This window comes from Mercurialis annua, linkage group LG3, assembly GCF_937616625.2.
Source record: "Mercurialis annua linkage group LG3, ddMerAnnu1.2, whole genome shotgun sequence".
In the NCBI taxonomy this organism is placed as follows: domain Eukaryota; kingdom Viridiplantae; phylum Streptophyta; class Magnoliopsida; order Malpighiales; family Euphorbiaceae; genus Mercurialis; species Mercurialis annua.
In genome coordinates this window covers 29828582-29900670 of record NC_065572.1, presented here as the reverse complement: position 1 = coordinate 29900670, position 72089 = coordinate 29828582, and the positions used below count along the sequence as shown (strand labels likewise).

The 72089-nt window shown below is 34.7% G+C and overlaps 6 protein-coding genes and 1 non-coding gene across 9 annotated transcripts; 4 read left to right on the top strand and 3 right to left on the bottom strand.

Annotated features, from left to right (window-relative positions):
- Positions 1–7860: 7860 nt before the first annotated feature.
- Positions 7861–8535, top strand: LOC126672480 (uncharacterized). The gene is made up of 2 exons (XM_050366430.1): positions 7861–8112; positions 8197–8535. The coding sequence occupies exons 1-2, from the start codon at positions 7861–7863 to the stop codon at positions 8533–8535; spliced, it is 591 nt and encodes a 196-aa protein (XP_050222387.1).
- Positions 8536–17688: 9153 nt separating this feature from the next.
- Positions 17689–18641, top strand: LOC126672479 (uncharacterized). Its single transcript, XM_050366429.1, has 2 exons — positions 17689–17743; positions 17791–18641. Exons 1-2 carry the CDS (start codon positions 17689–17691, stop codon positions 18639–18641), a joined length of 906 nt encoding a protein of 301 aa, XP_050222386.1.
- Positions 18642–26230: 7589 nt separating this feature from the next.
- LOC126672478 (zinc finger BED domain-containing protein RICESLEEPER 2-like) lies at positions 26231–29793 on the bottom strand. Its single transcript, XM_050366428.1, has 7 exons — positions 29636–29793; positions 29485–29524; positions 27724–28671; positions 26651–27665; positions 26554–26564; positions 26483–26490; positions 26231–26327 (listed from the first exon to the last, which is right to left on the bottom strand). Exons 1-7 carry the CDS (start codon positions 29791–29793, stop codon positions 26231–26233), a joined length of 2277 nt encoding a protein of 758 aa, XP_050222385.1.
- A 7090-nt stretch (positions 29794–36883) lies between these two features.
- LOC126672477 (uncharacterized) lies at positions 36884–37237 on the bottom strand. The gene has a single exon (XM_050366427.1). It carries the CDS (start codon positions 37235–37237, stop codon positions 36884–36886), a length of 354 nt encoding a protein of 117 aa, XP_050222384.1.
- A 3900-nt stretch (positions 37238–41137) lies between these two features.
- Positions 41138–47203, top strand: LOC126671177 (protein SIEVE ELEMENT OCCLUSION B-like). 3 transcript variants are annotated; one of them, XM_050364904.2, is made up of 6 exons: positions 41138–41502; positions 42671–43086; positions 43241–43347; positions 43434–43552; positions 45494–46000; positions 46431–47203. In XM_050364904.2, the coding sequence occupies exons 1-6, from the start codon at positions 41206–41208 to the stop codon at positions 47046–47048; spliced, it is 2064 nt and encodes a 687-aa protein (XP_050220861.1). In that variant the 5' UTR covers positions 41138–41205; the 3' UTR covers positions 47049–47203. The 3 variants fall into 3 exon arrangements, with proteins under 3 accessions (XP_050220861.1, XP_055961285.1, XP_050220863.1); XM_056105310.1 differs by having other exon boundaries at positions 41374–41497; XM_050364906.2 differs by having other exon boundaries at positions 41414–41502; positions 42699–43086.
- Positions 47204–55770: 8567 nt separating this feature from the next.
- LOC126676009 (small nucleolar RNA R71) lies at positions 55771–55877 on the top strand. Its single transcript, XR_007640187.1, has one exon. It is a non-coding gene; the product is annotated as a small nucleolar RNA R71 (small nucleolar RNA).
- A 2594-nt stretch (positions 55878–58471) lies between these two features.
- Positions 58472–65355, bottom strand: LOC126674503 (protein SIEVE ELEMENT OCCLUSION B-like). Its single transcript, XM_050368954.1, has 7 exons — positions 65193–65355; positions 64953–65102; positions 64138–64601; positions 63983–64074; positions 60853–60995; positions 59401–59892; positions 58472–59235 (listed from the first exon to the last, which is right to left on the bottom strand). Exons 1-7 carry the CDS (start codon positions 65343–65345, stop codon positions 58585–58587), a joined length of 2145 nt encoding a protein of 714 aa, XP_050224911.1. The 5' UTR covers positions 65346–65355; the 3' UTR covers positions 58472–58584.
- Between the last annotated feature and the right edge of the window lie 6734 nt (positions 65356–72089).

Genomic DNA, 72089 nt, shown 5'->3' with positions numbered 1-72089 from the left:
TTGTGGATCTCCTTTTTTGTCGTCTCTTTCATGTTGGTGCCCATTTTTACGTTTTTCCCGGTACAGAATTCCCATGGCTTTGTTTTTCCTACCGGCTTGGCTGTCGATTCTTCACATGGCGATTCCAATAACTCGTCTATATGGAGTAGCTCGGCCATGGTCGCCCAGCGGCTGGCTTCCACATCCTCTTGGCTTCCTTCGATAATCATTGTCTTTGAAGAGGTCTGAATCATTATCCTTTTGTTCCTTGTGTCAAGGATTCCTACCGATTCGTAGAGGAATGGCCGACCCAATGTAAGGTCATATGGGAGGCTTCTGCTCACAAGCTGAAAAGGGGAAGTCATTATCCTTTCCTGGCCTTTCCCGTCATCAAATTTTACTCGAATTTCTGCTGCTCTCGTCGTTTGGATTCTACCGCCTCTTATTCCATGCACGTAGCTTAGGTTTTCTCTTACGCGGATCTGACTCCCCCCGGTTACCAATAGGCATTCTCTATGATGACATTAACACATGATCCCGGGTCTACCGGCACTCTCCGAACCTCTCGTCCTCCTACTTTTGCCGCAACTACGACGGCGCCTTCTGGTTCTCTCGGCTCAAGATCCGGACTCACATTACATTCCACTACCGGTGTCGTAGTTCTCTTCCGCTTGTATCTTCTCAAAGAGTTTCCTTCAGTCTCATCTCTCTTTCTCTTGTTAACTGTGCTTCTTTCGTGTGTGTCCATCTTAACTTGCTTAAATTTATGGTTGTGGGTTTATGAGGTTCTAGTACTAGAATTTTATTTTCCTGAGAACAGTGTTCCCACAGACGGCGCCAAATGATAAATTTGGTGATATTTAGAGATTATATATGATAAGATCATTGCTACAATTTGGTATCTAGTCTATGTGAGATAGTAAAATGTCTCTGAATCCGCTCCTCTTAATGGATGGGGGACCAATCTATTTATAGTCGAGAATTCCTTGTTCATCTAAGTCGATGCGGGTTATGTGTTGGTAGGTGCTTTAGGGTTTCACTTGTGGGCTTGTTCAGTCAAGTATGATTGATATTCAATTAAATTTATTTGATTAGAATTTAATGAATACAATAAATATTCTAAATGATTAAGAGATTATATAATGATAAACAAATATAACCAATCTAAAATAGAATGAAAGTACGATGGTAAACTATGTTGATTTGACTGGTTTGAAATGAAATTAACTTTGAGGTTATTGAACATATAAAATGTTTCAAGGATTATATGAGAAATTAGTATTGATTAATGATTTCATAAAATCAATCTTATTATAGCATGATTAAGCCCTATCTAAATGATAAAAACCACCTCTTAACTATTTCTTCTCCATAAATCAAAAAGGGAAAGAGAGAAGGAAGGGAAAGAAATTATGAAAACCTAACCCTAGCTCCAGCTATAAGATTAATTACACTTTAACTAAAGTTTGGATCAAGAAAAGAAGATATTTGGTAAGGAATTTTAAGTGTTTTTGCTGATTAGGTTACGGTTCATCATCTATTTGCAAGAAATCTACATACATCCAAAAACTTTATCTCTGTTGTTTTTATCTATGTATACCCTAGCCAGTCTACTACAATTGTTATTCTTTGTGTTTCATCATTTGAAGTAGTTATGATAGCCTAAAATGCCGCACCATTTTGTTGCTCTATCTGCCTATACAACCTGGTAAGGTGTCACCAAACCATGAATATCTCATTGTATAGAGATCTAATTGAGTTGGTTCCTTTTGATATGTTTTATAGATGAATATAACTATAACTAAGCCGAAGAGCTTTGTAAATTTATGTTTATATTGATGGTGGATCACATTTAATATATGCTATATGTTTTGTCTACTTATAGAACTATAAATACACCTTAACTACTTGTAATATTGATAAAAAGAGTAATACATGTCCAAATGATGCCATGTTTGGTTCTGGGGATTCTGTAGAATGTTAAATAAATGTTTTTGGTTTGACAAAAGACCAATTCTGGCATTTGGAGGGTGAATAAGGAGAGAACATTTAGTTTTACACTCTGTTTAAACAGTTTAACCTACCAATTCTGGCATTTGGAGGGTGAATAAGGAGAGAACATTTAGTTTTACACTCTGTTTAAACAGTTTAACCTAGTTGTGCTTTAAATTACATAATTTTCATTATGCTAATCTAATTGATGTGGTTCTAATTGGAAATGGAACTAAAATCAAATGTACAGGACTCATATAATATTTTGCATAAATGATGTTTGTGTTAGGATTTGTACTTATTTAAAGTTGGTATATGAAGTCTGCCAAGTAAAGAGGATTGTTATTACTAGTTGCTTATTTATCTAGATTATCAAAATAGTTATACCTTGTCAATAAATTGAGATTTTAAATGTGAATTTGGACTTATCGACTAGAAGGTAGTACAATGGGAAGCCAGGAACTTCACAGCTTTAAGACTCGGTGAATTAAGTAACTGAATAAATAGTGTCATACTTGGTATATATGTTTGTTTGCAATTGCAAGTGTGTTTTGATTTAAGATGTAATTGCGCTTATGAATCATGGATGAAATGTTAATGTGAGTGTTTTTTTGGATATGAGAATCATGCCATGCTTATGTTTGGATATTTAATGAGAATTGAAAATAGCCGTCCGGTTGCGTAAAATGGTGATTCGGGCCAACAACGTGAGATTAAGTTATTGGTTACCTAAAGGGCGATTTGGGTATGTTGATTTTCTATATGGAAATTTGGGCCAACATGTGAATTATGCGCATGATTGAATATCCTTTTGTAAGCTTGATGTTGATTAGAATTGTGTGAATATGTTTGGTTTGAATTGACCATTGGAATATTCTGTTGGTAATGATTATTACTTATTTTGAATGAATTTTCACTTGAGTTATATTTAAGTTACTTGGAAATGCTTATGAGTGTGTATGTTTAGTATACCTGTATATATGTGCTTACTGAGTTTCAGGCTCACCCCTTTACGTTATATTTTTTAGGATACAAAGAGTTGCATTGAGTCGACATTTGCATCTGATGGATGTTTCAGGTGGGAATAATGGAGAGTTCATTGCACGTGCATATTTTGAAGTGTTTATGCATATAAGATAGATAAATGAAACATTTGTACTAAAAGTTAGTGTTTTATGTGAGATAGTATGAATGTACATGGATATGTTTTTAGCTAACACTTTTGTATCGTAACATGACATGCATAAATGGAATTTGTTGTGTTTATTATAACTTTATAAGTAAATAATGTTTTAATAAAGAGGGTGCCACATTTAGTGGATTCAGAGCGGGGATTAGATTCCCTACGGCGTATAGTTGTGCGGCATATTGGTATAATATGCATAACATGATATACATCTAATTGATGTAGTACATATTCTATAGGATGGATGAGCATGGAGATGATTCCATTGGCCCAGAATTGTCTGTAGAGTCTGTGCATGGTCCTGGAAATCCATCTTTTAATGATCATGAACAATATGAAGATAATGCTCCGCCGCAAGATGAAAATCCTTTGCTGTGACAGTTTCTGAAATTTTGTAAAGAATTGCACCACCTTAATAACATCGAGCACAAGAACCATAAATTGACAAAAACTATAAGAGAGTTAGGAAACAAGGGGCAAAGATATCTGGAGTTAATAAAGATCCTGCATAGGCTGAAGAATGATTAAAAAAAATGGAAGGGTTTATACAAAATTGAATGCACTCCTGAGAAAAAGCTAATATATACATTGCAATTGTTTTAGAAGGATGTTTTGAATTGGTGGGAAACAGTTCCAAGAAGCGGGAATAGGCCATTGATTTTAACTTGGGACGATTTCCTTAGAGAATTTGGTGAAAAATACAAGCCACCTGTGTAGCGTGATAAAAAGAAAATTTAATTCATAGAACTAATGCAGAATGAGTTATCAATGTCTGGATATGAACTTCAATTTATCAGATTATCAAAGTATGCACTTGAAGAGATTAACTACTGAGGAAAGGAAAAGAAGCAAATTTGAAAGGGATTTGAACCATGATATTCAGGAAAAAATTGTTGTTAAGACCCCTACTTATATTACATTGATTGAAGCCTCTTTGAGGGCTAAAGAATTACTAGTTGAAAGGAGTGAGATAGAGTCTAAAAAGAAGAAAATGATTATGACTTTTAATGCTCCCTCAAGACATGGTAGTTCCTTTTCTTTTAGAGGGCCGAGTTCACATACTAGTGGTTATAGAGGAAAGGGAAGAGGTCAATCGAGTAGCCCAACCTCAATGTTATTCGGCAGGGGTGGATATACATCTACTGGGTTTGATAATAGACAGCGTTCAACAAGGTCAGCTAGTGTGGGATCTACTCCTATGTGTGCTAACTATGGTAGAGTACATTCAGGAAAGTGTTGGGGACGAAACCCTATCGTGTGTTATAATTTTCATCAGCCTAGACATATTGTTAGAGATTGTCCACTCAAGAGAGGTTTTCTTGAAGAATTTCAAGATATGGGTCAGAGTAGTGTGGATGAGAATATACACCAAGTGGGTGTAGGACGGGGAAGAGGAACGCATAATAGAGGAGGAACAACTTCAGCTATACAATTTGGATATACATGCCATCCTCAGACCCAAGCCAAAGTATTTGTAGTGACGAGAGAAGATGCACCTACTACACTGGATATGATTACTGGTACAATTTCTATCTATAACTGTGTTGTGTGCTAATTGATCCTGGACCTACATGTTCATTCATATCACAGGAGTTTGTACTACTTGTGCATGGAATATTAGGACCATTGAGACATGATATATATGTTTCTATGCCTGCTGGGGGGGTGTTATTATTATACTTTTATAAACCCTTATCCTATGGTTATGGATGATATGACCTTACAAGCTGGTTTGGTTGTTATTCGCCTGAGAGAGTTTGATGTTATATTAAATATGGATTGGTTATCAAAACATCATGCCATTGTTGATTGTCGAATTAAAGATGTAGTTACGAAAATTCAAGGACAAGTGAAAATAATGATTTTTGGGGAAAGGAAAACATTGCCTAATTATTTAATCTCTGCTGTTACTGCATTTCATTTGATTAAAGATGGGTTTCAAACATATTTGGCTAGTATAATAGATATGACTAAAGTTAGTTCAGGGGTTTCAGAAATTCCAACAGTGCGAGACTTTTCGGATGTGTTTCTTGATGGTTTGCCTGGTTTTCTACCACACATGGAGGTTGATTTTGAAATTGAAACTATTTATAGGTCAACTCCTATTTCTGTTGCACCATATAGAATGGCTCCACTAGAACTGAAAGAACTCAAGAAACAGTTAGAAGAACTACTTGATAAAGGGTTCATCAGACCTAGCATTTCTCCCTTGTGTTATTTGTGAAGAAGAAAGATGATAGTATGAGATTATGCATTGATTATAGGCAACTAAATAGAATTGCTGTGAAGAATAAATATCCATTGCTAATAATCGATGCTTAACTTGATCAATTGAGAGGTGCCATTGTGTTTTCAAAAATTGATTTTTGATCCGGATATTGGCAACTTAGAGTTGATGAAGAGTCCATTCCTAAAACTATATTTAGAACTAGGTATGATCATTATGAGTTTATAGTGATGCCATTTAGAAAGACGAATGCTCAAACCGCTTTTATGTCATTAATGAAAAAAACGTTTCAGCAGTATTTAGATCAGTTTGTAATTCTATTTATTGATGATATTTTGATCTATTCGCGAAGCCATGAAAAACATGAAAAACATTTAAGAATGGCTCCACTACAACTTAAAGAACTTAAGAAACTGTTAGAATAACTACTTGATAAAGGGTTCATCAGACCTAGTGTTTCTCCCTAGGGCGCACCTGTGTTATTTGTGAAGAAGAAAGACGATAGTATGCGATTATGCATTGATTATAGGCAATTAAATAGAATTACTGTGAAGAATAAATATGCATTCCCAATGATCGACGATTTACTTGATCAATTGTGAGGTGCCATTGTATTTTCAAAAATTAATTTGCGATCCGGATATTGGCAACTTAGAGTTGATGAAAAGTCCATTCCTAGAACTACATTTAGAACTAGGTATGGTCATTATGAGTTATTAGTGATGCCATTTGGAATGACGAATGCTTCAACTGCTTTTATGTCATTAATGAACAAAACGTTTCAGCAATATTTGGATCAGTTTGTGATTCTATTTATTGATGATATTTTGATCTATTCGCGAAGCCATGCAGAACATGAACAACGTTTGAGAATTGTCTTATAAGTTTTAAAAGATAAGCAACTTTATGCCAAGTTTAGTAAATGTGAATTCTGGTTGGTAGAAATAGCCTTTTGGGACATTATAATTTCAAAACATGGTGTATAACCACATCCATCAAAGATTAAAGCTATTCTTGAATGAGTTATCAAAGAATGTTATATATGTTTGAATTTTTTTTGGGTTTAGCAGGGTATTACAGAAGATTTGTGAAAGATTTTTGTTATTGCAAAACCGTTGACAACTTTGCTGAAAAAGAATGCAACTTTCAAATGGATTGACACATGTAAGAAAAGCTTTGAGGAATTAAAGAAAAGGCTTACTTCAGTAATACTTTCCTTACCATATGAAAATGGAGGTTATGTGGTTTACACTAATGCATCAAAGCAAGGCTTTGGATGTGTATTAACGCAAGATGGAAAGGTTATTGCTTATGCCTCTACACAACTGCGACCTCATGAAATGAATTATCCAACACATGATCTAGAACTAGGTGACATTGTGCATGCATTGAAGACATGGAGACATTACTTATATGGTGCAACATTTCAAGCTTTTACAGATCACAAAAGCATGAAATACATTCCTACACAGAAAGAGTTGAATTTTAGTCAAAGAAGATTAATCGAGTTATTGAAAGATTATGACTGTACTATTGATTACCATCCTGGAAAAGCAAATGTTGTTGTTGATGCTTTGAGTCGAAAGGTTATGGATCATATGGCAGGTATGCTTTGTTATGATGTTGATTAATTAGTTGCACTTCGAGGAATGAACACTTGGTTGGACACACATGATGACATCTTATTAGCCACCTTTCAAGTAAAGCCTTCTATTGAAGATAAAATTAAGGAAACTCAGTTTGAATATCCTTATTTACAAAAGATGAGAAGAAAGGTTGAGAAAGGAAAACATGATCAATTTATTTTAAGAGATGATGGTCTTTTGTTAAATGATAGTCGTGTTTGTGTTCCAAATATGGAGAGCTTGAGGAAGAATATATTAGAAGAATCTCATAATGAACCCTATTGTATGCATCCTGGAAGTACTAAAATGTATAGAAATTTGAAGCCTTTTTATTGGTAGCCAACAATGAAGAAAGATGTGTCAGAATTTAAGGCTAAATGCTTAACATGTCAACAAGTGAAAGCAGAACATCAGGCACCTACAAGTAAACTTCAATCTTTAGCTATACCAAAGTGGAAATGGGAGAAAATCACTCTAGATTTTGTTGTTGGGTTGCCGCATACATTTAGGAAGCATGATTCTATGTGGGTTATTATGGAAAAACTCACTAATTCGGCTCATTCCTTACCAGTTCAAGAAATTGATTCCCTTGATAAATTGGCTACATTATATGTTTCAAAGATTATTAGATTGATGGTGTGCTTATTTCAATTGTATCTGATTGAGATCCACAGTTCACCTCACACTTTTGGTGTACTTTACAAAATGCTATGGGTGCTAAATTGTATTTCAGTGCAGCATTTCATCAGTAGACAGATGGCTAATCACAGAGAACCATTCAGACTTTGAAAGACATGATGAGAGCTTGTGCACTAGAGTTCAAAGGAAACTAGGATGATCATCTACCTTTCATGGAATTTTCCTACAATAATAGTTTTCATTCTAGTATCGGTATGGCTCCATATGAAGAATTTTATGGAAGAAATTGTCAAAGACCAGTGTGTTGGAGTGAAGGAATGAGACAACTTCAAGGTCCTCAAAAAGTTCAAGAAACTGTGGATAAGATATATATAGTCAAACAATGTTTGAAGGCATCACAAGATCGGCAAAAAAGATACACTGATAGAAATCGTAGGGAAATGGAATATGAAGTGGGTGAGAAAGTATTCTTGAAAGTATCTCAATCGAAAGGAATTTTGAAATTTGGAAATCAGGGAAAGCTTAGTCCAAGATAGATTGGACCATAGGAAATCATTGAGAGAATTGGACCATTGGCTTATCGACTAGTATTACTGGGAGAGTTATCACAGATTCATGATGTGTTCCATGTTTCTATGTTACAAAAATGTAGATTTGATCCTAGTCATGTAATACAAGAATCGGAACAAGAACTCGCAGAGAAGCTGGTATACACTAAGGAACCTATAGAAATACTAGGAACAAAGGTAAAGAAATTAAGGAATAAAGAGATACTGATGCTTAATGTAAGATGGATTCATTGTTCTTTAAACAAAGCTACATGGGAGGTGGAAGAACATATGAGAAGGAAATACCTTATTCTTTTTCATGATGGTGGTAAGTTCTAATTTTTTGAGACGAAATTTTCTAAGGTGGGGAGAGTTGTAACACCCACATTTGGAATTGCATTTAGTTATGTTCATGCAATTCATTCATTTTAATGGTCAATAGTTAGCGCCATTCATTAGCATTTAAGTGAAAATTTAAGGTATGATTGATGTTCAAAATTGATTTGAATGAAATTTAATATACAATAACTATTCTAAATGATCAAGAGACTATATATTGATAAACAAATATAATCAAGCTAAATTGGAATGGAAGTACGTCGGTAAACTATGTTAGTTTGAGTGGTTCGAAATGAAATTAACTTTGAGGTTAAAATTGAACATATAAATATTTCAAGGATTATATGAGATATTAATATTAATTAATGATTTCATAAAATCAATCTTATTATATCATGATTAAGCCGTAGCTAAATTATAAAAACCACCTCTTAACTATTTCTACTCCATAAATCAAAAAGGAAAGAGGGAAGGAAGGGTCAAAAACTATGAAAACCTAACCCTAGTTACAGCCATATGATCAATTTCACCTCAATAAAAGTTTGGATCAAGAAAAAAAGATATTTGGTATGTAATTTAAGTGTTTTGGTTGATTAGGTTAGGGTTTATCATCTTTTTGTAAGTTGATTTTTGGTAACAAATTGGTGTCACGACCCAAATTTATGGATCGCGACCGGCGCTAGGGAATGGGAGTGGTTGCTCCGAAACCCGTAGCAAGCCTAAAAACCTTTATAAATTTTTCGCAAAACAAGACCATACATCATGCATGATCAATTTTCAGAAAACATCGTTATAACATTTCTCTTGATTAATGAAAACACATTTCTGAAAACGGGTTCTTAAAGCCCTGATTGTATTTTAAGTAATCAGAGCACAAACATCAATCTCAGTTGACGCACCTGCTCTGTTTTCAATACAATCCTAAAATGCTAAAATCATGAAACAAGTGTATCTCTCAAACAACTGGTCCAAGCATTTTAGAAAACACGCAGCTTTTTAAAACTTATATCTTATACAGTAGTTCAAATCAGAGTATATCAAAATAGGATGAACTACTGAAAACATAAAGACAGACTTCCTCGTACCCAACTACTTGCAGCTCTAAAGGTATGGCTGACAAGGACTTCCAGAATTATTTAGAAGTCAGACCTCGTACTTGATAACCTGAAAAGTAAACATTAGGGGGGTCAGAAATATAAATATTTCTGAGTGAGTCTACAATTTTACGCTGAATATACAAATTGCAAATACATAAAACACTTTTTATATGTAAAATATAACCAATTAATCAATCTAGATGAAACCCTAAAATGAATCCCCATATGGTTAACTATGGATATCGTCATAGTTCATGCTCACTTGTTTAACACACGATGAACTGTGAACTCTCAATGTCACAGTCATCTTAACATTGTGTAAGGTTTGATGGGCCGTAAATTGAATTACTGGCTCCCTAGTACAACCTATAGGGTCTAGGCCGCTTTGCAAGCATCTAGCTAAAGAACCCAATCAATATGCAATGCAATGATTTATTAACACCGGTGATCACACAGTTCTATTGTTGCCCATTAGATAGCATGTTTCAATGGATCTATAATAGCTTAGTTATAATAGTGCAATTTGTTATTTAAAACAGTTTAAAATATAAATATTCAAACGTAAAAACCACAAAGTAAACTCACAAAACAAGTGTCTCCCAAAAGCATATGCTCCTGCTAGCCCACTAGTCAAACAACCTAGTGTTCTGACTCGGCGGATCGACACTCGTCGTATCTAGTTAGAATTCAAATGTCAAACAATATTAGACATCGAATTCCTAACTTTAGTCCTATCGTATAAGCGATAGACTTTAACAAACTCTTTTTATAGACAACTCTATAGACAATGCATATTCACTATTCTCAATATTGATGTAATACCCCCAAAATATTTAATTGGCTAATTGGACCACCAGTCCAGTTTTGACTCGCCAGAGTGGCGATATCATAAGGATTTTTGAAAAGATTAAATAAATACCAACCCAAGTAGGTCGGTTTTGAAAGGTCTACAATGAAGCATGTAATATTATTTTCCAACTGGAAAGTTGGAATTGCAATTAAAAAGGGGAATGTCAAGGAAAGCCCCAAAATAAAGTACATGGACTAAAGTGGTAATTTAGCCACTAAGTTTTGAAAAGGGAAATTTTTGGATTTTGACGGGAAAGTATTAATATCGGAATTCGTATTATTTATCGGATATAAATAATACGTATAAGGCATAATTAAAGTGTTAATTGATTGAGTTATGGACTAAAGTGAACAAAAGAAAAGTTTAAAGAATAAGTTGCAACAAATAAACAAAACAAGGGTTAAAGAAGCACTTTATCCTTAATATATAAGGTTATGTTTATGAATAATGAAATCAGAAGAAGAAGAGAGAAAGGATCCAGAAGCTTCAAACACCGTCGATTCGCCGCCGTTTCTCCGTTCGACGTCCGATTCGAGCGATTTTCGCGAAAATCTCTTCAGAATCTCGTACTCTATCAATCTCAAGCTTCATTTTAAGGTAATCCTTCGAGATTGGATGTCGAAATTGAGTTATAGGGTGCTGTTTTGAGCTATATATTAAGGCTTTGAATTTTTATCGATATAAGCTTGATTTTAGCGTTTTGGTGAAAACGGAGTTATGGGTTTTGAGCATAAGTGTGTGTAGTACGTCGGGATGGTGACGAAACCCTGGAAATCGACTTCTAGGGGAGACTGTGCACGTGGTGCACGACCGTGCACCCTACAAGGGGCACGAACGTGCACCCTTCATGGTGCACGAATGTGCACTTGGTTGCACGGTCGTGCACCCACCAAAATGCACGCCCGTGCACCCCGACTCGCCCCCACGTGTATGCAAATTGTATTTGACCTAGGTATTTGACGTTTTTGAGTGTTTGACTCTAAAATATGAATTTTGGATCCGAGAATCATGAGTTTCGAGATTAGCTCGATGTTTTGAATAGCCAACGATAACAGAAAATGCTAAGAATGTTATACGATTCTCGAGTATGAGAAGCGGTATTCGTTAAGTCATTTATACGACAAAGAGTTATCGAATACAAGAATAGTATCAATAAATAAAACTAAAACCTAGAAATTGAAAGTATTATACGTGTAATAATACGAGGTTAACGTCTAACAATTAAACATTTTATCAGACGTGCCAGCGAGCAGAGAGGTCAGTAGTCGTGGGATAGCGAGAGCATATCATTCCATCGACCACATCATTGATTGGATTGCAGTTTCTGTGAGTTGCACTTTACTTTCGTGTATTATATATATATATATATATATATATATATATATATTAAAGTTATTTTATATAGATACGTATATTGTTTATACGCATCGCATGATATACAATTTGATTAAATGTTATATGTTTCTATCGAATTTATATACAAAAGACTAGTATGTGATCCGAAGAAACTAGCTACCTATTGGGTGTCAATAGGCTATGTGATCACCAGTATCGAGTCAGTCTAGTGTGTTTGCATATGATTAATGTTTTGATATACATTTACGATATGATATGAATGTGAATATGAATTTTGAAGTTGGATAATGAATTTGATACGAGTGAGCACTCGGCTACAGTGTAGTCTGGAGTCCCCGTATCTAGTGAGTTGGACTCACACTTTGGGATTAAGAATTGGGTCGCGATCGACGAGGCAGAGTGTGAACACTCCCGGGTGGAACCAATTCGATTAGTATGATATGATTATTCGAAAGTTGTGTCGCATGTTAGGATATTAGTTTCAAACGAATCAAATACATGTTTATATGTATTACTTTTATATTATTGTTTTATTGAAATATGATGCTATGTTTTATAATAATGCCGTTAGTAAATTGCAAACTCACTCAGTATTTTCCCATATACTGACCCCTCACCTTTGATGTCTTTCAGGTGCTTAGTGTGTGGACTTAGCTAGAAGCCAGTTTTGAAGTCGAGAAGTCAGTTGTGTATGTATAGTTTCCTGACTTCTGTGAGAGCTGCAGTAGTGGTCCAGTGTTGACAGAGTCTTAGCCTAGACAGCAGTACATTTTGAGTGTCCATATTACTTGTTGTCTTGTTTATATGTTTTTTGTAGGCTACAGGTATTATGTTTTGTTCACGGCCCCAGATGTCGGTGATGTGTTTTGATACACTAACTGATGTGTATAGTACCGCGAGGCCAATTCGTACAGGGTACGGTAACTAGAGCCCGCGAGGTTTCCGAACAGTTAGTGTAAATATTTATATATGTATATTTGCTTCCGTTGTTCAATGTTATCTGTATATTATTTGCGAAAAATTAATAATGGTTTGAGGCTTGCTACGGGTTCCGGAGCTACCACTCCCGTTCCCTAGCGCCGGTTACGGCTCAATTATTTTGGATCGTGACAATGTTGGTATCAGAGCAGTTGGTCCAGTTACCACTGCAAGTTTATTTCAGTGTTTGTTTGAGAGAAGTTGGTCCAGTTAATTAGTTAATAACTGAAAACTAACAAATAATACTTAAATAGTTAATAATATTTAATTTGGACTAACGAATAATACTTAATTAGTTAATAACTGAAAACTAATTGAAGTAAAAGTTCAGAAATTAAAATGAATATTTTTCATTTCTTTCACATCACTCATCACCGCCTCACATTTTCTTTCTTCTTATCCTTTTTATTATTATTTACTTAATATATATGTGTATATATATATATATATCGTTAACTCATTTTCTTTAATTACTCGTCGAGACTTCCGAGTTTTGACATTTTTAATTTCGAGGTTCTATCCGAAATAATAGACCCTCCAATAAGAATAGTATATTGATATATTAATTATCAATATATTTTCATCTACGCCTTCTAGTCGTATTCTCCGTTCTTTTAGTCCCGTTCTTATCCCTTCATTAAAATTTAAATTCTCGATTTAAATTTTAAACCCTTATTATTACGATATATCATAAGAAATACTTATAAATTAAATTTACGTTTAAATTTAATTTACATAATTCCGGCTAGTAAAATCCTAACACGTGGCTTATAAAAATACGGGGTATTACAGGTTGGCATGTTGATGTGAGTGTTGTTTATGTTTGGATATTCAATGAGAATTGAGAATATCCGTTGGTTGCCTAAAATGGTGATTCGGGCCAATAACGTTATATTAAGTTATTGGTTGCCTAAAGGGCAATTCGGGCCAATAACGTTTGCAGCAAGATGCTGCACAAACGTGCAACATAGTTGCTGCACGAACATGCAGCTACCTGCTGTGCCACGCACAACATGTCAAACCCCAAGGAGGACGAGGATTTTGGGGGGTTTTGGCCCTATTGGTTCGACGTAGTTTCGTTGACCCAAAACTGTTTAAAATCAATATTTTTAAATTTAAACAAAAGAGGTTTGAATCCAAACCTAAAAAGTTTTAAAATGAAGTCTTAAAACGTAAAATCAAATGTTTAAAAACAACGTTAAAGGAGTTAAAGTCAACGTTTAAACTGTTTAAAAGATTTAGAAATCCGTTATGCTAAATGATTATATACGACTGTGTATTGTTTTGACAATTAAGTCTATACTATTAAATGATTTTATTTAGGTATTGTTATACCTAAAAGAAACTTTAAAGTGAGGTCTGAACGTTTTCTCGAGGTTAGAACAGTTCAAATAATTTTTAAAAGAACGAGACCATAAGTGTTATATGATTGTATGCTTTGTTTGAACCTAGGTTCCCGAACATAGATGTTTAAACTAGAAATGGGTATTGATGTGTTTGTCTTGTGTGTTTTGTGTGTTTGATCCAATTAGTTGTCAAGCAGTTAGACCAGGGTGTCTGTCGCACATAGGATAGGAGCAAAATACTCCTATAATTAGAGTGCTATTCCGCATGCTTTTGTATGTTTTCACCTCGCTTTTCAATGATAATGTATACCTTATATCGTGTGTGCATGTTTCAGGGAATCAAGAGAATTGCAGAGTGTTTTGAGGCCAAAAGAGTGAAGAATCGTCAAAAGGATCGAAAGTCGGAAGCAAGCAAAGAATGCTCTTTCATGCCAAAGGGTGTCTCGAATCGAGAAACCCCCACTTATTTGAGCATCTCGATTCAAGATGCATAGAAGGCCAAGGCAGTAGCTACCTCAAGGATTGTCTCGAATCGAGAAAACCTTATAACTCATGTGTCTAGATTCGAGACATGAAGGAAGGAGATCTCAGCTCTTTCATTTGCACTTACACATGGTTTCTTTTTTAGCCAAGCACCCTTTTATGAGTTGTCTCCTATTTCCTCTTTTGTAAACACTATATAAACCCTTTTATCTCTTTTCTAGGTTAAGTGTGATTTGATAGAGAATATTAGTCACTCTTCATTACTATAGAAAACAACTTTTCTCTCTAGTTTTTAGTATTGTTCTTATTGTTCTTACGTAAAATAGCAATAGATCATCTTTGATATTAGTGTTTTTCAAGTTTATTTCCAGATTTTGCTACTTTGGGAAAGTTATTCAATATAAGTATTTGTTTTTTATTGAAGTTTCATTATCTTGTTCATGCTTTTAAGGTTCATTTATTATTTTAAGGTATTTCTTCCTCACACTATGCTTAATCTTTGTTATTGTTTAATTAGTTGTGTTATGATGATGGTTAGTGGCTAGACCCTTTGTTTAGGGGTTATTATGATTTCCATGTTTGTTAGATAGGTGATTAGGGTTAGGGTTCTTGGGTTATGTTGGTTGTTGTGCTTCTTGAGCTTAATGCCTAGATTAGGTTGGCCTCTTAATCTTTGTTGTGTGATTTATTTAGGAGAGTGAGAGCTGACTAATTTGATTATACCTAGTGGAGTACATGGTTTAGACCTAGATGCACTAGCGTGATTTAGGACTATCTCGGTTGTGAAGTTTGCTTTATTAGTTGACTTGATTAGTTTTATCGAAATCTATGAGCACGAGAGTGGATTAGATTTGAGTGTTGTTTAATAAGATTCGACTCGTTCACTTCCGGCTCGAGAGAACAGAAATGATTCCGTAGAATAGCTTGACCCAACCTAAGATCCCATTACCTTGACCCAAACTACCTAGATATCGTTTTGGCATGACTAACAACCCATAAGCGTTTTATCTTTATTGATTAACTATTGTGTTAATTAGTTGATTATTTATTTAATTATTAAAATTGAGTATCGTGTTTCATTAGTAGTTTGATTATTTGTTCTTTTACTTGATACCAAATTCTTGTTTTGATTTTCTAAACGAACTGAATAGCAATTAAAGTTCATTCTCGCCAATCGCTCTAAATTCACTCCTCGTGGGATCGATATCCGACTTCCAGATTTACTACAAGTTGGTAATTATGTCAACAAGTTTTTGGCGCCGTTGCCGGGGGGTGACGAGTGTTTATTGATTGATTGAAATTAGTTGTAGTTCGGACGAGTTAGTTTTATTTTCTGTTTTTGTTACTATTATTATTTTTGCTTTTTTCCTGGTTTACGCGCGGTTTGCTTATTTTCGTTTGTGTAGGAGATCCACTATAGCGTATGCACAATACACGAAGGGCTAATCTTCCGCTAGAACTGTTGCAAGACAACCTCGGGGGCTTTGAAAGAAGTGTGAGGCGGGAAAATCATAGACCCGCTATCATGGAACATGGGAAAGAGGATTATAAGGAAAAGTAATATCATCCTCAAGTCGATGGAGTGAGGAAACATTCGCCTCCTCCACTTAATGAGGGAGTTTGGCAAGAGCGTCAAGGGCAAGACCGCCCTCAAGCACAAGGCCATCAACCGCAAAGGCAAACCTTAAGAGAGTTCTTTCTCCCGGATGTGGATAATGCCACCTATGGATGTTATGCTCAACCGGTCCAAGCGGCCACCTTTGAAATCAAGCCTAGCACGATTTAACTCCTAGAGAATCAGTGCACCTTCTATAGGTTACCAAGTGAGGATCCGAATGAACATATAGCCTAGTTCTTGGGGGTGTTGAATACGTTCAAGCTTCATAATATCACCGCCGATCAAATTAAGCTTCGAATGTTTCCGTTTTCACTAAGGGAAAAGGAAACTTTGTGGCTTCATTCGCTACCTAATGCATCGATCCATAATTGGAGGGATCTCGCTCAAGCCTTTCTCAATAACTATTTTCCGATAGGGAGAACCGTAAAGTTGACCAAAGATATCATTGACTTTTATCAATATGAGGGGGAATCACTTTATGAAGCTTGGGAGATGTTCAAAGACCTCCAAAGACATGTCCCTCATCATCGGGAGCATGTGATCTAAATATTCTATGATGGATTGAGTGAGACTACACGGGCTACTATCGACTCGACATCGGGAGGTTCTTTGATGCAAAAGACATATGAGGAGGCAAATGAATTGATTGAGAAATTAGCTATGGTTAGTAGCAATTGGTCTTCGGAAAGAAAAAGGCCTCCGACTCACAAAGCGTTGATGACACTTGATCAATCTCAAGAGTTTGAAGCTAAGGCTAAGAATGCCTCCTTGCAAAGCCAACTAGACGCCTTGAAGAAGCAAGTGACCCCTCGGAATGCTCCATTGGCGTATGTCCAAGTAAGGTGTGAACATTGTGGGAATTTGAATCATAGTAGTGGTGAGTGTTATTCCACGGGGCAAGCTCTGAGTGAGCAAGTGAATTACGTGGGAGGTCAAAGACAAGGAAATGATCCTTATTCGAATACTTACAACCCCGGGTGGAGAAATCATCCCAATTTTGGGTGGAGAAACAATGAAGGCCAAGGTAGTACTCAATCTCGTCAACAAGCGGGACCAAGTTTCCAGGGTGGAAATAGACCTCCACAACAACAAGGGCATTACCATCACAATCAAGGCCATGGTAACAATTCGGGTGGTAGAACTCAACATCCTCCCGGTTTTCAACCCCAAAGAAATGTGGATAAGGGGAATATGCTTGCTAAATTGATGGAAGAGCTTAAACAGATCAAGCTTGAAAATAGACAACTTCAAAAGAACCAAGCCACCACAAAACCAAATTCTTGAGACTCAAATCTCCCAACTTGGCCTAGCACTTCAAGGAAGACCGCAAGGTGGACTACCCTCTACTACGGAAAACAATCCAAGAGAGCAACATAAAGCGGTTGAGCTTAAGAGTGGTAAGAACCTTAAAAAAGCGAATGGAAGATGCCAAGGATAGAGGAGGATGAGCCTCAAGTGGTGATTGATATTGCAAGCTCAAGTCAAGGGCTACCTAAGACTTGTGAGGAGGTGGCTTTGATATTGAAGAGCCATATGTGAGGCCTCCACCACCTCCACCTTTTGTACCTAAGATACCGTTCCCAAGCTGGTTGAGGAAGGTTCCGGACAATGCAAAGTTCCATAAGTTTCTTGAAATATTCAAGAAACTTCAAATTAACCTAAGCCTAGTGGATGCTTTGCGGGAGATTCCCCAATATGCTAAGTTTTTAAAGGACATCATAACCAAAAAGAGGAGTTGGGATAATGGTGCAACAATCTTCGTCCTAGAAGTTTGTAGCCCAATAATCTTGAGCGATCTACCGGCTAAGTTAAAGGGCCCAGGGAGTTTCTCTATACCTTGCACTATAGGAAATATGAGTTCTATAAATTGCTTATGTGGTCTAGGTGCTAGTATTAATATCGTCCCTCTAACTCTTTTCAGGACGCTATGTGGGGAGAAAACCGTGAAGAACACCTTGATGGTACTCCAACTAGCGGATCACTCGTTGAAGAGGCCTTATGGGATTGTTGAGGATGTGCTTGTCATGGTGGATAAGTTCATCTTTCCGGTTGATTTTGTTATTTTGGATTATGCAGTGGACAAGGAATGCCCAATGATCTTAGGGCGCCACTTTATGAATACCGGAAGAGCTTTGATTGATGTGCATGGGGGAAAGTTGACCATGCGAATTGATGAAGAGACGGTTAAGTTTGATATGAAGAAATTCATAAGGGGTACCATCGAGGAGGAAGATTGCATGAGGGTTGATTTTGTGGATGAACTTGTGAGGGATCAACTTGAAGCAAATATGGAAGTGTTTAATCAAGGCGGAAGGAAGAAAATTCAGATTTCGGACTCCTCAGATGACTTTCTCGAATCGAGACATCCTACTTATTAGAGTGTCTCAATTACACTAAAATGAAGCAAACAGTAGCTTCTGAGGAGTTTATCTCGAATCGACACAGTCCAATAAGCATATTATCTCAATTCGAGACAACGCAAGAAGGAGGGGAAACATATTTTTCTCAAATCTCTAAGGTCACGTTTCAATCCGACGATACAAGCGATGATGACACCGGAAAAAATGAGCCTCAACCGGAGGAATTGGACAAGAATAGGGGTGTGACACCGCCATCTTCCGAGGTACCTACAATTGTTGAATTGAAACCGCTTCCACCTCATCTCCGCTACACGTTTGTTGGAGAAAATGAAACTCTACCTATCATTATCTCCAATAAACTTTCAAATGATCAAGAAAGGAGGGTTGTGCAAGTAGTGAAGGGTCATGTTTTTGTCATGGGTTGGCGAATTTCCGATATCCGAGGGATAAGCCCTTAAGTTGTGATGCACAAGATTCATCTCGAAGACAAGTAGAAGAAGTCAACTCAAAGGCGAAGGAGATTGAATCCGAACATGAAGGAAGTAGTGCATAAAGAGATAGTAAAGCTCTTGGATGTCGGGATCATCTATCCGATTTCGGATAGTGGATGGGTTAGCCCGATTTAATGCGTGCCCAAGAAGGGAGGAATGACAGTTGTAGAAAACGACAAGGGGGAGAAAAATCTCTATAAGAACGGTAACCGGTTGGCGAGTATGTATCGACTATCGTAAGCTCAACGCGGAAACTAGAAAAAATCACTTTCCACTACTGTTCATCGTTCAAATGCTCGAAAGAGTGGCACGTCACAAATACTATTGCTTCCTTGACGGTTACTACGCATACAATCAAATACTCATCTTTCCGGATGACCAAGAAAATACCACATTCACTTTCCCCTATGGAACTTTTGCATACCGGCGGATGCCTTTCAGGCTTTGCAATGCCCCAGACACCTTTCAACGTTGTATGACGTCTATCTTGACCGATATGATAGAGGATAGCATGGAAGTGTTTATGGACGACTTTTCAGTGTTTGAGGACTCTTTCGCGGCATGTTTGAAGAACTTAGATCGTGTGCTAGCAAGATGCGTGGAGACGAACCTTGTCTTGAATTGGGAGAAATGCCATTTCATGGTGGAAGAAGGAGTTGTCCTTGGGCACAAAATCTCCCAATCCGGCATTGAAGTTGATAGAGCAAAAACGGAAGTTATTGAGAAACTTCCGCCACCTACCACCGTAAAGGGAGTCCGTGCCTTTCTAGGGCACGCCGGTTTTTATAGACGCTTTATTAAAGATTTTTCTTCAATTGCTAGACCTCTAACAACTTTGCTCATTAAAGACTCTTCTTTTGACGTCACTAATGAATGTGTGTTGGCTTTTGATAGGTTGAAGGAAGCTCTTGTCACCGCACCAATCATATTTTCCCCGGATCAGAATCTTCCTTTTGAGCTCATGTGTGACACAAGAGATTAAGCCTTGGGATGTGTATTAGGGCAACGGAAGGACAAGCGGGTGCATGTGATCTATTATGCAAGCCGAAAAATGGCTGGAGCGCAACTCAATTACACTACCACCGAGAAAGAGATGTTGGCGGTGGTCTTTGCCGTAGATAAATTTCGGCAATATCTGGTTGGCTCCAAGTGTATCATTTACACCGACCATGCCGCTTTGAAGTATCACTTCACCAAGCAAGATGCCAAGCGAAGACTCATCTGATGGATCCTTTTAGTGCAAGAGTTCGACATAGAAATCCGGTATAAAAAGGGCACGGAGAATGTGGTAGCAGACCACTTGTCAAGATTTTAGAAACCGGAGCCAATTCCTATTGGTATGGAGATTAACGAGTGGTTTCCGGATGAAACCCTTATGATGATTAGGGAAATGGAAATGCCATGGTATGACGCACCATCAAAGGAAGAAGTTTCTTTTTGATGCTAAGAGCTTTCTTTGGGATGAGCCGTACTTGTTTAAGGAATGTGGAGACAGGATGTTGAGACGATATGTTGTTTTGAAGGAAATGATGCCCATCTTGAGTGCTTTTCATACATCCGACTATGCCGGCAACTATGGAGTGGCAAGAACCGCCGCTAAGATGCTAGAGAGTGGATTCTTTTGGCCTACCTTGTTCCGTGATGCTAAGGACTTCGTAAACCATTGTGATAGATGCCTAAGGGTTGGCAACATCTCTAAACTGGATGAGATGCCCTTGACTTCCGTGCAAGAGGTAGAGATCTTCGATGTTTGGGGGACTGACTTCATGGGACCGTTTCCGATATCGCATGGGAACCTATTTATGCTAGTCGGCGTGTGCTATGTTTCGAAATGGGTAGAGGGGGCCTTACCTACTAATGATGCCAAAGTGATTTTGATGTTTCTTAAGAGGTTGATGAATAGGTTCGGTACCCCGAGGGTTATTATTAGTGACGGTGGTTCACATTTTTGCAATCGACAATTCGATGCTTTGATGAAAAAGTATAATGTGTATCACCGGGTTGCTACCCCCTACCACCCGCAAACAAGTGGGCAAGTTGAGGTTTCCAACTGAGAGTTGAAGCGGATATTAGAAATGACGGTGAGTGGCACTCACAAGGATTGGAGTTTGAAGCTTGATGATGCGTTATGGGCATATCGCACGGCATTTAAAACGTCATTTGGTATGACCCCTTACCGCATTGTATATGGGAAAGCATGCCATTTACCTTTCGAATTGGAGCACTGGGCTTATTAGGCGATTTAAAAATTGAACTTTGATCTTAATGTGGCGGGGGAAAAACGCTTGTTGCAATTGAATGAATTGGAGGAATTCCGGTTCTCAGCCTATGAAAATGTGAAGCTCTATAAGGAGAAGACCAAGCGTTGACATGATGCCCACATTTCCCCCAAAACATTCGAAGTCGGAGCTTATGTTTTGGTGTACAATTCGCGGTTGAGACTATTTCCTGGCAAGCTCAAGTCTCGATGGAGTGGGCAATATAAGATTCGGAGTGTGGCGAATCATAGTGCCATTGAGTTGGCGAATCAAGGAGGGGAAACGTTTAAGGTCAACGGACACCATTGCAAGACTTACTTGGGGCCTTTGACGGATCAAATTGGGAAGCAATGTTATCTCGACCCCGCTACTTGAGTTCACCATGTGACGGTCAAGCTTCCGACCTAAAACAAGCGCACTTGGGAGGCATTCCCAAGAGGTTTGATTTTATTGATTTTCTTTGCTTTTCGTTTAGCGTTTCATTATTTGCTTTTCATCTAGTTTTTTTTGGTATTTGATGTTTGCTATTTTTACGTTTATGTTCAAGATAACACGTGGTGTGTTCGGTTTTTGGATGTGTAGGAGTTCGGCGAACCGATTCTTCGGAAAAATCACGGTTCCCCAAGAAAGGAAAAACAGAATAACCTGTTTTCCCTTGTCTCGAATTGAGACAAAAGAAGCAGCCTATCCTGCCTCTCTTTTTTTGATGTCTCGAATCGAGACGCCTCATTAACAAGGGTGTCTCGATTCGAGACAAGCTCTTTAAAAGGGGAATTTTGTTTTTTCTCATTGGGCCTTATTTGTTTCACATGGATTGATGATGTGGCTCGATCCTAGCCTTTAAAGATTCAAATTTTTGACATGGATCACCAACTATTGACAAATCCTAGCCCTCTAATCCTTTGCTTTGAATTTTTTCATAAAAGGGCTCCATCACTTATTCTTCTCCACCATTCTATTCCAAAAATAGAAAACCTCCATACCCAAAAGCTTATTTCTCTTCCATCTAGCCAAAAGTTCCACCACCTCTAGCCACCACATATTCCGGCCAAACTCAAAACTAAATCCATTTTTCGGATACCCTTTTGCCCGTTCTCACCATGTCACGAATCGTAAGAACGTCGAAGACCGCCGGACAAACTTCGAATCCACCACCGCCGGAAATTGAGCCATCAATTCAATCTTTTCGTTCCAATCGCAAGAAGAGTGCTTCCGGGTCCAACGTTTTTGGGGTTAGCACTCTGGGGGCTCTCACCCACCGTTTTGATGCACCTTTTGAAATCTGTACCGTGCGGAAGGAGATAAGTTCAAGAGCCTAAGTAATAAAGGTATTGTCGTTACATACAAGATTTGTTGGGAAAGCATGAGGAAGTTTGGCATCCATGAAGTCTTAGAGGCATATCTCGCTTGGTTGGACTTTACCAAGATGGCGGCTTCTTCGCATGAGTATTGTGAGCCACTTACATTTGAGTTCTTCACAACGATCAAACCGTCACCAACAAGTGAGACTACCATCTCTTTCTGGCTATGAGGGAAAGAACGGGAGTATACTTTGGCGAATTTAATAGAGGATTTTTCATTGTGGGATATGGGTTTGAAGTTCATGCCGGAAGACTTTGATGACAACTAGGCATGGAATGGGGCATCGGGAAAGGTGGTGTTTGATAGCCATAATGCCAAGGTTAATGAGGTACAGGACATCGCTTCGATTGTCTTGCTCAAGTGGTATGCTCACTCATATGCCAGACGCCATGAGTACAACAAAGTGATTAGATCGGACTTGCTAATTCTTTGGGTACTCAAGGATCAAACCAACCCGGATGTGCAAGTCAATGTAGGCTACCGGTTCATGAAAATGTTGCTAGAAGCTCCGGACAAGAAGAAGAAAATCGGTCATGGTTGGTTTGTGATGCATTTGGCAAGGAAAGACCCCGAGTTTGATGAGAGCAAGTTTAAATTGTTGCCTTCAAAAGTTGATTGATGTAGACCACCTCTCGCTTGGGGGATATGAAAGGAAATAAAGGATTCTCAGCAAGCACATGCGAGATAATTGGGAGGAGGGCCACCCTAGAGCCCCTTGCCCAAGAGCGGGAGAGTTTGAGCCAAGAGAGGAGCCACTTCCGAGAAGGCAAAAGGAGCAACCTCGAAGGAAAGAGAAGAATGTAGCCGACACTAGTACCGAGGGAGGAGAAGAACAAACGGGTGTTCCGGAAGGTGTCCAATGGGAGCAACCGGCCCCCTATGATTTTGAAGCGGCCCACAAGGCGTTTTCGGAGGAACACAGAAGAATGTGGAAGAGTATGGAGTACAAACAAGATCAGACGCATGCTAGACTAAGGAGACACGAGCAAAAAGTGCAAGAGTTTTACAATGCTCAAGGCGGTCCACGTTTCCCGTCTCCAGCTCCTTCACCTGAGCCACCTGAATTCGATGAACTCTAAGATTTGCTTTCTTCAACTTTAACTCATGCAATTTTCTGTTTTTATTTCATTGCAATGTGGGCATGGCATTGAAATAGTGTGAGGAGGGTTGAAAAGTGAATGTGTTAGAGATTTATTTGTGTTATCTTTATTGCTTTCTTGTGTTAGGATTGTTTAGTTTATTTTCTTGCAAGTTTTGTTATTGTGATAGTGTGTAGGTTGTAGTGTTGCCTAACACTAATCTCTTGTCTTGAAATCATGGTTATGGAAATGAGAATTTATGCAATTTTCAAAAATTTGTCAACAATTAGTATCTCCCAGTTTATGAATATCTAAATGCCTTTGTCTAGTCTAAGGAATTTTTTAGTTGATACTTGTTTAATGAAATGCAATGGAATTAGACATGTGTAGTTGGCATTAAAGCGAATCTTGAAATGGTGTGATTTTGGGCATGATCGAGGTACTTGATTCAGATTCATGATATGTGCCTTAAATTGAATTTTTTTGTGTCACTTTGAATTTGAGCATATTTTGGCATGAATTCATAGTACATAAGCACATGAACATGACACCAATTTTATTTGAGCATTTTGAGCCTAATTGATTATTGTGAGTGTCATTTTGTTACAGAATTCCTAGAATTTGCTCGGTGTCCATTCGAGATTGCATTGTTGAGTGATTGATGATTAGATGAGTATGGCATTAGGTGTAACCATTTCTAAAGACCACTTTAAAGCTTACCCTTTTACCTCTAGAAAACACAAGTTTGAGCCTAGATCTTTGTTGATATTACCGTATTCACTCATTAATCCCGTTCTTCCATTTCCACTCTAAACACCCGAACTTGACTTGAGAACTAGTGTGAGGAGGTTGAGGTAGTAGCTTGAGGAAAATACAAAAAAATAAAAATAAATAAGAAAGAAAAGAAAGAAAAATACAAAAAAAATAAGAAAGAAAAAGAAAAGTATAAAAATAGAAAGCAAGAAGAAAAAGAAATAAAGGCATTAGAATGTAATAAGAGTTCAAAAGAAGTTCAATTATGCTAAAATTTCAAACTAGGCCAAGTTGTTGATGTTAATGTATCATCTAGTTTCAAGTCAAGTTTTAGCCTAAATATCAAGTTCGACCTACCCGGACCTTTGGCCAAGTTACAACCCGTAAAGATCCATATGATAATTGTCGATCACCGAGCTAAGTAGTGGAGTTTAGGACTATGAGCAAACTTATGGGAATTCCGTGTTTTGTGTGCTTCATTTCCTTACCCTATACAATTGTGTGTGAGAGAAAAATCTTGTGAGAAATAATTACTTGTGTTTAATACTTTTGAGTGATTGCCATTGTGTTCATATTCTAAGATTGACCAAATGCTCGCATGTCCCTTAAGTGATAGTACTCTAGTGATTGTCGTTTGAAAAGTTTATTAATGTGCAATTTGTCTTGATGCCGGTTAAATATGTTTTATTTATTGCATTCCTCATTTGTTTGCATGAATCATGAGTTGTTGACACTAGACATTTGCATTTGCACCATGATCGGTTGGGAGTACTTTTGTTGACAAGTAGTCGGTTTTTGCTAAGTTCTTAATTCCTAGTTGTTAAGTGAGCTTTGTTCTTACTTGATGACAAGCAAGAGTTTAGTGTGAGGAGGTTAGTAGTCGGTTTTTGCTAAGTTCTTGATTCCTAGTTGCTAAGTGAGCTTTGTTCTTACTTGAGGACAAGCAAGAGTTTAGTGTGAGGAGGTTTGATAGGAGTATAATACTCCTAAAATTAGAGTGCTATTCTACATGCTTTCGTATGTTTTCACCTCGCTTTTCTATGATAATGTATACCTTATAGCGTGTGTGTATGTTTCAGGGAATCAAGAGCATTGCAGAGTGTTTTGAGGCCAAAAGAGTGAAGAATCGTCAAAAGGAACGAAAGTCGGAAGCAAGCGAAGAATGTTCTCTCATGCCAAAGGGTGTCTCGAATCGAGACACCCCACTTATTTGAGAATCTCGATTCGAGATGCATAGAAGGCCAAGACAGTTAAGGGTGTGCATCGGTCGGTTCGGTTTGGTTCGGTTTGAAATATGCTAAAACCGAAATAATTTTATAATTTTATAAAAATAACCGAACCGAACCGAATTTTACTAATAACCAAACTGAACCGAATAGTTCGGTTTGGTTATTAAAATTATGTTCTAGCTTATAAATAACACCTGCTAATATTCAATTACAGACTTGTTTTTAAGCCAATTTTCATCATAAATATGCTATTTTTTCCTAAACATAACTTGTATACATAAATTTCAAAATTCAAATTCAAAAATATCCAACATAAAACAAATCCAGAAATATTCTAAACATTACAAATTCAAAACAGCAGCTACAATTCAGCAACTTAAAATACATAAACTGAAATTCAATAACTTGAAATGCAGAATTATAAATTTTCAAATTTCAAATCTTCAAAACAGCAGCAGCTACAATGCTACATTCATCTTCATAAATCAAAAACAGCAGGTCTACATCTTCGGAAACAAAAATGTATCTTTTCCTATAAGACAAACAACATTCATACAAATAATTTTCAATTCAAAAAATAGAAATGCAAATTTAGAAACAGAAATGGTAATCAAAACAGTAAATGATTATCAACAATTGAAAAATAGTAAAGCAGCAAAAAACAGAATAAGCAAAATAATAATATACCTTTCCGGCTGTAAAAAACAGAGCAACAAAAACGCCTATCTGTTAGATGAACATGCTGGCCTAATCCCCACTTTTGGCAAATCTGAAAATAGAAAAGTTTAATATACATTACACCCAAGATAAATTCTAATTAAAAAAACAATCGCAAAAATCAATAGCATAATATGCCTTTTTCGATGTTCTCAATTTCATCAATAAGCTGTTCAACACATAGCGGTTCCTTTGATTCCCGAAGCAAATCTTGACCACAAATCAATCCTTCAACTATTTTAGGAGTTAAAGAACTCCTAAATGCATCAAGAATCCTTCCACCCGAAATAAAAGTGGATTCCGACGCAACGGTGGATATCGGGACATCCAATATGTCTTGTGCCATTCTTGAGAGTATAGGAAATCTCTCAGAATTCAGTTTCCACCACTTAAAAATGTCTAGCTCATCCACATCTTCCAAAATAGTCTCATCAAGGTAAATATCAAGTTCATTTTTCTTATTGAACGAAGACCCACTCTCTCTTTTTTCTTTCTTATACTTTGCTCTTAAAATTGAAGTGGGTTTCTTACTTGACTCTTCATAACTGGAACTTGTTGAAAGACTGCCCTCATTGGAATGATACTTATCCTTATATTCATTAAAAAGCCTAAAAAGTTCATTTTTTACACTTGAAAACAAACTTAGACCTTTAACATTGCCATACATTAAAGAAAATGAATATTCCATATACTTAAATTTCTCTCTAGGGTCCAAAACAGCCGCAAAGAATATAAGTTTGTTCATCTTTTCCGGATCCCCCCAATATTTATCAAATTTACCTTTCATTGAGTCCCCTAATTGCCTAACATCAAGTTCCGCACAATCTTTCCATTCATTCAAAATACAAGACAAGTCACTTATTTCACTAAAAAAAGTGTTCGAAGTGACATATAAAGACCCTGAAATACGCAATGTCACATTGTAAAAATGCTCTAATAATGAAGTCATTAATGTACCACACTTCCAATCTAATGAACTCGGAACCCCATCTTCCCCTAGGTCTCTCTTGAAATTAGACTCTTGCTCATTGTAATTATCAAATGCTTTCTCAAACTTTATGGCTCTTTTTAGCATTAAAAAGGTAGAATTCCACCTAGTTATCACATCTAAACACAATGAACTTTGGCATCCTATTCCCTCAATTTCAGCACTCTTTAAATTTTTGAATTCTAGCAGGAGAACTCCTAATGTATCTCACGACATCTCTCACTCTCTTAACCGAAGGATTGACATCCTTCAAACCCTCCGTAGCTACAAGATTTATTATATGGGCAATGCACCTCATATGAACATACTTGCAATCAGCCACATGATTGCCCCAATTAATTATTCTTCTTTTCAAATAAGAGATTGCCACATCATTAGAACTAGCATTATCATCTGTGACTGAAAATACATTAGTTATTCCCCATTCTAACAAACAAGTCTCAATTGCCTTGCCTATTGCATCACCTTTATGAGAAAAAATTGGAACAAAACTCAAGACTTTTTTATGCAACCTCCAATTAGTATCAATAAAGTGGGCAGTAATGCACATATAATTGATTCTTTGAATTGAAGTCCATGTATCAGTTGTTAGACTAATTCTTTGACAGTTTTGTTTCATAAAGTTTTTCAACCTAATTCTCTCATCTAGGTATAACTGAAAACAGTCCCTAGTCACTGTCCACCTAGATGGAATTTTGAATTTAGGACATGCACAAGATATAAACCTTCTAAAACCCTCACCCTCCACAAACTTAAAAGGCAATTCATCTAAAATAATCATAAAAGCAAGCGACTCTCTGATAGCTTCTTGATCAAATTTCCATGAATTTAGTGTTCCCATCTTATCACCAACACCATCATCACAAATCGCAGGCTGCAAATTAATTAAAGCTTGCCTAGTTTGGTGCCTATGAGGATTTTTCATGCATGCTGGGATATGATTTTTTAAATTCGACGTACAATTTCTTTTAGAGTGGCATGCATATTGTCTTAAGAAATAATTGCACTTAGTTTTTTCGAAATGGTCCCAAACAACCGATCTAGTGTCCATCGCCTTTCTTTTCTTCTTCGAGGTATCTTCGCTTGTTACGGAAGGTTGAGAGTTTGATGCATCTACTGCTGCATTACTTTCTGTTCCATCAATTTCCATATCTGTCGTGGCGTTTGACATCTACAAAAATAGATTTTGACATTGTAATTCACATTTGGAAGTTATAAAAAAACATATTATATGTTCTATGTATACACTAAGCAGGATAACAAATTTTAATTCACAATTTTATAATTTCAAAAAAACTAGCAGGCTACACATATATCAAAACTCAACATCACTTAGTAATAATTAGATTTTTGCCAATATTAGAAGTTTTGTACATTTTAAAAAAGAAATCCACTTTGTGTTTCACATAAGCTTTTCCAATTATATATATGGTTCTATAATATTTTATTATCATTAGATTAATATCCCAAAACTTATGCACCAAATTTCCCTAAAACAATAATCCAAATTAAAAAGAAAAAGTTGTATAAACAGTGACTTCTCTAATTGCTACCACTGTTCGCACTCACTAATTGTTTATAAAATGAAATGAATGAACCCAAAAGAAAAAATCATTCATACTTTACTAATTTACCTGCTCACTCTGCTAATTTATTTTCTTTTTTAATTCAGAATTTTGTTTCATCTTCTAAACAATCTACCTTCTGAAATTACATGATATTCTACGCCTGCTATTTACACCCCTATACACACACACACCATAATATCACCCTTTTTAATAAAATTGTTGAACCTTCAATTAAAATTTTCAAAATCTATTAACTGTTTTCATTTCAATACTAAGAAACTGAGTATATTTGACATCAATAAAAACTCAGAAATATAAAAATTTAGAAAAAGCACAAAAACTCAAAAATATAAGCTGTTGTGATAGTGAAATGATATCTTAAAGTTATCCTCTATGTAATTATCTCTTGTTCTTACTGTGTTACTGCTATCTTTTCTCTGATCTGTCAGGGATACACTGCCAAAGATCATACTTTATCAAAAACTTAGAAAAGTTTCATTATATTCAACATAGAAATTAATTGTTAAATAATTACCAGAACTGAAGTGGAGAATGCCGATCTGTTACTTGTGAGAAGCAGCGAGCGAGAGATGGAAAAAAATTGGAAGTGCGAGATGGAAGCAAGAAAAGGCGTTGGAACGGGTGCGAGGTGGAAGAGCGATGAAGAAGGATGATGCACCGGAGAGAGTGCAAGATTGAAGCTGGAAAAAGCGGCCGGAGTGCATGTGACTGAACGGATCTTCACTGTGAGAGATGGGTTTTAGGGTTTTGTTGTGTTAAGCGGCTGGATGGAGAATGAAGATGAATAATCGTGTTTTGAGTGAAGTGAGAAAGAAAAATTAGGGCTGTGAATTAGTGAGAGTAATTTTGAAAAACGGAATCATTTCATTTAAGGATAAAACGACGTCGTTTTAACATTTTGGTTTTTCGGTTAATTCGGTCGGTTTTTCACCCAAACCGAACCGAACCGAAAAACATGAAAATTTAATTTATGTAAACTGACCCAAACCGAAAAACCGAAAAACTGAACTGAATTTCTAAAATCAGTTCGATTCGATTCGGTTCGGTTCGGTTTTTGCACACCCCTAACGGCAGTAGCTACCTCAAGGATTGTCTCGAATCGAGACAACCTTATAAGTCATGTGTCGCGATTCGAGACATGAAGGAAGGATATCTCAGCTCTTTCATCTGCACTTACACATGGTTTCTCTTTTGGCCAAGCACCCTTTTATGAGTTGTCTCCTATTTCCTCTTTTGTAAACACTATATAAACCCGTCTATCTCTTTTCTAGGTCAAGTGTGATTTGATAAGGAATATTAGTCACCCTTCATTATTGTAGAAAACAACCTTTCTCTCTAGTTTTTAGTATTGTTCTTATTGTTCTTACTTAAAATAGCAATAGATCATCTCTGATATTAGTATTCTCCAAGTTTATTTCCAGATTTTGATACTTTGGGAATGTTATTCAATACAAATATTAGTTTATTTATTGAAGCTTCATTGTCTTGTTCATGCTTTTTAGGTTTATTTATTATTCTAAGGTATTTCTTCCTTACACTATGTTTAATCTTTGTTATTTTTAATAAGTTGTGTTATGATGATGGTTAGTGGCTAGACCCTTTGTTTAAGGGTTGTTATGATTGCCATGTTTGTTAGATAGGTGATTAGGGTTAGCGTTCTTGGGTTATGTTGGTTGTTGTGCTTCTTGAGTTTAATGCCTAGATTAGGTTGGCCTCTTAATCTTTGTTGTGTGACTTAATTAGGAGAGCGAGAACTAACTAATTAGATTATACCTAGGGGAGTAGATTGTTTAGACCTAGATGCACTAGCGTGATTTAGGACTATCTCGGTTCTGAAGTTTGCTTGATTAGTTGACTTGATTAGTTCTATCGAAATCTATGAGTACGAGAGTGGATTAGATTTTGGTGTTGTTAATTAAGATTCGACTCGTTCACTTCTGGCTCGAGAGAGCAGAAATGGTTCCGTAGAATAGCTTGACCTAACCTATGATCCCATTACCTTGACCCGAACTACCTAGATATCGTTTTGGCATGACTAGCAACCTCTATGTGCTTTACCTTTATTGATTAAATCTTATGTTCATTAGTTAATTGTTAAAATTAAGTATCGTGTTTCATTAGTAGTTTGATTGTTTGTTCTTTTACTTGAAACCAAATTCATGTTTGGATTTGCTAAACGAATTGAATAGCAACTAAAGTTCATTCTTGTCAATCGCTTAAATTCACTCCTCGTGCGATCGATATCCGACTTCCGGATTTACTACGAGTTTATAATTATATCAACAACATACGACAAAGCTAAGTAGTAAACATAGCAGTATCGTGAGTTACGTGTTTACTTTTGAATATTAGTTTTCAACTGTTTTAAATCCATAATTGGAGTAGTATGAAACTTAGCCAATAGAGATCCATTGGAACGAGCTACCTATCGGGCAGCAATAGGGCTGCGTGATCACCGACACTAATTTGAGATGTATTTCTGTTGAGGTATTGAGGTAGGTCAATCGTTGTTAACTCATTGGAAAAGTGGATTCCATGACTTAACGGGTAAATCCTGAGATGGCAGTAATAGAGTTATGGTCGCGGGTAAAACAGTGATGGCAGTTTCATGATTACTGTCTAGGTAATAAGGAAACAGAATTGGACGACAGTGATTCAGTTCACGGTCTTTATTTAGTAGTCTATAAGCTCGTGATGTGAGTTTTTTTGTTAGCACATTTGTGGAATAGGGTTTCATATGGATCGACAAATTGGTAATATTTGATTTATATATATTATGCGATTTTGGTATTTAACTGTAAACCTGTTTACCTACTCAAAAATACTTATATTTCTGACCCCATTGTTGTTTCCCATTTTCAGGTGATTAGCTTTGGAGGTTAGTCGAGCTTCCACATTCCTGCTTCAGAGAAGCTCTTTTATTTGATATGTACATATAGACTTGTACTCTTATTATGGTACAATAGTTTAAGTGTTATATGCCAGCAGCCGTGTCACTAGTCATTTGTGTATATACTCTGATAGGATCTAGTGCGTATGTGTATACCATTTTGGTTACTGTATAGTTGGCATAGTGTATATAGTTACCGGTCCTCTACGTAGGAGTAGGCGTCATGTTTTTGAAACGCAGAAACAATATGGTTTATATAATGCCGGCTATGTGTAACCGGTCCGCTGTGTATATTTTAATATGTTTAATACCATCGTTTTCAGATGCAAAAGTATTTGTTTTATTTTATTAAACATATTAATTGTTGTAAAAAGTGGTGTGTGGTTTGAACCAAGACTGCCTATGCGTTAAGGCAAGAGAGATATAAGTCACTGGTTTCCAGTGTTACCACGCCAGGTTTTCATAAAAAAGCGAAGGTTGAGATACATGGTTATCTAACCGGTATTTTTGACAACGTATTTCACTTATATGTATATTTTTGAAATGTGTTTATGTTAACCGTGACGGTATTTTCAAAAAATGGATCGTACGCTATGTATGATCTAGATTAATATTTGCGAAACTTTCTAGAGGTTATAGGGTTGCTATGGGTTTCGGAAAAACCATTCTCATTCCTTAGCGCCGGTCTCGACTTGATTTAGGTTGGAAATTGGATCATGACAAGTACAACGTCCACGAACTAGTCTTTTGGTCCGCGAACGATAATTTCACCCACAAGCGAGTGAGGTTATCCAGTCGGTATAAAAGGCATTCATAACTAAGTTAGGTGGCGATTCCACATTTTTTTAAGCCCTTTCCAAAATTAGAGTCATACCATAAGGCTGGTCGAGCGGCCCGAACTTCGCTCCGCTCATATTTATATTTGGTCAATCATTATTAGAGATGGCATTAGGCAGAGATCTTCTGTTCCCCATGGGGACCCGCCCTTAATAGGGCGGAGATCCGCATTAATTATCTCCATGGGTACGGGAATGGGAATAAATGATTCTCAATCCACAGGGACGGGAAAGTGTCGGGGAGCATAGTCCCCATCCCATGGGGATCCCCATCACTGTCTCCGTAAGGACTCGAGTTATATATATACATATATATTATGTTATATTTTAATTTTTAGTATGTTATTTATAATTTGAATAATTTAATTTAATATTTTTTTTAACACATTTAATTGTAAATAGACAATATCATAAAAGGTAACAGTATTTTGGGTTAATTTCATAAAAATCACAATCTTTACACCAAATTTAATTAACGACCTTTAAAAGTTAACATTTAAAGGCACGACTTTTCACTTTATTTGAAATCTATCGCTAAAGTAAAATTTGGTATATTTGTTTGACTAAAAATTCCTAATTTTACATACTCTAACTGAAAAATAACAAAATTTACTGTCGATTTATAATTTAGGTCTTTCATTCATTTAGTAAAGAATTTAGTCAAAAAAAAAAAACAATACACTCAAATGATAGATTTGAAAAATATGAAGGGTCATGATTTTATATGATAACATTTAAAGATCGTGATTGAAATGAAATTTTAAGTAAAGGTCGTGATTTTATATGAAATTAACTTTAGTATTTTTTATATTCAAAAAAATTTCAAACTTCAACAACAAATAATAAAATTATTTATAAGTTTATATTAAATCATATGGGAAATTGAAATATCCATAAAAATGGGGACATATGATTTCATTCTCATTAAATAAATAGGGACGGAAATGGAATTTCCCATAAATGTGGGGAGAGCCATTCTCATCCCGCCCCATTGCTATCCTTAATTATTATTTGTTTGCTGTAGATTCTGCTCATAATTTCATTTTTTCTCAATATATATGTTTGTTTCTCATATTATGCATGGATAAACTAACATGCTTGTGATACGTTTTTTTGATAATGTTTCCTCAATTGAAAGACATAGCAAAGGAAAAAAAAAATTAAGAAGAAAAAAATATGCCATGTCATTAATATTTATTGATTTAATATGTTAAGTAATTTTTTTTATGAATAAAATTATATCAAAGCCACAAGAAGAGGCAAAAGCCAACTGCTCTAATTTTTCGCACAAGAAGTGACACACTAGAGCCTACAAATTAAAAAGCTAGAAAAAACAAAGTCAAGAGAATAAAATACATTGAGGGTTTCTAAACAAATCCAAACCCGAAAAACAAAAACTTCTATTACAAAATTTAAAGAGAAAAACCGCCTTGGTGAAGCAGTTAAAGATCACAGTTTCTTTGTTTATCCTCGCACGTGCAAAGATCCTATTCCTGCATTTCCAAATTTTCCACACCACCAACGACCATAAAATTTGCCATAACGTTCGATAATGACCTCGATGAATAATGCTAGATCTCCCATTGCAACATAAAATCCACGAAAGAACTCGGAAAGATCCAAATCAAATCTAGCTTAATAAGAATAACACACCAAATACTTCTTGCAAACTCGCAATGAATTAGAATATGATCTTGCGTTTCTACCATTCCACAAAGCAAGCACAAAGTATTTTCAGCATTAACAATAGAACGTTTGGCCAAAAAATCAAGTGAAGGGACTCTATTATATAAAGCAAGCCAGATAAAAAATTCAATTCTTGATGGGGCAAGAGATTTCCAAATCCGCCTAAAAGGTACCTGTAAATCTTCTGCATTATGATCATTTGATCCCTGCAATTCGTCTCTGTTGAAGGCATCATCTCCTTGGCTAATTGGTTCACTTGCAACAAGAGGAAACCTGACCTGCTCTTGACCGCCCAACAAATCAATTGTTAATAATCCATTTTCTGCTTCTTGTTGGACCTGTACATTATCAAAAGGACCAATCTTAACATTAATTCCATTTCCACTAAAAGATTGAGCCATTCTCCTTGTACCATCACTGTCCATAATTAAACGGCAGAAACTTGCAGAAGTATAAACACGTGAACCATTATTCCAGTACACTTCATTCGTTCTAACACGACGAGAAAGAGTATTAAAAAATTGTTGAAAATTTCTCAACCACTGTGCTTCGGCGCCTCTCAAACGCCGCCTCCAACGCCAACCACCCATCCAAACATCTCGAATAGTTACGCTTTTTTGATTCGAAAGGTTAAAGAGTCGAGGAAATAAAATAATAGTTGGACCATTACCAATCCAATTATCGTTCCAGAGCGATACTGAATTCCCATCACCAATACTATACTTTAAGTGACCTATAAAAAATCTCCATGCTTCTTTGTCTAAACAACACAATTTTCGAATGCCTCTCCATATGAACGACATTTTCTTCGCATCACCAAATAAAAAAATATTCCAATCAATAATTGAGGAACATTTAGAAACCACATTAAGCCAAAGAGACCCACTATTATTAATCCTTATTTTCCATATCTATTTAAATAAAAGACTTTGACTCCTCACCTGCAGATTAAATAAACCCAGACCTCCTTTGTCAAAGTATTGACAAATCATCTTCCATGAGACTTTACAAAGCACACGAGAGGACACATCCCCCTTCATTAGGAATCAAACCATATACATTTTCAATTGCTTTCGAACCGCACTCGGCATGCTAAAGATGGACATAAAATAGACGGGCACACTAAACAGGACAGATTTAATGAGAACTAACATGCCTGCCGGAGAAAGAAGAGAACTTTTCCATAAAGCTAAGCGCGATTTAAATAGCTCCACAACATAATCCCACGAACCCGTAGACAACTTCCTATTTGCCAGAGGAAGGCCTAAATACTTGATTGGAAAAGAGTCGATCTTGCATCCAACCGTTTGCGCAGCAACCAACAAATCAGCGTCATTGACATTAATCCCCATAATAAAGCTCTTATGTAAATTAATTGTCAATCCAGATATCAATTCAAAGCATCGACGAATTCGAGTAAAGTTCCTCAGCTTCTCAATATCGTAAGGAATGTACAGGATAGTATCATCTGCAAACTGCAGTAAGGAAAATGGTTCGCTATCCTCTGTAAAACTAAAACCCTGTGTGAACCCCAAAAGCCGTGATTTGTCCAAAATAAGCTTCAAACCCTCTACAGCCAAAACAAACAGATAAGGCGATATTGGGTCCCCTTGCCACACCCCTCTCCTTAGTCGTATCAGATTCACATGGCTACCATTCACAAGGACAGCCGTTGTGGCTGTAGATAGGCAACAATCCATCCACTCAATCCACTTTGGAGGAAAACCCATGCAACGAAGGACAGAAAATAAATAGTCCCACTCAATGTGTTAAAGATAATCCCACATTGCTTAGGAGAACAAATATAAATGAGTTTATAAGTGTAAAGGTTCAACCACCTATTAACTAGTTCTAGTTATTAGGTCATGGTTGAACCTAAACACTCTCATAAGCATGTGGGGTTGTCACATTCTCACCTATATAAAATCAATTACTCCCACCAATATTTCTAATATGGTATCAAAGCGGGTCTGGCCCAGATACTTAATTTGCCGGTTGTCTGTCTGGATGTCCAGTCCCAGCGGCCCGGTCCAGTGTTGCCGCTGCTTATTAAATCAAAATTTCAGTGGGTCTGGCCCGGATTCTTAATTTGCTGGTTGTCCGTCTGGATGTTCATTCCCAGTGTCCCGGTCCGGTGTTGCCGCTACTTTTTAAATCAAAAAGTTTCAGTTTCAGGGGGAGTCAATTTCAAGTGACAACCGGATGTCCAGTCCTGGTTGCACTTGAGGGGGAGTGTTAAAGATAATCCCACATTGCTTAGGAGAACAAATATAAATGAGTTTATAAGTGTAAAGGTTCAACCACCTATTAACTAGTTCTAGTTATTAGGTCATGGTTGAACCTAAACACTCTCATAAGCATGTGGGGTTGTCACATTCTCACCTATATAAAATCAATTACTCCCACCAATATTTCTAATACAATGTTGTCAAAACCCTTATGGATGTCTAGCTTAAGAACAAGCAATTTCTCCTTCCTCCTTGTAGCTATATGAACAAGTTCATTGGTTATCATAGAACACTCCAAAATGCTTCTACCTTTCAAAAACGTATGTTGATTATCTGACACCACATTAGAAAGCAAAGGTGCTAATCTCCGAGAGAGGGTCTTGGAGAGCAACTTGAACAAACCATTTACTAAGCTAATGGGACGATAATCCTTCATGTTAGACGAACCCGCCACCTTAGAAACTAACATCATAAAAGAAGAATTAATTCCCTTAGGCAAGAAACTCATAATATGTTAAGTAATTGATGGTTGTTTTAGTCCATGTGACATTAAATTTAAAAATGTATAGGTAATTTTTTGAGAAGATAACAAAAATACCATAATATTGACTACCATTTTCACATTTTACAATAAAATTAATTTTTTTCATCACCGCCATTTTTCATAAAAATATTTCACAAATACCATGTATGACATTAGCGCGTCAGTTGTGTACATTTAATACGCATATGCTGACACGGGAGTGAGCAGGTGCACCATAGTGCACCTGCTCATGCAAGCAGGTGCACTTTGGGCACCTGCTTATTTCTGCTCATTTAAGGACTGATCCGCACGCTCGGATCAGTCCTTAATTATTTTTTTATTTATTTTTAAAAATTAAAATAATTTAATTTAATTTAAAAAAAATATTAATTTCAATTTTAAAAAAATATTAATTTTAATTTAAAAAAATATCAAAATTTAAAAATTTAAAAATATATAGATGATATAATTTTTAATCTATCATGTATGAACTATGTGTCGGAGATATATCAAATATGTATAAATAAATATATATGTAATACATATAAAAATATTTTTGACATGTCTCAAAAATGTCTCATGTGATTGTAAATACATAAATTTAATAAAAACTTTTAAAAAAATGTATAAAAAATAAGAAGATAAGTTCGAATTATCAAATATATATGAAAAAATGTATTATATATGTATCAGAGACGTATCGAATGTGGTGTCTTTTTTTATAATTTTCTCTATATAAATTATGTGGTAAAGATGTAAACATCATATATAAATTATGCATCAACACCATTTCATACATTTAAAAAAATGTATTTATCATGAATAAATTATATATTATTGGAGATGTATCAAATATAAATATTTGAGTTATGTAACAAAACTAAAAAAAATTATAAATACAAGAAAAAAAATTTGAACGATCGAATATATTATATATATATATATATAGACATATCAAAACATATGTTTGATTATTTTTAATTTTTTTATATCGATGCTTTTTAATAAATCGAACTTTTTTTTCGGAAATAAATCAAACTTCTCTGTTGACAAAAATGGAAAGCAAAAACAGTGAAAAACTAATAAATTAGCAAAAAGACAAAATAACAAATTAGTAAAAAGTGGAAAAGTAGGATAGATAAAAAAAAATTGCAGAGATAAATTATAAAGAGAATAACAAGCACAACAATATCATATTAAATCCTTTTAAAAGGAATGTATAATTTGAAAAAGTGTACCTTAACTAGTGTGGTTGCCCGCACCGGATTTTTTTTCGTTTGTCCCTCAATCTGTCACGTGTAGCTATAGGTAGGACATGGTGCTGATGAAAAGTATTAAAAAAAGTTGGTATTTAAGAAAAAAAAGTGGTAACAAAGTAATCAATTTTATTAAAATTGCATTGTATGAAATGTGAGCCCTTTTTTCTTACTTTCTTGTTATTTTTTCTATTTTTTTTTATTCTCATTTGACAGACATTAAAACTAGTGGGGGACCAAGAATTATTTACAAAATAAGTAAAATTATACTGAAATTATAAAATTAATAAAATATAAATTTTAAAGCCCACAATCAATAATTTTTTTTTTCAAAATTATACTATTAAATTTATATTCATATTTTAAAAAGATTCGAAATATAAGGTGGATAACTGCCCACCATAAAATCTTACTAAGTCCGCCTTTGATTGAAACACACTTTTTATTTTTCATCACTTAAGAGTTTTTTAGTGCTATTTTTGAATAGTAGAGAGACGGAATAAATAAGGCCAAATGACGAAAAAAGGCCAAACCTTTGAAGAAAGTTTTACAAAAGTTCAAACCTTTCAATTCTATCTAATTTGTCTTGAAATGCATGATTCTGTTTCAATTTGTCCAAGTCTCAACTGGCACATGATTGTGCTTGTGTGGAGCTGAAAACAAAAAACTATACCCTTAAATTTTAAATCATTTCACCTTAATTTTTTTTCAAATTTTAAAAAATACTCTAAATAATCAATATTATAATTAAAATTAGTTTTTAAATATAAATTAATTTTTATTTTTTAAAATAACTAAAATCATTTTGTCTTTTCCGACCGTTGCACCTCTAACATTATTTTTTGATTAAATTCCACGAACTAATTTAAAAAATTAAAATTTTATACACTAATTCTTTTATATAAATTTTTAATTTTTAATTTCGGAATCGGAGAAGCGGGTGCTCCTCCTCTTTTAAGGAGCAGCAGCTCCGGTGAGAGCAACAGCTCCTCAGCAGATCCGCTACTCCACGAGGAGGAGGCTCCTCGGAAAAAAAAATGTGTGAAAAAATTATTGTATGCGAGGGGAACAAGATGATTATTTAATTAGTTTTAATTTATATATTTTATTTATTTATAGATAAAATAAATGAAGAAGAGGGTTAAAATGTTGAAAAAAATTTATAACCATAAAATTGGTAAATATTTTAATCTTTAAGTTGAAACGATTAACAGATTGAGGGTGTAAATGTTATTTTTTAAAAATTTAAGAATTTATTTGGACTTTTTACTTTGCATTCGCCATGATGGCATACGTGTGGCATGCCTTTTCAGCGCCACATATGTGTCACATATGCAAAATCAATTTCAAATTGAGACTTGGACAAAATTGAAACAAAATCATGTATTTCAAGATAAATTGGATAAAATTGAAAGGTTTGAACTTTTGTGAAACTTTCTTCAAAAGTTTGAATTTTTTTGGGGATTTGGCCAATAAATAAAATTATTATATAAGGATGAAGTAAACATAAATCACAAAGTACAAGGACTTGGAGATAGATTATGCCCTCAATAAAGGAAAAGAGATGGGACGTAAGCTCATGTAGTTTTGCCTTTTAAAGTTTTAATATTTTGATTACAATTGAAGCAAAGAAGTTGATTCCATCTAACTTTACTTATTCTTTTACTTTACTCTTTTTATTATCAGATAAAATAGTTTCCGTTTGCATTCTAAATAAGCCAAAGTTGTCGTCTGAATTGAAAAAAAAAAAAAAAAGCTTTGGCTATAAATTAAAATTTTGAAACAAAATGTTTGATATGATTTAAAATTTCGATCCAAATATTTCATCAATCTAATGACGATTGTCTATAATCGAACTTCATACTTCCAATTATAAAAATTATGATACTATGTTAATTAACTAATCAATTTAAAACTTCAAAAAATTATGTGAGACTTGGGCCATAATTTGTAATTGAGAGGTGGAGAAATCATAATATCTAAGAAGCAGAGTCATGTAGACATTAAGTGTGGTGCTAAATATTTGATCCGCAAGAGTTAAATCCGGAATAATTTATTTGGGGTGTTTGTGAAATTTTCTAAAATTAAAAATGTATATCTCAAAAAATAGAATTTAATTAATCCACTCTTTAATCCGGAATAATTTATTTGGGGTGTTTGGTTATGCGATTTTTGGATTGTCTTGGCAATGGTTTTCTTAGTCACAGCTCGGCTAGGCCGTTCTTAATCATAGCTCGGTTATGATGTTTCTTAGTCATAGTTCGGCTTGGTTGTTTTTAATCGTAGCTTGGTTATGTTATTTCTTAATCATAGCTCGGCTTGTATGTTTTTTTAGATATCTCGGTTTGTTGTTAGCTCGGTTTCGTGTTATATTTGGGTTTGAGCTTTGATCATTGGATTTAAGGTGATTTGCAGCTATTCCACCTATATTATGACATACATATCAAAGGTTGCAAAATTTTAAAATTTGTTATTTGGAGAGGTTATTTAATTTATTTTCGGTCAAATTATACATATGTGGCAATCAATTTTTGATTATTTACGACAAATAATACCTTATATTTTATATACACATAATCAAACAAAATCAATTATCCGTTAAATCTGAAACTTTACTTTATAGCAGAATAAAGGTCCACCCTATTTGGGTTGAAACAATTACTATAAAAGGCATTGTTAAAGAAGGTAGAGCTAGCAATGGCGTCTCTCCCATCCGCAGCAAGTGGTAGAAAGCAAGCAATAACGAAGACGAAGAAGAAGAAGAAGAATGCGATAGCAGCAGTGTGTGATGAAGTTTCAGTGATGAAGGAAGTCGAAGACACGCATGCTCCCGACGGCCGCGAATTCGACGTGCAAACTCTCCACAATGTCGTCCAAGCCATTCTCGATGAATCTGAATGCGGGAGCACAGTTGTTTCCGATATTCAATTCAGCAACAACTCTGTTGCCCTTCTCGAGTCTCTGTCTTATATTATTGATAAACTATCTTGTGAGGTAACTTTCTGTTTTATTTCCTGCATTATTTCATATATATATATATCTCAGTAATCCTTACCAATCTACTCATTTCAGATTTAAGTTAGTGAAGTTAATTTTCTGATTAAAAAAATAAAAAATTAGACATAATTTTGAGAGTCAGTTAAGTCAATTTTACAAGTTTTGATATTAATTATATCAAAAAAAAATAAGATGAAAAGTCTTATTAATAAACATAAGATATAATATAGTATTTTATGTTTTTTTATAATAAATTAATTCAAATTTAAAGAAATGTTTTATAAAATGTTCTATAATAATAAAAAAATTATTCTATTTATAACAATTTCAATTTTTACAAAATTAGATAGATAATATTTTTTTTTACAAATTAATTTATCATGAAAATAAATTTAAAGAATTATCATGTATTTTATTTCTATCAATCAGATTTTTTAGTTTTTAATGTACTACATGACAATAATATTTATAATCGTAAAATTGATAAAACAGACTGTCCAATCAAATAATATTTATTAATTGTTTTTTTTTACTATAGTTGAAGATTGACAAAAACAATTTTTCTTTGAATCAATGTCAAATTTTCAAAATAGTTATACACCATTAATGATTACATAAAGCTTATATAGTTAATTAATAACTTCTAGAATTTTTTATTTAAATTATAATCTAAAGGTTATAGATATTGTACAATGGGGGGTCATTGAGAATATCTTATGTTTTCTCCTGAACTCCTCTGATATAAATTTATTTAGCCATGGGGTGGAGCAACTCACATGAAAGTCCATGTGCCCGTCCTAAAAAAAGTTTAGATTCCTAGCTCCATCTAAGTTGGTACGAATAAATCGCGAGTATACAATCCTTTTTCTTTTAGTTCGCCCCTCCTAACATTATTTTTCGACTACACCAATTCGTCCTAAATTAATAATTATTATATACAATCTAATTAATTTTATTTTAAAATATAGATATCCAATGTAAATATAACCATGAATTACTTAGGTGATAAAATGCCATATATATATATATATATGTGTGTGTATGAATGTATGTATATATGTATGTATAAATGTATGTATGTATATATGTATATATGTGATGATCATATAAGTAATTTGTATTATGAATGGGAATATAATATGTTTGAAAATTGAACAAATATTAGATACCTCACAAGGCTCTAAATGGAGCAGATGGCCATACAACCACCCTCTCGTTACTGAAGTTGGTATCAAGCTATAGCCGGGATTCAAAGGTGGTGCTGATTATGCTAGCTTTCTCTTTGAACTATGGAGAATTATGTCTGATTGCCAAGTTTCAATCCACAAACCCCTTTGCAAAATCAATAGCAATGCTGAAGCAGGTACCTACGATCTGGCAGCACGCTCATGCTTCGTCGAATCCTATATTCGATGCGATCAAGTTGGCGATTAGAGTCATGAGGGATGTGACTATGTGCGTAGTTAAGGCCGGAGGGTTATCCTTTCGAGTGCCTGCATTTTCTACAATTGAAGACCTCATTCCAAGAGCGATCTATTGGACCATAAGAAGTGTCATGGCTTGTGCTACCGCCTTGGCATTGTGAGTATATTTTATGTTCGCACACAACAAACATACATTCTTCGCTGTTGGATATAAAAATTTGAGCGGTTTGCATAAGTCGGTTCGGTAAAACTATTAAACGATCGCTTTTTTAAATGCAATATTGAAGACTGAACTTGGACTAATCATGCAGGCTTAATACTACGGATCATACAGAGGAGCTATCTACCTTGGCTGACCAAAACCAACACATACATGATCTTCTAAGGAAACAACTGACTATTTGCTACCAAGAAATAGGTTTGGTTTAGAGAAAAAGAATTCAGAATGCAATAAATTAATTAATTAAGATTTGAAGAGATGCAAGTTTATTGTTTAATTTGCAGATGAGAAGAAGTATGAAATGCTGTTGGGTCTTTTCAGAAGCATCCATATGGACAACATAAACACCCTTAAGGCCCTCTTTAATTGCAACACAATTTATGATTGTCGTACCCAGACACAGGTTCGCTCTTTCTATACGTAGTTTTGATATATTTTATCAAAATTACATAGTTTTGTTAAACCTATATAAATTGATTTAATTATAAATCAGTTCGCGAACACCTCATTGATTTTTTACACGAGATTGCTCGCGACTTATATATCTCTTTCACGAACTTTTAATCGAACTCATTCACGACCTACTAATCGAGCTCGTTCACGAACTACTAATCGAGTTGTTCGTGAACGTAATAGTCTTTTTGATAATATTAGCAAATTTGAATCCTATTGAACTCATAAAATAATTTAATTTTTATTGAATGCATTAGAATCTCAAAATCTTAAAAATTCATGTTGCTGATTTTTTTTTTACATAGATTCAATAGGAATTTTGAATTTTTAATAAGTTAAAAAGGATTCCACCTATATCCATGTCATTGAATGGACTATTAAGTTAAGTGACACATTATAAATTAAGGTACGAATTAAACTTGGCCTAATGGTGCCGAAAAAGTTAAATCTTATTGTTTTTGGAATTCTATTAATTAAAATATTTAAAAGTTGTAAATTTATTTCAATCTCGTCAATTCTGTAGAAATCTATCCAATTTTATAAAATAAATTTGATAATTTTTAAAATAAATTTATTCAAACCAAGAAGCGTCCTTATTGATATCTCTTTTTTTCAAACTTTTTAAGAAATTAAACATTCAATTACCATATAGATAAAATTAAATGAATTTTGAAAAAGGGACAGATTTTCAGCAAATTGGTTAAATTTGAATAAATTTACAACTTTTAAAAAATTTGGATAGATTATAAAAAATCAAAAAAGTTTTACTTTTTGACACAATTACACTATTAGAATTTAAAAATTACCATGTAGATATTATAAATTTATTTTGCCACAATTAATTACTGCATACAATTTGGATTCAAAATTTAAGTGGTACCAAATTTTTAATTGAATATTTTAAGGATTAAATGAACCAAAAAATCACCAACTTTCATATGGTATTTAACATATTCTTTTAAATTTGACATGTTTAACATGGACTTTCTAATTTTTTGCAATTAAGACCACGTGTGTTTTTATTTTTTTTTAAAATAGTGTCATTTTACATCCAAACGGCATCGTTTTAATCTAAAACGATGTCGTTTTACATCCAAACAGTGCCGGTTTCTTTAATTGCATAATTTGAAAAGTTCATTTACTTTTTTGCCAAAATTAAAAGATTATGTTACATATTAAAAACATGCGAAAATTGGTGATTTTTGGTGCATTTAAGACATATTTCAATTCGGTACCAAAATATTTATTTGAAAATTTTCAAATGGTCCATAAACTTTCAATTTGTCAATAAATAAGTCCTGGAGTAATTAACCAGTGATTCTATTTATATGTCCTTGAAACAGAAGAACTCATTAATTGTTATGAAGCACTCAAAAATTTTATAGGCATCACTATTTGAAGAAAATATTGGACTAGATTTCAAACTTTGAAACAATTTTTTTTAATTTCGCCATAATTAATGAGTGCTTCTATCCGTCACTATATACTAGAAAAAATACTAGAATTAGCAGCGAACATTATTGCTGCTAATAGTGTTAAAATTGTTACTATTAATATATCGTAACAAAAATAAATTGTGTTATGTTGCTGCTAATAAAACATTGCCTTAAGTAATTGGTAACAAAATTTTCAGTAAAATGCCGCTATAACTTAACTAATGACAGCAACTTTCAAAATTAATGCTGCAAAATATTTTTTAGCAGCAAAAAAAAATTAGCTGCAAAAGTATTTGTTGCTAAATACAGAATTTCTTATAGTGGGATAAATCTTGAAATAATTAATGAGTGCTTTTATTTATATGGGTCCTCTATATCTAAAGTCAGTAAAAAGTTTAAAAAAAATTGAGCATGTACTAAAGTCAATCACTGGCTGCCATTGCTCTTAATTATAGGTTGGCCTTGATGTGCTGAGGAAGAAGAATGTACTATTGCTCATTTCGGGTCTCGACATTTCTAATAATCAGGATGAGCTTTCTATTCTCGAACAAATTTACAGCGAGTCACTATTATATCGTCCGAAGACCAGAGACGGTGGCCATCCATATGAGTTAGTTTGGGTTCCAGTTATGGATCCCACCGTTGAGTGGAACGATAGTATGCAGAAGCAGTTTGAGGAACTACGACACACAATGCCATGGTTCACAGTGATTAGCCCAGCACTACTCGGCAGGGTTGTTATTCGGTTCATTAGAGAGGTCTGGCATTTTAAGAACAAACCTATACTGGTTGTTCTTGACCCTCAAGGCAGCGTGGTTTGCCCTAATGCGCAGCATATGATGTGGATTTGGGGAAGCAATGCCTTCCCTTTCACTACCTTGAGAGAGGAGGCTCTATGGAGAGAAGAGATGTGGAGACTTGAGATTCTTATTGATGGCATTGATCCAATTATTTTCAACTGGGTAAGTAATATTCAGTTCTTTTTATGTCACCTTTAGGAGTAAATAATTTTGGAGGTCACTGTACTTTTCAAAAAATTTAAAATGGTGACCGAACTTCAAAACGTAACATTTTAGTTACTATACTATTTGCTTATGTTAAGATAGAAGGATTTTTGGTCACTGAAGAAAAATATTTCGAGTCGATTTTTTGTTGATTGTGTGTATATATGAAATATAAACAATCAAAATTTGATTACTACATATGTATAATTTGACCGTAAAACACATAAAAATCTCCTGAAATCACATATTTAAAAGTTTAGTAACCATTTTGTTACGTTTTGAAGTTCAGTCACCATTTTGCAATTCTTGAAAAGTACAGTGACCCCTAGAATCAATAACCCCATCTTTAGAAAATAAATAATGTCTCAAGTGTTGATATGAATGTCAGATTAGGGAAGAAAAATACATTTTCTTGTACGGAGGGGACGATATAGAGTGGGTGAGAAAATTCACAAAAATGGCACGAACAGTTTCGGAGGCAGCTGGGATAGCTATCGAGATGGTGTATCTCGGAAAGAGCTACAAGAGAAATAAAGTGCGCGGGGTGATATCAACAATAATGGAGGAGAAGCTCTGTCACTACTGGGAAATGATAATGATATGGTTCTTTTGGACTCGACTTCACAGTATGCTCCTTTCCAAGATTCAGTTGGGCAAGATTGACGAATACGATCCCTTGATGCGAGAAATCAAGAAACTGCTTAGCTATGACAAAGCCGGTGGATGGGCTTTACTTTGCAAAGGCTTCAATATTTTTGTGAATGGCCATAGCAGCACTGTTATGCGTACTCTGACGGAGTTCCAGAAATGGAGAGAGCAGGTGCTGGAAAAGGGATTTGATTGGGCGTTTAAAGAGTATCACGATAATCTTCTTCAAGATGCCGATGAACCTTGCTGCCGATTCGAGTTCCCTAGCACCATTGGTGAAATTCCTGAGAACCTCAAATGCCCCGAATGTGACAATACAATGGAGAAACATATTGCTTTTCGTTGCTGCCATGATTGAGTTTTAACTTACAAGTCGCAAGTTTGAGGGTCCTTATTATATAGGGGTACTAAACAATTGTCTTTAATTTTGTTTTGATACTCAACTTTTCATTCCTATCCCATCTGTACCCTAATAATTTTATATCCTCATAAATTTAAGCAGATGCATGCTTATATGGTATTCCAACATAAAATATTAATTTAACTAGGCCTACTATTTTTTAAAAACCTGACCTTGTAACCCCTTTTCGATCCTATCCTGATTGTCTTGGTCAGGATGTCTGACCAACGACAAGAAGAAGAGCGAGCTGCCGCTGCAACACGAAACATTATAGAAGGGGCACATGATGTTCACCCAGAAGCTCAAGATGAGTCTTCTGTTCACGGCGGAGGTGGTGGCCAAGAGGCCCAGGCACAGGCACCCAGAGTGCAAGCGCAAGCCCAGCAACCTAATATTGTGGGTTTTAATCTGAACCAGTTTCTTACGGGAATTGCAGCTATGCAAGCCAATCAGGCTGTGGTGCAGAATATGCATCATGAACAACTACAGCAGCAACAACTACGCAATGTTGCTTTTACTGATCGAGATATCGTCTAGGCTTACATGAGCCTCAAACCAACTAAGTTTGATGGCTCAGGTGATGCTCTAGATTTCCTCGAAGAAGTAGAACGTAACGCTTTGCAAGCTAACGAGAGACAGACTATCATTATGGTGGAAATGTCAATGCGAGTGCCTGCGAAAGACTGGTTTCAACAGCATATTCACCCAACTATGGACACCATGACTTGGGCTGAATTTGTGAATCGCTTTAGAGAATTTTTCTTACCGTATGCGGTGACGGAGAGTTATCGTAATCAGTGGCTGACCCTGAGTAGAGGCAATTGGTCTGTCCAAGAGTTTGTGACAGAGTTTACTAGACCTGACCGCAGACCCAGTCAGAGTAAACTCGAGGTTTGTGGAAGGTTTAGGAGCAAAATTTGTGAGTCTGAACGTCTTATATCGGAAGAACTTTTTGTGCAACAAATCGACAGCGCTAGGCAAATGGAAGTTTCTCTGTTCCGTTTTGGGAAGATTCCCGATCCTTCTAATGTTGCACCTATGAGGAGTAATATGTTCCGCAGCGTACAGAGTGCACCTACCCAGTCATACGTTGGAAGTCATTCTTGACCCACATCACGTCAGCAGAGAAATAAGAGAGCTCGATATGGAACTAGAGTTAGTACTTCAGGCACCGGATTTAGTGCCAGATCCATGAGTGATATGGGAGGTGGAGCACCAATTTGTCTGAATTGCAATAAGAGGCATTATGGAGTGTGTCATAGTGTTACTGGGGCGTGCTTCAACTGTGGCCAACATGGTCACTTTGCTAGAGATTTCCCGAGACAGATGCCTCAAGGCTCCATGACTATTGTAGTACATCCTTCTTATCAGCAATAGAGGACTGCGCATCAGGCAACTTTAGGATATGATCAGACGGGGAGTACCTTCACTGGCCAGAGAGGCCATGGTTACACAAATCGAGGAGGACAGAATGACGGAGGTCGTGGTACTGGTCAGACTTCGCAGGCTGGTGGGAGTTAGGCCAGGGTCTTTGCACTGAATCCTCGGGAGGCTCAGGCTTCCAATGCGGTGGTGCAAGGTACCTTTCCTATCGCTTCTCAAGACGCATTAATTTTGTTTGATCCGGGCGCTACGCATTCGTTTGTTTCGCCTAGCTTCGCTAGTAAGTTAGGAGTACAACCGGCGTATCTTTGGAATTCTTTATCAGTAGCTACCCCAGTCGGCGAGAGTATAGAAGTTAGTATCGTTTACCCATCCTGTCTTGTGAAAGTACAAGGACGAGATTTATTAGTGGATTTGATTTTGCTCGAAGTATTAGTTTTTGACGTTATACTTAGAATGGATTGGCTAGCGCAATACTATGCCAATGTGGATTTTCGGAAGAAGACGGTGACGTTCAACATGCTTGGAACTGAAGCTGTTTCAATCCTAGGTGACAAGATGGGATCTTCTACGAGTATTATTTCGGCTATTAAATCTTGTCGTATGTTAAAGAAGGGATGTCAGGATTCTTAGCTGTAGTACGAGACGTGGAGAAGAAGAGCGTAAATATAAGTTATGTACCAGTTGTATCGGAGTATCCAGATGATTTTCCAGAGGAATTACCTTGATTACCCCTAGACCATGAGATTGAGTTTTGTATCGAATTGGCTCCTGGCATGAAGCCGATATCGATACCTCCTTATTGAATGGCGCCAGCAGAGCTCAAGGAACTTAGGGATCAGTTAGAAGAATTGTTTGATCGCGGTTTCATCAGACCGAGTGTATCCCCGTGGGGTGCACCACTATTGTTCGTGAAAAAGAAAGATGGATCGCTTCGACTATGTATCGACTATCGACAGCTGAACAAAGTGACGATCAAGAACAAGTATATGTTACCTAAAATTGACGATTTATTCGACCAGTTACAAGGAGCGAAGTACTTCTCTAAGATCGATCTGAGATCAGGCTATCATCAGCTAAAGATTCGCGATGATGATATTCAGAAGACTGCTTTTGGAACTCGTTATGGACATTACGAGTTTCTTGTTATGTCATTCGGGTTGACTAATGCGCCAGTAGCCTTCATGGATTTGATGAATAGAGTATTCAAACCGTACTTAGATGAGTTTGTGATTGTGTTTATCAACGACATTTTAATTTATTCACGTTCAGAAGAAGAACATGCACATCATCTACGGATAGTACTACAGACATTAAGAGAGCATCATCTTTACGTCAAATTCTCTAAATGTGAATTTTGGCTAACGGAAGTGACGTTCTTAGGTCATGTAGTTTCACAAAGCGGTATCAAGGTTGACCCAAAGAAGATCGAAGCTGTGATAGAATGGAAGCGGCCTAAATCAGTTACGGAAGTTCGGAGTTTCCTTGTTTAGCGGGATATTATAGACGATTCGTACAGGAGTTTTCGAATATCATTGTACCCTTGACAAAGTTAACTCAGAAGAACGCGAAATTCAACTGGACAGACCAGTGTGAACTCCGTTTTTTGAAACTTAAAGAGTGTCTGACGACGGCACTAGTCTTAGGACTACCAGAAGGAACTGAAGGATTCACAGTTTACTGTGATGCGTCAAGAGTTGGACTAGGATGCGTCCTTATGCAACATGGTCGAGTAATTGCATACGCTTCCCGACAGCTTAAGAAGCACGAAATAAACTACCCGACGCATAATCTGGAGTTAGCAGCGGTGATTGATTCATAAACAAGTTAGATACCGTTATCGGAATTTACGTGAGAAGCACGACGGTTAATGAGAGTTCAGTGTGTCGAGTCTTGAGTCTAGAGTCAATCTTAGAATAGAATTCTGATTTGAGTCAAATATTTTAAAATTGTTTTAGATCCAGCGAGGCAAGAAGCAGCTGGACCAGGAGCTCGGGAAGCTTGACGTTTTAAGCCCCGAAGTATTTTTGGATAAGTGTTTTCTGTGAGTTTATACGATTTGCTTTTAAAGTATTTACACAATTAATTATTTTACATTGCTTTATGTTTGATTTGCATGTTTATAGTGCGAAATTTTTATATGAATTGCACATATGCTTGATTTGAAACCAGTATTGATCCGATGGAACGTGCTACCTATTGAGCGGCAATAGGACTGTCTGATCACCAGTTTGATTTGATACAGCTGTGAGATTAATTAGGAGTATGAATTTCGAAGTTGGATATATATGAATTTGATACGAGTGAGCACTCGGTTACGGTGTAACCTGGAGTCCCCGTATGTAATGGGTTGGACCCATCAGTGAGTTGGACTCACAACTTGAGATTAAATGATTGGATTGGACGATATATAATTAGTATGTTTGAGGATTAGGGTTTCAATCGGATCCTGTACTAGGCTGCATACGTTTTGAATGCTATGGCATTATTTTATGATTTGTTTGAATACTTATTGGTAAATGTATAAACTCACTCAGTATATCCCCATATACTGACCCCTCACAGATTTCCTTTCAGGTGAAAAACGCTTTGAAGCAACAGACTTCTATCCTACTTTCAGAAGTCTGTATTTTTGAAAGTATGAAAAGAAACAACACTTTACTCTTAGAGCTGCAGTAGCTAGCTAGATGTTATGTATCAAATAGTTTTCTGTATATATATTACCTTATGTTTTTAAAGTATAAATGCTTTATACTTACTGCGTTTTAAATGATTTTGATTGCCAGAGGATATGTATACCTGGCTTGTGTGTTCAGCATGACACGTGTTTATGTATGTCATGCATGACATTTATATTTGCAAAAAAATATTTTACGTTTTTAGGCTTGCTACGGGTTTCGGAGCAACTACTCCCATTCCCTAGCGCCGGTCTCGGCCCATGAGATTGGGTCGTGACAATTGTTGAGATTGGTTGAGTTAGGTTTTTGCCATGGATTTGTTGAATTAGGTTTTTTCCATGGATTTGTTAAGTCAGGGTTTTGTTTCAGGGGGAAAGAAATATTATTGATCAGTTAGCCATTCGTTTCAGGGAGGAGAGAAATATTTTTGATAATATATTTGATAAATCATAAGAAAACGACAACACCATTTGTGTTTTGCAGTTAATAAAACACATCGGTCACAAATTCCGCCACAAATTTGTGAGGGAATTGTGACAGACAATCACAATTCAATATTTTGTGACGGCCGTATCCGTCACAAATATTTATGACGGATATATCCTTCACAATTCCGTCATAAAAAAAAGATTTGTGATGGATAATAAATCCGTCATTAAAATTCCGTCACAAATTCGTCATCATTATCTTCCAAAAAATCTCGCAAACAAATTTTTTTCCGTCAATAATTCCATAACAAAAATATAAATCCTTCACAAATCCGTCAAAAATAAGTGACGGATGTTTCCGTCACAAATTTCTGTCACAAAATCATTGTTTTTTAGTAGTGAAGCAATGGACCAATTATTGTCGAATGCATAAAAACCCATATCAAAACATGCGTAAATCCTGCCATCATCTTCTCCAATTAGAAATTTGGAAAGTCTGGAAGCGGTTTCTGTTGATCCTAACAAAGGTCCTCCATTTTGAATCGGATTACAAATTGCTCGACCCGGACCAAAATCCCAGTCAATGGCTCCCTGTAGTGAGTGGTCATCTGCAATATTCTTCGCTACAAACTATAGATCTCTTCGTGCAACGCCGCTGCCGTTTTTGTATTCCTGCTGCTGCTCGGCAAAAATAATATGGCAGCTCCGGTGAGAAAGAAGCTGAGCCATTTGTCCGGCCAATCGGACGTGGAAATAGAGAAAATTTAGAAGATAATTGTAGAAATTGAAAAGAGATAAAGGATTATCTGTACAAGTAGAGACATGGACATTTTATATAAAAAATTAGAATAAGTGGCGTATAGTGTAAAAAAAATGGATATTAAATGTAAAGAATCACATAAGTATGTAATTTTGTAAACAAATAGCGTGTTTACAATATTTGAGTAATTTTCTCTTTTTTAAATAGCATTTGATGTTATAAATCAAATACAAACGTTTTCTTCCCCATAAATTAAAATAATAATATAATAAGGGACGATGACAAAAGTACCTAAAATTTTAAAAATATTTATAAAAGTACTTGTAAATTTTTTTTATTTACAAAAATACGACTGATTTAAAATTAATTACAAAAGTATCAAAAAATGAAAATTAATTACAAAAGTACGATTTGTATAATGTCGGTATAATTATGATATAATTTTGTAATACTAAAACTATAAATCAGATAATTTAAAAATAATATTTGTTTTATTATTGGTATAATTTTAGTATATTTTTGGTATATATCGATTATAAATTTTTATATATTTTTTTTAGTTGATAATATGTATATTTTTTTTAAATGTACTTTTTACTATAGTTTGTAATAAACTAGAGAATCTGTATATTTTTGGTATAATTTTAGTATATTGTTAGGTTAATATTTAGTATGCGATGTGGTGTAATGTTGATGTAATAATAAAATTTCAGTATATTTTGATGTGTACAATTTTGGTATACTGTTAGTATAATTTTGATATATTATTAATTCAATTTTTAGTACACGATTTGATGTAATTTTGGTAAATTTTCATTTAATAGTAATAAAATCTCAGTATGTATAATGTCGGTATAATTTTGGTATAATGTTGATATAATGTTAGTTTATTAGTATACTGACATTATACCCACAGTATACATCGTATGTTTGATATTATTTTTTATTTTTTTGTACTTTTGTAAATATTATTAATATTTTTGTAAATAAAAAAAGTCAACATGTAGTTTTGTAATTATTTTCATTTTTTTGGTAAATTGTGTAATTTTCTCATATAATAATTAATCGTATTTATTTTTTTATGTTTATTCCTACATTTGAACGACTTCGTCGCCGCCCTCCTCCTCATATGTCTTCGCTGCCATTCGACCCAATAAATTAATATATCATTAAATAATTTTAAAATAAATAAATAAATTTTAAAATATAAAATTGAATGTTTAATTATTTTTAAAATTAAATTAATTGAAACTCGTTCGTTTGACATGGGTTCGTCTCGAGAAATACGAACCAGGTCTAGAACTGGTGATCTGGTTCGTCTTCCTCTGAGGGAAGAGGACTAAAAGACGAACCAATCGTCTTCCTCCATGGAGGACGAACCAGTCGTCTTCCACGAACCAGCCTTCTTCCACTGAGAAAGACGAACAATGTTCGTCTTCAATGGTGAAAAAGGAGTTGAATGGTGGAGTATTTTTTGGTGATTAGTGCTAATTTATATCTTTTTCTGTTAAAAACGACATGCATCAACTTGACTTTGTTTAAAAATCATATTTTGAAATATAAATTAAATTTATAGTTCAACAATATAAGTTGAAATTTTTGTATTAAATTAAAATAAAGAGTAGTGCTTTAACATCATACAGACTAATGACCTCAAATTTAATTTTCCAAAGACATGGTAATTGTTTGCAATTCGTATTAAAAATTGATTGGATGTTCGTGTTCATATCATGTTGATCTATTAAATTGGTATGATTAGCATCAACACGAACACAATATTTTTAACTAATCGTGTCAAAAATTTCAAATCGAACACAATATGGATTTAAAATGGCTAACATGATATAACACGATTAATATGTTAAGATAAATTGATAACATGACTAACACAATCGATTTAGCTTACAAAAATTTTACATTTTTGATGAATAAATTTGTACATTAAAAAAGCCACAAGAAATGAAAATCTCCACTATTTAAAGAGTTTACGCACACAAAAGGTTACGACTCCGAAGAAGGAAAACACAAATGAAACAGAAAAATATATTAGTGCAGCATAAATAAATAAGAAAAGAGAAAAACCATAATCACACCAGATTTTACGTGATTTGTTCAATGTAATCTACATCCACGGGCAGATTCTATATGTTTGTAGTGAGTTTACAATAGGGCTATCACTTGTATTTATAGTGAACCTTTTAGATACAATTTAAGTCCTAATCCATCATGCAATTAGACTTCTAATCCTAAAAGGAAACCAATACCAAACCAAGAATTTAGTATCCTATTCCAATAGAAAACCAATTGGCAAATATGAGCCATAACTCAACAATCTCCACCTTGGCGAATACACCAAACAAGATTAATCTCGAAACCTTCTTCAGCAAACCACAAAGACCACCAAATTTCATCAAAGAAGAAACTCTCCACCTTGAGTTTTAGTTACTCCAAACAAAAGTTAACCAAGACCAACTATCTCTCTCTCTAACTGTCATCCATGCTTCTTAAGGGCCTCAAGCAATGCGGACATTAACCAAGTCCAAGCTGAGCTTGAACTTTTCAATATGCAACGGCTTTGTCAACATATCTACTGGATTAACTGCAATGGCTATCTTCTAATAAGAAATCTCTTGTCTTCCACTACAGCCCTAATAAAGTGATCATCCTCACATCAATTTGCTTTGATCTCATGATAAACTAGATTCTTCGCCAAGAACAAAGAACTTAGGCTATAACAATAAATCACAGGCTTCTGAACTTCTAAACTCAAACTATCAATCATTTACCCTCCTTAGCCCCTTTTGTCAATTACATGTATTCCGCTTCAGTTGTAGATAAAGAAACAGTAGATTGTAAAGTTGCTTTCGAACTAATAGCACATTCATATAGGGTAAATATATAACATGTTAAGGACCTTCTTCGAATAAGATCTCCTCCATAATCGAAATATGTGTAACCCACAATTCCATCAGAACCACCACTAGAACCATAAACCAAACATATGTCACTCGTTCTTTTGAAATACCGCATAACCCACTTGTTCGCTCCAAGCTTGCCCCGTGGCATAACACTCTCCACTACTATGATTAAAATCTCCACAATGTTCACATCCTACTTGGACATACGCCACCGGAGCATTCCGGGGAGCCACTTACTTCTTCAAGGCGTCTAATTGCCTTAGCAAGGAAGCATTCTTAGCTTTCATAGCTTCAAACTCTTGGGATTGGTCAAGTGTCATCAATGCTTTGTGAGCTGGTGGCCTTCTTCTCTCTGATGACCAACTGCTACTAATTATAGCCAATTTCTCAATCAATTCATTCGCCTTATCATAGGTCTTTTGCATCAAGGAGCCCCCCGATGCCGAATCGATTGTAGCTCGTGTAGTCTCACTTAAACCATCATAGAATATTTGTATCACATGCTCTCTCTTGAGGCGATGATGAAGGACATGTCTTTGGAGGTCTTTGAACCTCTCCCAAGCTTCATAAAGTGACTCTCCCTCATATTGGTAAAAGTCGATGATGTCTTTCGTCAACTTTGCGGTTCTCCCTAGCGGAAAATACTTATTGAGAAAGGCTTGAGCGAGATCCCTCCAATTATGGATCGATGCTTTAGGGAGCGAATGAAGCCACAAACTTGCCTTGTCCCTTAGTTAGAATGGAAATATTTGGAGCTTAATTTGATCGGCGGTGATATTATGAAGCTTGAACGTATTCAACACCCCCAAGAACTTTGCTATGTGGTCATTCGGATCCTCACTTGGCAACCCGTAGAAGGCGCACCGATTCTTAAGGAGTTGAATCGCGTTAGGCTTGAGTTCAAAGGTGGCCACTTAGACTGGTTGAGCAAAGCATCCATATGTGCCATTATCCACATCCGGGAGGAATAACTCTCCCAAAGTTTGCCTCTGCGGTTGATGTCCTTGTGCTTGGGGGCAGTCTTGCCCTTGGTGCTCTTGTCGTATTCCCTCATCAAGTGGAGGAGGAGGATGTTGTCTCACTTCATCAACTTGAGGATTGTACCGCTCTTCCTCATACTCGTCTTCTACATTTGCCATGATGGCGGGTCAGCGATTCACACGTCTCACACTCCTTTTGTAGCTCCCAAGTTCGTCTTGGAATGGTTCGAGAGGGAGGTTAGCCCTTCGTGTATTGTGCATACACTAGAGTTGATTTCCTACACAAACAAAAACAAGCAAACCACGCGTAAACCACAAAAACAGAAAATAGAACAATTGTAAAATAAAAATAAAAGCTAGGTCGACCAAGAATCAAAGTACTCTCAATATTCTTAATACAACACTATCCTCGACAATAGCGCCAAAAACTTGTTGATAATTTTACTCACCAACTCGTAATATAATGGACTTTAAGTCCGAGTATCGTACCCACAGGGATAGTTGTTAAGTGAGAATGATCTTCGTTCTAATCCTAATTCGTCTAGCGCGGAAAGGGAGTTGGTCCACACACAATTAATCAACTAAAAGTAATGCTACTCAATTTAACCATTGCAATGAAACAATAACTAATTAAAAACACTAATTAAGCAAGATTTAAAGATGCCTAGAGGTTGTTAATCACACCGATTGAATCCTAGGTAAAAAGGTCAGGTCTATGGATAATGGTTTGGATCAAGCTATTCAAGAGTATCAAAACCCCTCTCTCGAGTCGGAGGCTGAAAGAATCGTTACTTGATTAAAGCACCAAAATCTAACTCATTCTCGCACAATTAGATTTTGATAGAACTAATCAAGCCGATTAATTCGCAATCTACACAACCACACAATCCCTAAATCACCCTCGTGCATCTAGGTTTCGAGCTTATGCGAACTAGGTCCGCTCAATTAGATAACTCTCGTTCTACTAATTGAACAACACTCAAAGATTAAGGGATCAAGTTATTTTAGGCATTAAGTCCAAGTTAACACAACAAAACCCTAATCCAAAACCCAATTCTAATCACCTATTCATCATACATGACATTCATAATAACCCCTAGACTAGGAGTTTAGCCTACCATTACTAAGCTATCATCAACAACTAGGCCATAATGAATTGACATAATAAATTTAGAGAAATTTACCTTAATAAGTAATGAAGAACAATCAAACATTAATAGATAATAAAGAGCCAATTAATAATACTTGTATTGAAGGGGCTTTAATACCAAAAATCTGGAAATAAAGTGATGAACACCAAGAACAAAGTTGATTCTATGCTAAAAGTAGAGAGAACAAAGGAATAAAACTACAACTTCTTCATTAATCTCTCCAAAGTGGCTAGATTATATGACCTAAAAAGATAAGGTGCTATATATAGTCAAGCCCAAAAAGGAAATTAAAACATCCTATTAGAAGTTGTTTGGCCAAAAGTGGAAGTGGGCCAAGAGAGCACAAGAACCCAAAAGGATTTGAAATGCTGAGAACAGGGCCTTCTCGATCGAGAAGCTTCATTTAACTCAGCTTCTCGATCGAGAAGCAAGGATTTCCAATTCCCTGTATATTTTTGGCTATCTTCTCGATCGAGAAGCAATGTGAAAATGTGCTTCTCGATCAAGACCAAACAAATAAGGCCTTCTTCGATCTTCAATTTGCTTCTAGCTTTAATTCATCTTCCGACTTCCAAATATATTCGATACTTCGCTCTTTTGGACTCAAAACCCTTCACATACGCTATGCTTATCCTGAAATACCAACACACGTAATAAGAGACATAATCACTCAAAACTCATGATAAAAAGCATGCAAAGCAATGTAAAAGTGACTGGTAACATAGGAGTATTTTATTCCTATCAATAGACATAAACATTCTTTTAACACATGATCGATTACTATTTTCAACTCTAATTGGGATTCATAATATGATAATGTTGATCTTGGTATTCATGTTTTTTATTATGAATTGCATACGTGGGCTGGGGAATAAAGTCGGTCAATAGTAGATCATGATACAATCAACATCAAGCGTTGATATATTTTGAGTGCAATGTATATTGTTATTTTTATATAGCAATCAAAGATATGTAGCTTCTCTATTTTTAAAATTAAAATTATTTTATATGCTAAATTTTTTAAAACTTTTATATTTAAAGTGAGAGTTCTTCTAGTGATAAAATTATAAATTACGCATAATATCAACTAATTGAAGTTTCGTATTAATATTTCATAAAAAAGAACTCAAAACAATATCAAACAACATAAAATAGTTATGTAATTTAACTCGCGCAACGCGCGGACATCGACCTAATCAATATAGTAATTCTGGGATATGTCCCTTATGGCAGCAGCTTAAGATGATTTTTTTGTCCATTATCCGATGACACTCAGGGCAAATCATGCAGTTAGGAAACCTTGTGCCATTGACAGGAAAAGAGAAGCAGCAGCAAGAGTCATGAACATCATCAGAAGGGACGTTTTCATAATATTGTTTAAAAGATAAGTCAAAATTGTGATTCGGCGAATCGCTGTACTCTGACAATGCTCGCAGAACTCTATTACCGTTACCGTTCACCAGAATCTTAGATCCTTTGCTGAGAATAGCCCATTTTCCTTGTTTATCATGGTTAAGAAGTTTCTTGATTCCTTGTATAATGCTGTCATTTTCATCGAACTTATTTATGTTATTGGCGAGCTGAATCTTGGAGAATAGCATGCTTTCTAGTCTACTCCAAAATAACCATATAAAAGTAAGGTCTTTCCAGTACGAAGTATTGAGTTTCTCGTTGTTTATTAGATCTATTGCTTGCTGAATCTTCTCTCTTTTGCTGCTGTTTCCCACAAACACTAACTCCAACTGGATATTCGCTGCATTTCCAACATCTCGTGCAGTGCCTATGAATGTCTTCACCCATTCAACATCCTCTCCTCCGTACAAGAATATATACTTGTTTTCATAAATCTGTTTTATAATGAGATTAGGGTTAAAATCCATAGTGATACCGAGCCTAATATAATAACCAACATGCAAATAATATGCATACTGCTATGCAACGTGATAAGAATATGCTCCACCTAGTCGGATTTTGATATAAAAAATTAGTGATAGATGAAGAAATGGTGTTACCCATCTGAGTATGGATGCATCAACGCCGTCTACGAGAAGCTCAAGCCTCCAAGTCTCGGCTTTCCACAAAGATTCTTGATTGAACCTGGTGAAAGGAAAAGCATTGGAGCCCCAAATCCAGAGCAAGTGTAGTGCATAAGGAGAGACCACTCTGCCTTGAGGGTCAAGAGCCACAAGTATAGTGTTGTTTTTGAAGTGCCACACCTCTTGAATCAATTTAACCGCCACTTTCTCTATCAGATGTGGATATTGAATAGAGTACCATGGCATTTTATTTATCAGCCTCCTAAACTGGGTTTCCATTTCATCACCGCCTAATGAATGATTTTCAATTATGGGGATCCACACCACCTCATATTGGTGTTCCTGCCTGGTTGTGATGATATTAGACTCATTAAAAATCAGCTTCAGGATTGTAAGTTCATCTTCTGAGATGTTTAGGTTTGAAATCAACAACAAAACCGATTTCCTTTTCAGCACATTAATGTCAACCTATCAACAATAAACATTCAATTGATTTGTAAAATGATGAGATCGAATTGCTTTTCATTTGTTACAATTATTGAAACTGAAAATCCATTAAGATACATCCAATTTTATAACTCTCTAGACCCTCCGATCTTTCGGGGAACCTAGATAGGAAGACGGGTTATAAAAACTTTGAATTATCATAATTTTAATATTTTTACAGAATGGTTAATGATTTTAAGTGCTTAATTATATTAATACTAACATTGGTTTTATTAATAAATATATGGAAGGTTAGTAACAAAAGAAAACTGATTTGCCTGACTAATGAAAAATACTTATTTTTCTAATTTTTGCCATCTAATTTTAAAAGTCAGTATTTATTTTATAATAAAGTATGCGGTTTGACAATGTTCAAATAAAATGTACTCAAAGATTCTATCTTTATGTCCGGGTAAGCAGAAATTAATTAAAAATTATTTAGTGATATGACATTATTGATAAAATTAAAGTTCCCAATAATTTGAAAATCAATAAGCAATCGATAAAAACGGAGTTTATTGATTCTAGGGATCACTGTACTTTACAAAAATTATAAAATGGTAACCGAACCTAAAAACGTAACAAAATGGTTACTAAACTTTTAAATTTGTGATTTTGAGAGGTTTTTAAGTGTTTTATGGTCAAATTATATATAGTAATTAAATTTTGATCATTTATGACAAATAATTCTTTATATTTTATATATACACATTATCAATAAAAAATCGACTCGAATATTTTTTATTCAGTGACCAAAAATCCTTCCTTTTTTAACAAAACCAAATAGTATAATAATTAAAATGTTACGTTTTGAAGTTCGATCACCAATTTTTCAATTTTAAAAAAATACAGTGACTTTCAAAATCAATTACCCAAAAAAACGCTATAGTTTGGTAATGGTAAAAAGATTGAACTCATAGGGAGAGAGTTAGCATATAAAACCTGTTTCTTAGTAATGCCATTAAAAAGTGGGAGATCACCGTCCTTGGATTTGATCAAAGCTTTGATGCTCTCCATGTTGTCGTTATTGGCTGTATCAAAGCAATTCAGAAGCTTTAGATAGGCTTCAACATTCTTCTTCTTTTCTGCACATCAAATCAAGTATTCATAAGTTTAAATTAACTAGTGTCCCTTTACGTATTTTACACGTGACTCGTAGTGTGACTCGTTAAATTATCAAATAAAATTTAAAATTATATTCCCTCCGTCCCAATAGAATTGTCCACTTTGGCAAAAAAAATTATCCCAAAACTCTTGTACACTTCCAAAAAATAACAAATTTTAAAACCAATTTTTCTATTCTATTCCTATTTAAATTCCACTAATAAAATAAATTGAAAGTGGATCCTACATTAAATAAGGGTATAATTAGAAAAGTAGAGAAAAATTTATAAGTTCCATAACAATAATTATATTTTCTTAAACTGTGCGATAAAGGCAAAGTGGACAACTCTATTAGGATAGAGGGAGTAGTTAATTTCAAATAGTTTATCTTATTAAATACTTTAGATGACTGTTTTAATGATTTCAAAAAATTGATTGATACTCAAAATTTATAATTATAGATAATTTTAATAGAAAATATAAAATTAAAATTAAAATAGTAGTTCATTGAAATCGTTTGGGTTAATTGCAAATTTATACACGAACTTCACCCTAATTTGCAATTACAACATAAAATTTGAAACTTGGCAATGTTAGTAACCAATTTTACATTTTTGGCAAATCGATACACCAAATACGAAAAATACTAACGTGGACATAGTAATATACCACCATGTGTCATTGTGTGATTGGTCGGCGTACCAATTTGCCAAAAAATGAAAGTTTGTTACTAACATTGTTAAGATTCAAAGTTTATGTTTAAATTGCAAATTAGGGTAAAGTTCGTAGATACATTTGCAATTAACCCAAATAGTTACTTTTTTATAATTTTATACAATTAAAAAATAATTAAAGTAGTAATCATTAAATAGTCAAAATAGTCTATTTGATTTGTACTCTATACAATTATCCCAACGTAGTAGTTTATTTTGGTTAGTACTCTAACTTATGTTAACCTAGTAGTTTATTTTAGTTAGTATTTTAATTTTAATGATTATCTTAATAATTTTTAATTAATAATAAAATTTTATAAATGAAAAGGACATTAACGTAAATGTGCCCCCCCCTTCTCAGTGCTTTTATATATAGTACTAACGTTTCGCCACGTGCTATATATTTGAGCGACATTTATATGACCCGTTGGATATCTAGCAATAATAAAATACAAAATAAAATAATTTAGTTGGTTATAATTGTTATGAATAATTTTTTTTATATGTGATATGTATGTGAGTGATAATTATATGACCCGTTATTTAATTTAAATACTAATTAAACTATTAAATATAATATAGCTATAAATAAATTATTATATATTTTTTATATTTAGATTGAAATTATAACACGCAAGTGATATTTGCATGAGTGCTCAAACAACGGTATTAATAGTATATATTAAGTCATTTATTTTTAGTTTTTATTAGTTATTTATATGATTTGTTAGCTAATCTAATGATTATTTTATTTTTGATTGTAATATTTTGATTTATTTTTTAGGTACTGATGATTTAAATGGTCCATTATATACATTAAATATTAATTAAACTAATAACAAATTTATTATGAAATTGTCTCAAAAGAGTTTGTATTTTAATTAAAAATTTATTATGAAATTGTCTTAAAAAGAGTTTGTATTTTAATCAAAAAATAAGGAATCCAACCTATATCCTACACCAATTAATTTTGCATTAGTTCCATATAACTGAAAATTATTTATATTAATTTCCATTAACCCAACAACTTCCGTCTACAATTCAATATTTTCTTCTCATCTCTCCTTTTTATTAGTCAATCCTTAAAATTTATTTTTATCTTTAATATCTATAAATTCAAATACCATATATAAGTAAACTTGCATTATTTCTATGTGTTTTTTCCCAATAAATGTCCTTATAGTGGTTAAACTCTTGAATAATTATACAACACAACGGTTGCGCCACGTCATTTATATAACAAACCAATAAGGCGTTAGTCATATGCAAATATTTAATTGGCTTATTGTAAAAATGACATGGCACATCCGTTGTGTGGGATAAACACTCTAAACTCTTTGCATCCTTACCATAGCAGAATTCTTTAAATTTTTATCGAAATTAAACTATTAATAAAGCCTATTAAACTATTTTGCCCGTTTATTATAATTAAACTATTAATGAAATCTATTAGCGTAATTTTGTCTGTCCCTCCCCCCTCCTCTTTCCCACACACGTGCTACGCACGTGAGCGATATTTATATGACCCGTTATATATTTAAAATAATAAATAAAATATAAAGTAAAATATTTTAGTTAATAAACTATTATAAATAATTTTTTATTTAATAATTAAATTATTGAATATAGTATTTTAACTATAGATATATTATTATATTTTTTAATATTTAGATTAAAATTGTAAAATGATATTTACATGACCCGTCACATATAAACATATGGTAACATCAAATATATACATATGGTAAGTTATATTTAAGAAATATCAGACATATTATTCTTTTTTATTTTATATTATATTATAAAATTTACTTTACTCCTAATTATATTAATAGTAAATGGCTTTTTTAGTTGTCGGCATCAACTTATTAATTTTGAATATGATTGATTTAAAGTTAAATTAAAATTGTAACACATATTTAATATTTATTTTGACCCGCTATATATATATATATTAAATTTTAAATTAATTATTAATTGATATTAATATATAACATGGTATATATTAAATATAATTAAATTATGAAGTGAATTTGAATGGTAACTCTTATTTTGCCTCTACCGAGTAAACCCTAGGAAATTTAGTTCATAATTTGGAACTTTATATCACAAAAAATAAAATAAAAAATTAGATAAAGTAGCAACCTGTAAAAGTTTAAATTTATTTTATTGTTAGGCCAACTACTATTAGGAACTAGGAAGCAATGCAAATGCTTAAAGGAAGATGAAAAAATGAAATAGCAAGCAGAACATACCGACGTGCTCGTTGCAAATATGAAGATGCTTGTTTAGATCATCATATTTTTGGATTAATTTGTCAGCAAGTTCGGATAGCTCCCGCTCGCTCCTGAAAATATTTGGTTATTTCTACAAAAATCTGCGAAGTTTGAGTTTGTGGTTTAAGGGTTACCCATGTAACATGTTGGTGAGACTAGCAGACTGGCTTGCACAAGCGACGACGCTTCGAATGGTGAAGTAGACAGCAACCGGGATAGCGGATACAGCGGCCGACAACGATGAGGCTTCAGGAGAAATGTAGACAGATGGTAGCTCCCTGAACTTAACCAGAATCCTAGTCACATCCAACATGGCCTTAATGAGTTTATTGCTTGCATCAACCCAAGGGTTAATTAACTCAACTGTTCCTTGGATATTGCAAGGCAATCCCTTGATGATTGATTTTGTCTTCACAATTGTGGGATTTGTAGATTGATAATAGAGGTGAATTAGGAGGGAGAATTGTGCATAGTTTAAAGCAAAAGCAGCCATAATTAGCACCAACTTTGTTTCCCACGAATATTTGGCTACCATATCGAATATTGACAGGGTTGCCGCATCCAGGTCTGCTCCCCTACTTTGAGTCGAGTAGGAAATCTGAAATAACACAAACTAAAATATATTTTAAATTTCTGTCGATAAAAAAGCTAATAAATTAATATTAAAGAAGGGTCATATGTGCCCCTATCGTTTAAATTAAGGATCATCTATACCGTTATGGTACATGCTACTAACGTTTTTAGGTGCATATATGATTCTTTAGACCCTCGCAATTAACATTGTTGGGTGCATATATGATACTTTTCCGAAAAACATTAGTAACCTAATTGAGCCCATTTAAAAACATTAATGCTATGTTTGCACCTTTTTAAATTATGAGGGCATAATTGATCCTTGGCTTAAACGTTAATTAGGGAATCTTTTCCGTAAAACTAATGATCAATGAACCTCTATCAAAATTCGCTCAATTTCAAGTGATACTGTAGGATCAAGGGGGTTTTGCTCCTTTTCTATTTGTGCTTGTGCTTGTGCTTCTGATTCTGCTTGCAATATAGTGGTAACAATATTTACATTTGGATCAACTTGTTCTCGTACCTCCTAATTTAAATCAAAAGCTACAGCCTGTTATGCTACATTTAAGAAAATCAATAAAATTCAAACGTATAAACATAGCATGCTCTTAATAACCTTTAACTGCAGGATCCGATGTGTCAAAGCAGTCTCGACCAAGAAGAGAAGAGGTTGGAGATGAATCTCTATGGCATTGGGTAAATGAGTTGACATAATTTTCTTAATCTTCTCATCATCAGTTAACAAAGATGATTTGGCCCACCTAATCATTGTGCAACATCAAAATTGATGATTTTGTTACCTCTAAACTCACTCCAACTTCATTTATAGCATTCAGAAATAGAATAAAGTTCTCCTCCTATACTTAATTAATTCCTTGCTTCCATTGCTATTAAAACAATAATAAAGCCATAAAAATATTATACCTTCCTACCCCACCTGCTTTTCTACTGCCATAGTAGACAAACACATTACTTTATTTACTTCTTTCTAGAAATGAGCAACACAACACTACACTATGTAATCCAGATCAATAGCATTACCATACTGGAATTAATTAGGTCCAATGGTAAAAAAAATCCAAACCTTTACAACTTGTTGCAATTTTATCCAAACTTTTTAATTTTTGCATAATATTCAAATTATATTTTTTGTAGCAATAATTTTCAAATTGATGGCTAAACTTGTTGTTTTCAATTAAGATATTAGACTATTATTATGTTTTGATGTATAATAGTATAGTAAAAGTCCCAAAAAATGGCAAAAAACTCAAAAACAAATCACATAAAAAAATACAATTTGGCTATTATTGCAACAAAATAATGCAATTTGAATATTATTGCAAAAATTAAAAGGTTTGGATAAAATTGCAACAAGTTGTAAAGTTTTGGTTTCTTTTTTGCCATTAAGCTAATTAATTAACTAAAGCCGAAAGCCGAAACCCACGTAGAAGTCTTGTAATTTATCATTTTCGGAAAATTTATAATCTCTCTACTATCAGAATTTTGATTTTCATGTTTTTAAGTAGATGGAATTTGACAAGCGTATCACGCTCGCCGTTAATAAAAATGTGTGAGAATAATAATGTGACATGAGTTTGATTTTTTGGCCAAGTGGAATAATATAAATTCAAACAAGCCAAGTATTGATTTCCTGTAAATGGCTTTAGACATGTGCAAAAATGTTTGACCTTGAATACTGTCTTTGCCCCTGCTCCTACAACTTCAAACCAACACTTACTACTTCAGAAAAAAGAAACCGTGATACTTAAATTTTTACCATCCAACATAAAAGTCTCGACCTTTTTGAGCTGCATAGATGAGGACTTTTTACGAACATATTAACTTCTAATTTTTAAAAATCATTTATTTTATTAAAGTTAATCTTTTAAAAATTGAAATTAGTATAGAATTTTGATAGGCTCATATTTTATATAAAAATATTTATTTATTTTCTTAACATTATAGTTTATTTAATTTTTGTTACTAAAAATTAATATTAAAAAAGTATTTTATTAGAGATAGTCACTACTTTTTAATCACTTATTTTAGTGAGTGTTATAATCTATATCAAATTCTAATCTCAATACATTATAGTGCTTTAATATATATTAACTTCTAATCTTTACATATATTATTTTTTATATAATAAAATTAATATAAAATTTTGACAATACCACATTTTATATAAAATATTTATTTAATTTTTATTATTTTGATATTATAGTTTATTTTATTTAACCTAATATATAAAAGTTATTATTAAAAGAAGAGTTAATTGCAAATTAATACACAAACTTTACCCTAATTTGCAATTACAACACAAACTTTAAAACTTGGCAAATTATTACACCGATTTTCATTTTTTGGCGAATTGATACATTGAACTGGAAAAATACTAACGTGGACATTGTCATATAAAGCCATGTGTTGTTGTATGATTGGTCAGTGTACTAATTTGTCAAAAAAATGAAAGTTGGTGTATTAAATTGCCAAGTTTCAAAGTTCATGTTATAATTGCAAATTAGGATAAAGTTCGTGTATTAATTTACAATTAACCCTTAAAAGAATAGTAATATTAGAGATATTTCAACTTTCAAATACTTTATTGCCAACGCAAAAATAGATGTTTAATTTAAAAGTTTGAATATAATTTTTTTTTACATTTGTTTATATATTTTTGGGTTAATTACATATAAAATCACCACCTTTACACGAATTTTCAAAAATAACACGACCTTTAAAACGTGTCAATTCAGGGCATCACCTTTCATTTCTTTTTAAAAACAACATGGGCACGTTTTTTGATAAAATTTTGCTGACATGGACACCAAATGAGAGTGCCACGTGTCACGCCACGTCAGCAAAAGTGCCACTAAAAATGTGCCCGTGTTATTTTTGAAAAGAAATGAAAGGTGGTGCCCTGAATTGCCACGTTTTAAAGGTCGTGTTATTTTTACAATTTCGTGTAAAGGTGGTGACTTTATATGTAATTAACCCTATATTTTTTAATAAATTTATTATTTAAATAATTAGTAATTGGATTCCGTGTAAATACGTGGGGCTTACGACTTTAATATTATTATTTATTTGAATTAACCAAATATATAAAAGTTATTATTAAAAAAGTATTAATATTATAGATAGTTCATACTTTTAAATAATTTATTGCCAACGCTAAAATAGATGTCTATTTTATTAGTTTGTATTTGACCATGTGCCCTTCTAAATTCTAATTTTGATATATACAATCAATTGGCATTGTTATGTTTCTTATAACGTTCTTTTTCTCGTAGAAATTCGGTTTATATGTTGTTTTTATCATTGTGAACGATCGTTCAGAATATTGCACGATCGTTCACTTTGTTCTAAAAACCGGGTCGTTTGAACCCCTTGGAGATTTTGTCATTGCCTTGGTTGAACGATCGTTCATGCTCTTTTGAACGATCCTTCACTTCAGAAATCCTTTTGGCATTTCAACACAAAAACTTGAACAATAAAATGGACGATCCAATGAACGATCGTGCATATGCTTTGAACAATCATTCACAATCTTGAACGACTGTTCATATGACGTTTTCTCGATCTTTTTGTGACCGTTGGAGTTGAACACTCGTTCCTCTCACCTTGAATGATGTCCACAATGTTCTGCAACTCTTTTAATTAAGATCTTAAAGTCAAAATAAGGGGATTATTTTATTTTGAACCAATGGAACTATGCTACATCAGCAAAAAGTCTTTTAAAACTTGTTCTAACTCATTGAGGTAGGTTAAAATATTTATGTGCAACATTCAAACCTCTCAACAACTCAAAAAAATTCTCACAAATTTACTGTGAATCAATTCTTTAACATTGAGTGCTTGTTTTTCTAGTTTGTTAGAGCATATATTGTTTTCTCTGTGGGTTGTTGATTAAGCCTTGTAATAGTCAAGTAGTTGTATGTTACGGGTTTAGCTTTGGAGAAACTCCAAGTTGGATGTTGTTGAGACAATTGCTGTAAAACTGAATATGATGAGGTTGAGTCGCGGACTAGGTCGCTCTCTTTTAGACGTTTCGCGGCACAGCTCGGTGGTGCAAAGCTGACTATCAACCGCGGCGTCCATAGGATAAAACAGCCGGAAATACTGATCACACTGCACTGTGAAATCAGCTCTAAAACACTTTCTTTGTATTGCTCTGTGTTTCTGTGTGTTCTCAAATGAAAAGTGAAGCCAGTATTTATAGGCTAAGAAAATATAGCTGCTGTGTAAATAATTAATACAGAAAATGATTTCTGATTAATGAAGGAACAGCAACAGTCAAAAAACGTGGAGAGGTAATCAGAGAGTCATAACAGTTACAAAAGAATTGAATAAAAATTATTAATACTTTTGTATGCAAAAAAAATAAAGTGCTAGCCGAACCGAACCGAACCACCCACCCAACCCAGACCAGACCAGGCCAGGCCGGCCGACCGGATGGACGGACGGCGCGCGCGCGCGTGTGTGGTAAATCGGGTAGGATGTAACTCCTAGCCCGTTCACAAAACTGGGTACCCCTTGGGGCCCAAACCCATATGAGAAAGACCAAGTTTATAAACCCAATGTATTGAGTTTTCCTAAGCAATGTGGGAAAACCACAAAACAGAATATCTTCTCATTTCAAGTTACAAGGCACTTTTTCCTTTTTAATTTTTAAATTCAATAACTTTCCAACAATCCCCCACTTTGAATTTTTAAAAATAGTTTCTCGAAAAATTTCTGTTAAGATTGTGCATAAACAAAGGTATCTTTCGATTTGAACCTTTGCGTAGTGAGTAAGATTCTGATTCAACAAGAGTGACTCGTAGTCTTGAACTCTATCTCGGACATCAAACCACGCACGTTCTTTTCATAAGTGTTTTTCTAAAGCCCGTGCATTTATGGCCCTGCACGTCTATCCCAGTTTAGTGAACGCTCTAGAAATTTTGCCTCAAATTTCATAGGAAGCGGCCCCACTTCCACATTCACAAAGGTGAAGCTATCAAGAGTACTCCTATAGCTAGGTACTCCACTCCATATGGAGTATAGACTTCATTAAGAGATTCTATTAACTCATCCTCTTCTCGCTTTAGGAATCATGCATTAATTTTGCATGTTCTGGCTCATATCATTCATAACTTGTTATTACCCATTGAACCTATTTCTTGGGATCTCCAGTCAGTTAGGTCGGGTTACCATTATGAATGATTCATTCAATAGGCAATAGTCCCATTCCTTTTGAGGTTTTATGGACTTTCTCTCTAGCTAATCCTTTCGTCAAAGGATCTGCTAAGTTATCATCAGTGCGTACATGATCCACTCTAACAGCCCCTGTTGAGATAAATTCTCTAACAGTGCTGTGCTTACGACGTATCTGTCGTTTCTTACCATTATAATAACGGTTCTCAATTTTTGCAATAGCCGCGGTACTATCGCAATGGATCAACACAACTGGTATCGGTCTTTCCCATAAAGGAATCTCAGCTAGCAGGCTTCTTAGCCATCCTGCTTCTTCACTAGCAGCAGCTAGTGCTATCATTTCTGACTCCATCGTAGATTGAGCCAGAATCGTCTGTTTCTTTGATTTCCAAGAAACAGCTCCACCAGCTATACTGAAAATATAGCCGCTCGTGGCTTTGGAATCATCTGACAATGTATTCCAATCTGCATCACTATACCCTTCAAGTACAGCAGGATGCTTCAGATAATGTAATCCAAGATTCATTGTTCTTTTAAGGTATCTCATAACCCTTTCAATAGCATGCCAATGCTCAATACTAGGTCTACTAGTAAACCTGCACAGTAATCCAACGACATATGCAATGTCGGGTCTAGTACAATCAGTGGCATACCGAAGGCTGCCAATGATGCTCGCATATTCAGACTGTCGTACACTATCACCTGTGTTCTTAAAAAGTTTTACACTTGGATCATAAGGTGTACATGCAGGTTTACAGTCGAAGTAGTTATATTTCTTTAGAATCTTCTCAACATAGTGAGATTGATCTAAAGAAATTCCTTTTTCAGATCTAGTTATCTTTATGCCAAGAATGACATTCGCTTCACCTAGATCTTTCATATCAAAGTTGGCACTCAACATTGATTTCACAGCATTCACAACATGAATATTTGATCCAAAAATCAGCAAGTCATCTACATAAAGACATATGAAAGTGCAAAGTTCCTTTTCAGATTTGTAGTAAATACATTTGTCACTTTCATTCACTTTAAAGCCATTTAAGATGACAAGATTATCACATTTCTCATGCCATTGCTTAGGTGCTTGTTTTAGACCATACAAAGATTTGTCTAACTTGCACACCTTCTGTTCCTGACCATGTATTACAAAACCTTCAGGTTGATCCATGTAAATTTCTTCCTCCAGTTCACCATTTAAAAAAGCAGTTTTAACATCCATTTGGTGTACGACCAAATCATATAGCGCAGCGATCGAAATCAGCACTCTAATGGATGTTATTCTAGTAACAGGTGAATAGGTATCAAAGAAATCAACGTTTTCACGTTGTCTGTAACCCTTGGCTACAAGTCGAGCTTTGTATTTGTCTACAGTACCATCAGGTTTCAATTTCTTTTTTAAGATCCATTTACAACCTATGGTTTTGCAACCGGGAGGCTGATCAGTCAAATGCCATGTATGATTGGACTCTAATGAATCCATCTCATCATTTATGGCTTCTTGCCACAAATCAGAATCTAATGAAGTTAAAGCTTCCTGGAGGTTCGAAGGATCCTCCTCTAAAGAATAAACATGGAAATCAGTTCCAAAGTCTTTCGAAATTCTAGCTCTTTTACTTCTTCTGATCTCTGGTTCTTTATCATTAGTAATCTCATTATTTCTAACCACAGGAACATTACTAGATGATTCGCCCCCACTATTTCCTAATTTAAAAGGAAATTTCTGTTCATAAAAATCAGCATCTACTGATTCAATAATAACTCGTGCAGTCAAGTCATAAAATCTATAAGCCTTGCTATTGACTGCATACCCAATGAAAACACATTCATAGGCTCTGCTTGCTAATTTTATTCGTTTCGGATCAGGAATCCGAACATAGGCTAAACAGCCCCAAGTTCTCAAATAAGACAAATTTGGTTGTCTTTTCTTTAGGATTTCATAAGGTGAAATCTTCCTGTTTGATTTCGGGACTCTGTTGAGTACATAACAAACAGTCAAAAGAATTTCACCCCACCAATAAGAAGCAGCTCCAGAATTCAATAAAATAGACACTATTGCTTCTGTAAGTGTTCTATTTTTTCTTTCGGCTTTACCGTTCATTTCAGGAAAATAAGGTGCTGTTCTTTCATGCACAATACCATGTGAGTTATAGAATTCTATAAACAAGCTAGATTCATATTCAGTACCTCTATCACTGCGAAATCTCTTGATTTTCTTATTGAATTGATTTTCAATTTCTGTTACAAATAACTTGAACATGTCAAGTGCATCACTTTTATTTTTCATCAAATACACATGTGTAAAATCAGAACAATCATC

What these genes read in the sequence shown, in the direction of transcription:
- LOC126672480 (XM_050366430.1), top strand. Translation starts at nt 7,861, where the DNA reads ATGGAATTTTCCTACAATAATAGTTTTCATTCTAGTATCGGTATGGCT. An exon ending in AATATGAAGTGGGTGAGAAA is followed by an intron (nt 8,113 to 8,196) that starts GTATTCTTGAAA and finishes ATTGGACCATAG; the next exon opens with GAAATCATTGAGAGAATTGG.
- LOC126672479 (XM_050366429.1), top strand. Translation starts at nt 17,689, where the DNA reads ATGCCAAGGATAGAGGAGGATGAGCCTCAAGTGGTGATTGATATTGCA. An exon ending in GATTGATATTGCAAGCTCAA is followed by an intron (nt 17,744 to 17,790) that starts GTCAAGGGCTAC and finishes TTGATATTGAAG; the next exon opens with AGCCATATGTGAGGCCTCCA.
- LOC126672478 (XM_050366428.1), bottom strand. Translation starts at nt 29,793, where the DNA reads ATGCACTCCGGCCGCTTTTTCCAGCTTCAATCTTGCACTCTCTCCGGT. An exon ending in GAAAAGATAGCAGTAACACA is followed by an intron (nt 28,672 to 29,484) that starts GTAAGAACAAGA and finishes CTATTTTTGTAG; the next exon opens with ATGTCAAACGCCACGACAGA. An exon ending in TCAATCCTTCGGTTAAGAGA is followed by an intron (nt 27,666 to 27,723) that starts GTGAGAGATGTC and finishes AAAAATTTAAAG; the next exon opens with AGTGCTGAAATTGAGGGAAT.
- LOC126672477 (XM_050366427.1), bottom strand. Translation starts at nt 37,237, where the DNA reads ATGAGTTTCTTGCCTAAGGGAATTAATTCTTCTTTTATGATGTTAGTT.
- LOC126671177 (XM_050364904.2), top strand. Translation starts at nt 41,206, where the DNA reads ATGGCGTCTCTCCCATCCGCAGCAAGTGGTAGAAAGCAAGCAATAACG. An exon ending in TTGATAAACTATCTTGTGAG is followed by an intron (nt 41,503 to 42,670) that starts GTAACTTTCTGT and finishes AACAAATATTAG; the next exon opens with ATACCTCACAAGGCTCTAAA. An exon ending in ATTGTCGTACCCAGACACAG is followed by an intron (nt 43,553 to 45,493) that starts GTTCGCTCTTTC and finishes TCTTAATTATAG; the next exon opens with GTTGGCCTTGATGTGCTGAG.
- LOC126674503 (XM_050368954.1), bottom strand. Translation starts at nt 65,345, where the DNA reads ATGATTAGGTGGGCCAAATCATCTTTGTTAACTGATGATGAGAAGATT. An exon ending in ATCGGATCCTGCAGTTAAAG is followed by an intron (nt 65,103 to 65,192) that starts GTTATTAAGAGC and finishes GATTTAAATTAG; the next exon opens with GAGGTACGAGAACAAGTTGA. An exon ending in ATGGCATTACTAAGAAACAG is followed by an intron (nt 59,893 to 60,852) that starts GTTTTATATGCT and finishes TATTGTTGATAG; the next exon opens with GTTGACATTAATGTGCTGAA.